The following is a 72,089-nucleotide window of genomic DNA, read 5'->3' as shown; positions in this document are numbered from 1 at the left end:
TCTAAGTATTTAAAAAAAATCATTTTTCTGCAAATAAACAGTTCATCAAATTTGTTGGTGTCTTCAATGTATCTTGAAAGATTAATTCTAAAAATTCAAAGTTATGCTTACTGACTGCACAGACAGGTAACCATCATATGTCAGTACCTGTCTGCTAAATATGGTTTCACAAACAAAGCAATAAAACATTTTACTGGATATCATGCTGGAATACTTTAATGCGATTTTTTTTTTTAAACTACTTTAGGTTTCTATCAGTTTTCCCTTACGATGATCTTTGATGCTAGGATTAATAGCTGTTCCTACCATGCAAATTTTCATGCCTTGGCAACAGTGAAATACTTTTAAATGTTGAGTCTTTTAAACCTGAATTTCCTGGTATTTGATTTCAGGAAGAGTAGAGAAATCTTATGCATTTTTTACCCAGGGTATCAATGTACAATTATCTTCATGTTTGCGTTTTTTTTCTCTGCCAATGTGCAATGGACATCCCCTAAAAATCACACTGAATGCCTTAGGGATCTGTAGTAAAACCTTTAAAGAGTTAATGGCTACAAGATTGGATTTATATACTTTAATGGAGGTTTCATATGTCTGTGAACAAAAACAGTACAGAACGATTCAGATAATACATAAAGACTTTACTCATTGGAGAATAGCTATTTATAATTCTTCCCCTACAAAAGCTGTCCTATAAAATGAATTACTGTTAATTATGGTATCACAAACAAAAGACCCTAATTTTGTGCAGGAGCAGTTCCTTAACAGAAACATATGAAGTGTAATGGGACTCTTCTCTAAGGTTCTGAGCAGCAATCCTGTCACTGAATATTATGGTAGTACAAGGTCTAGAAAATTAATTTGAACTACATAAAAGCATGTATAAAAACCTAGTATTGTCTATTGAAAGGGGAAAGCAGAGACCAAAATCTCTCTCTTTTTACTAGCCAGTTAGGATTCCTAGGAAACACTGTGTTAACTGGAAAAATACTGGAAATTCAAATGACCTTTCCATTAGAGAGAGTTTGGCAGTTATATCCTGGTGATAACTTGCCTTTTTCATACCTTCTTCAGTTTAAAATCCCACAAGTACATCTCAGTCTGAAAAGATTCATAGCATCACTTGAAAAATTTAAAAAAAAAAAAGTATTTCCACTGGTAATTCTTGTTAAGAATTAACATAACTTTTATATTCATCACATAAATGAAGATTTATGGTCTGATTAAAATCAGGCACAGCAATATCCTCCTTTCCTCCTTGCCATTCTTTGTAAAGTGCATAATGGGAATAAATTCTGATTTACAATATTAATTATTCCATGTCATAAAAAACAGGGTCTCTGCCTCACACACTGATATGGACTTTTCAATAAGAAATCTCCTTTTTATTTATCACTTCTCAGCCTACACTGGGGGATTTTAGGCTTTTGCTTTTGTTGCAGAAGCAAAATAGAGCAGTATCATAGACACAAAGATGAAGAATCTGCTCAAATGACAAAAAACATGCAAACCACAATATTTTAAAAGATGCAATCTGCTTTAGAAGGAAATAAAAGCTGTTTTTCCACACCAGTTGGTTGATTAATGATACAACTCAAAAAGATTAAAGACCACAATACTTAAAAAGTAACAAAGAAACCATAAAGTAAGTTGAAGGACAAGCAGATGGTGACTTTTATCACATTGTTTTAAAACTGGGAAACTACACTGTGGATTCTAATGATGCCAAGGCTATGTATAATTACCTTTAATCCAGACAAAGGAGCTCAAAATTTGGGTACAGGTTAATAGGTGGAAATACTAAGTTAAACAATTTGGGATAAATTTTTGTCTCAAAAAATCCAAATTTTGGGATCGGAGATGGCTAGACCTAAGTTAGTCTTTACAGAAGAGGCATCTGAAATAGTTGGCTCCTTAATAAATCCTGCATTGGAGACATCCGTTATACCATCGAGAGCAAGGAAATGGAAAAATATCAGACTAGGGAACATTTAAACCAAACATATACAAGTCGGTGGGAAGTATCCATAGTGGTGATGTCTCTGCAGGTCCATACAACTATCTTTGAAAGCCCAGGATGTTCAGAAGAGTTTCCTGAGGACTAGAAAAAAACCAATGTGCCTCCCATCTTCCAGAAGGGCAAGATGGAGGATCCAAGGATCTACAGGCTAATCAGCCTCATATTTGCCTTCCAGAAGGTGATGAAGCAAATAATCCTGGAAACTGTTCCTATGCATATCAAAAAGAAATTAACTTGGTGTGTTTATCATAGATAATAGAATTATTTTGCCTAACAAACTTGACAGCCTTCAACAAAAACATTATTTGTTTGGTGGGTTAGGGAAGAGAAGTTGATGTTGTACATCTTGATTTTAGCAAGGCTTTCAATGCTTTCACATCTTCATTGAAACACTGATGGATGTGTAGAACAGATGAGTGATTAGTGATGTGGACTTAATACTACCTAAACTTCTAGGTTCAAAGGATTATAGTCAAAGTCATGAAGTCCAGCCGGAGGTCAGACACTGGTTTGGCATCCCAGGAATGAAAAGTTTAACCTTTTTATTTATGACCCGGATGATAGGATAGAGTGCACCCTTACCAAGTTTGAAGATGATACAAAGCTGTGAGGAGTGGTCAGGAGACCAGATGTCCATCCTACCCCCCAGAGGGACCTTAGATGGCTGGAGAAATGAGCCCTATAAAGAAAGAACATTATGAAGTTCAGCAAAGGCAAATATAGAATCCTGCACCTAGGGAGGAATAACCCCACGGACCATTCCAGGCTGGGGGCCAAATGCACGGAAAGCAACTTTATAGAAAGGCTCGGGGGGACTTCATGGATACCACGTTGAACATGAGTAAGCAGTGTGACTGCAAACCAAATAAGAGCAAAAAGATTCTAAGCTGCATTAGGAAGATTGTTGCCAGATAGTCAGAGGAAATAATCCTTTCCCTCTCCTTGGCACTAGCCCACATCTGAAGTAGTCTTTCCAGTTCTGGGTTCCCCACTACAAGTTAGACTTAGTGAATTAAATCCAGCAAATCCAGCAAATGGACACAGGGATGATTAAGGCACGGGAGCACCCATCATGTGAGGAAAGCCTGAGAGAGCTGGGAGAAGAGAAAATTCAGGGAGGTTTACCAATGTGTATAAATACTAATGGGGGATGGAGCAGAAAAGATGGAGCTGTGTCTTTTGTACCCATCCTGGTCCATAGGCTTCTGTGATGGGTTGACCTTGGCTCACAGCCAGGTGACCACCAAACCACTCTACCATTCCCCTTCCCAGCTGGCCACGGAAAGGAAAATAAGAGAGCAAAATAAGGGGGGAGGGGGAAACAACTTGTAGGTTGAAATAGGGTAGTTTACTAATGCAAAAGCAAAATTTGGTGCATTTACAAGCAAAGAGGAAAAAGAAGTCTATTCTCTACTTCCCACCAGCAAGAGATGTTCTGCTACTTCCCAGGAAGCAGTTGCTCTAGAAGGCAAACATTGTAAACAAAAAATACTCCCCATTCTTCCTTCCTCCCTTAACTTTTGTATCTGAACTGACGTCATAAGGTATGGACTATCTTTTTCGGTTAATTTGGGTGAGCTGGCCTAGTTGTGTCCCCTGTCAGGACCTTGCCCACTTCCAGCTCCTTGGTGGGGGGAAATACCAAGGGACAGTGGTGATCCATCTCAACCAGTCCCAGTACAGCTTCCCCTATCTGTCACTGTCAGAGAGGACTCAGGGCTGGACAAACGTTCTGGCTAACTGACCACAGGTAACCCAGTATTCCTAGCCTCTTTCAGTGACATCAAAATTGGACCAGCTTATTTTCCTGTTTTTTCTTAGATGTTTATAATGTTCACTTGATGGTTAAGATGGGGGTGGCTAACTCCATTCTAATGGCAAGAGGATAAATGAGAGCTCCAGCTTCACAATATGTACATGTTGGTCTCGATTCCCAGGTTAGTTGTGTATTCCCCTCCTTCAAAGTGTCAAAGATACTGCACCAGAACGTTGCCCTGCCAGTATCAACTGCAAGGATAAATGGAGAGTATGAGAATTCCTTAACAAAAAAGACAATAACACACAGTTGTCATTGGTTTATACCCGTATGACACCATGCACACACAGCTGTGACTGAAAATCCATACATCAAACATGCAACTGTGACTTGTTTAAGTCATCACCCCATGTACTATTTTATGCTCATTACACTTGGTTTGGGATTACAAACAAGAGGAAGATTTGTTTACTTGTTAAGAACTTTGTTTGTTTAGCTCAGGGCAAAATAGCTTTGTATCTTTGTTGACTAAGTGTGACAGCTACTGAAAAAAAAAGCTTTTAAGCATTCCTACTAAGGAGCATTATCTGGGAGTCTAAATTAAAATTTACTTACAGTAAAATAGGGTTTGAATGGGTTTTTAACAATTCTCTTTGTACTTGCTATGCCACTTTGAAGAAGAGTAATATGGGATATCTAACCATTAGAGAAGAGGTTTTTGTTTGGTTGGTTGGGTTTTTTTCAAAAATTACATCTCTTAGAGTATATGGTCTAACTGTGATACAGCAGTGTAATTAGTCTGAGTAAGCCCCATGGAGGCTGAAAATGCAAGGACGCTTTATTTTTCTTTTTTAGTGGAAATATACTTAGAAAAAAAAAATTCCTAACTATGTTTCAAAAACGGGTTTGTGAAGCAACAACAGTATTTGTGGAACAAGAACACTACTAAAACTTTACATTTGAAAGTATGCTTGAAAAGAATTTAAGTCCAAGAGTAAGTATGACTTATCTTGCATATTTTGTATTACAGACATACCCGTCTTTTGCTTGAATATAAAAGATGAATATTTAATCATAACAAGTAATTTCTATTAGTTAATTTAAACAACTTTGTATATAATATACATCAATAGATATCCATAGATATCCATATATAAATATCCATAATATAGGTTTATATATATATATGTATAAATATACATCCATCTATTTTAAAAGACATTTTTTAAATGGGACATGTCAGCTGATCAAATAGCTTTGTATATTTTGGTTAAATTATTAATAAATATTCTTGAGAAGAATATTGAATGTGAAACCTGAAGGGAGAACATAGTCTCTTTTCAGGGTGAATAGTTTGGATCTTTCCAAAGAGACTGAAAAGTTTATCTTGAGTTTCAAGAACAAGACAGCAGTGGTCTGTATGTCTTCTCTAAACCCTTCCTTTTAGTTCGTGTATTTTGGCCTCTGATGATGGCTGTTCATTCACACATTCTTATGCCCAAGAGCATAACTTTTCTTTATCAGAGCTCTATACTATTTTCATATATTGATGAAAACTAGCTAAAGAAGATTTTAGTGTATCAAAATCAGTGGCCCAGTTAATGTATTAATCCTGATTTAAAGTTTTCCTTGATCTATTAATTGTTCTTCTTTTTAAGATATTTTTATGCCAGATCTAAAAAAAAGCAACAAACAAATGAATTGTTTTCAATAAATTATATATAACTTTTATTCTGTAACTTTAATGCAAACTTTCAAAATTTCCATAATATTGATAAATTCAGTATGAAACAATCTTCATGATTATTTGGTTTAGAGATTGGTTTATTGAGTACAGCTTGGAAATATGGGGTTTTCTTTGGCAAACTTTTTATAACCCTACTTCTTCTTCAGTGCTGTCTGGGAAAAAAAAACCTGTTAAAAATTTCATATGACACCAGGACATTTTCAAAAAGGAACTGCATTCATAAGAACCACTTTCTTCTCCTTTATTTGATCTGTATACAAGTGTATGCATCTTGGTCAAAGAACTTCCTTCTGTTGAGCATGTGAAATAAACAGTATCCTCTGGGGTTACATACAGATCTTGCAGTTCTGAGGTAATAAAATGTTCTCTGGAGAAGGGGGAAAACTAGTAGCTACTAAAGCTTACCTCAGAAAAGGTATGTCAGTGGGGTTTTGTTATTGTGACCCTAAAGCATAACCAAAGAGTAGATTAAGAAAACAATGAGGAGATGAACTCTTAGATCTGATCCTAAAACTGACTCATCATTGTTGTGATTGTTAATTTAATTGTCAATGGACTGTTCTGTATCCCTCTATAACCCTTGAGTTAATAGTTTGCCCTCAAAGTTGCAACTGTCTCCCTGAGTTGTCTGCCTTACCTAACCATGCCCATATTTCCAGAACATTCCCTGCCAATCCTTGTCAATCCCAGCCAATCCCAGCCCCCTGCCTGAAACTCCTTCCTGGAAAGAACCTAAAACTTGAAGCCCTATTAGCCCGTATGACCTATTCTCCTCCCATCCCTTTCCTCATTGGTGGATGTCAGGTAAAGCCCCACCTTATACTCCTCCCCTCCTCTTTCCCTATTGGCTAATAGATTATATCATCCCATAAGACCTGCCCTATTTATAAGTCTTTGTGCATCCATGAGTGCTGTCTTTTTGTCCCTGACCCTCTTGGAGAATAAACCCTTTGGAAATCACACAAAAGACCTCCCTCTCATTCCTTCCCTCCAACATGGACCTTTTTGGATCTTAGTGCCTGTCCTGGTTTAGGGAAAATTTGGGAGGAAACCCCCGAATGGGGTTCGTCTGGAGAGAAAACCCAAATGACCTCTCCCCCTAGCCAATTCAGGAAAAGAACTCCCTCATAGAAAAGTGGAAAAAACTATTTATTTCACAAACAAAATGCCCACAAGCATAAAGAATGAATAATATGAAACAATAAAACCTCTTGCTGCTCCAAAGAGAGATGGCAAAACTGAGGAAGTCCTTGCCGTGGATGTAGCTCAGCTCACTCAGTCTCTCACCAGTCCCAGTCCCTCCGGAGGTCCAGGCCCCGGTGAGCCGGAGGTGCAAGCCCTCAGTGCTCCTTTGGGTTTTCAGTCCAGAGCAGATTTAAACAGTCCCAAGAAAAAGAAAAAAAAAAAAAAAAAAAAAAAAAAAAAAAAAAAAAAAAAACAACAAAAAAAAACAGTCCAGGAAGCTTCTTTGCCTCAGCTAAATAAACTAACTAAAAGCAAAAAAAAAAATCTCTGTCCGGCTGCTGTACGTGCCTTCGACGAACAACACTGTCTCAAGGAAAAAAAATACAGAGGAGTGAACACTGTTTCTTAAAACAATCTGCACACTTCCTCTTTCCCTGCTTCAATCTCAGAATCAGTCTTTAAGGCACAGAACTCAATATTGAGCACACACAGAACAGACAATTGGGATACAAGCATCATAAAGTCACCCTTGGACAGTGCCATAGAGCAAAGGGCTCCAAGATGCATCTCTTGTCAATCACTCAAGAGGCGTGTCCCACTCCTGGCATGTTGCTGGGGTAGTGATGGGTTAGCTGTGGGACTCCATCACATTATGGAGCCAAATTCTAAGAAAGGGGTAATTGGAATTATGTGTCTTTATGTCATTTTAATTGGATTAATAATAAACCTTCAATTAAACTGTCAAGATATTAATTAGGCTAACAAAATATTATTGATTTTGCATATAAGATGTGTTTCGTTTGTCCAGATAAACCATATAGATTGCAGTGTAAAAGGTGTTGAATATGCTCAAAATAACCAGAAACTTGAGTGCATGAAAATGGTAAAAGCATGTTTTTACCTTCAGCTTCTGTGTATTATTGAGTGTTCTAGTCTAAAAGATACATTTCCTATTTTCATGAGTTCCTGCTTACATATTTTATAACAGACACCAGTGCATCAGTGTGCACTGATTGCACACACACTCTGAAGAATAAAGAAAGTTGCTCAAGAACTTGCACTAATGTGAATTCACATTTGCTGTCTGCTACTGATTTCATGTGGTATTTTTTTTTATAGTAAAGTACGTGTGATTTCTATAGCTTTTAAATATAAGATTTTGGATATCAAAATTGGAAAAGAAAATAAGTCAACCTTTTGACACATCTGTGTTCATTTGTTCCTATCACTAAATTTCTTCATGCCAAAGTATGGACTTTTTTCTCCAAAGTAATGTTTCCAACAGTTCCATTTAAAAATATCTTACAGTCTATAATTGGTTTTAGTAACAATGTTGATGGCATTTTGAGCAACACGAAATAAAAATCACATTTCCATAGAAATGGAAATTATTTTGAACCTTACCTTCTAGTATATAATTTTCTTTAACATGATTTTTTGTTAACTTCAGTGATCATCATCCATGTAAGTTTTAGCTACCCTGTAATGTCAATTATGGGTTAGGATTATATCCGAACTTTGACAGGCTGAACAAACCATTAATTAGTTCAAAAGAAATTCTACTATATTCTAGTGATTGTTCATGGACTAGAAAGACAGAAAATTGCTGAGAGCCACAGAGTGATGCTATACTGTATTTTTAATTACTGAATGTCTAGTTCATTTCTGAAAAAGCGGTTTTAAGATGGAAATTGTCATATTAATGCTTTTCTTGGTCTATGACAGTTTAAAATGCCAGAAAAATTGCTGTCCCTTTTTTAGGTCATGTTTCAACTGAAACGAAAGTGGAAATAGAAAGGGTTGCTTGAGGAGGAAGCTTTCAAGAAGAACTTTTAATTAACATTTTTATGTCCTAATAAACTCTCAAAGGAGTAAGTACTTTAAAAATCTGTTGATAAAAATGTAGTCTTGTCACCTTAATCTGTCATAAAAATTCACAAAAAATAGGCTGGCAATAAATTAAATATCTCTACTAATCATCTCTCACCTCAAGATAAATTAACTTGAACGTAATTGAATTTATGATTTAAAGCTTCAAAAACATTCAATTTTTTTCAATTAAAATTTAGAAGGTTTGCATAATTCCAGTATATTTCATAAATTTCAGCATTAATGGATTTTTTTCTTATTTTTTTGCTATGGACAATAAATACTGAGATATGTTAAGCTCTTATTAAAATTGCAAAAATCACAATTTTCAGACAGACTCCCAATACCATAACATCAGCAAATGTTTTCAGTCTCTTAGTTTGGATGGGCCATGCTTAATCTGAATCCAGAAAATCTGAAAAATTTGGAAATTACAGGATAAAATTCTGCTCATTCTGCAGAAGAAAATATCCTTGATGAGTCACCTCAAAGACCAAAGTAGGCTGATCAGATCCTGCCTCAAAGTCATGTCATATGATCATGACAATGATTCATCAGTCATGTGTCATGTCCAAGGCAGCAGCTGGTGCCAGGCCTTGGGAAGGAGAAACTCTGTAATAAGTAGTAGTGAAAAAAATTTATTCAGAAGTGAAACAACTTCCTAATCTCATACAGCTGGTATCTGACATTTTCTGAATATTGACAATTATTTTCCTTCTTTTTCTCTCTACCTCATAAAAATGCAATAAGGCATGCTGTTAACTACAGCTACATATCTTCTGGTTGGCTTAGAGAATGAAAAAAGTGACTATTTTTGGATGAAAAATGCCATGGAAACATACACTGTGTTATACTGATGTTGGATTACAAACATTATGTATTTAGTTTTCATATATTTAAAAGAATATATTCCCTTCACCCACAATAAATCAAATCATTTGCTAATATCTTTGGGTGTTGTCACATTTTTTAATTGGAAATTACTAAACAGGCAAGTGTTTATTTCACGTTCATGTTTTTTGCAGCTCAATTGCTACATAGTTATGCTCTGCATAAATTCTACTTTCCACAAGAATTACTTTTGAGATGCTTCCATAGTGAAGGAGAAACAGAGGGTAGGACAAAATTAAGATACTTAGCAGCTATGGAGCACACAGGCTCCTTCACTGTCAAAGACAGAAGTCACTTCTTAAATACATACATATCAGAGAGAAAATTAAATCATTATTCATGTAACCTAGAATTTTGCCCATACATATCTCTTACTTATTTATGTCTATCCATACATATGTGTACATGAAGTTAAAACACAAAATCATTCATGTTTGAGTCATTGCTTTGATATTTTTTTTGAAAAACATGGTTTAGCATGCATCTTCCCCCAGTTCTGTTATTAGCACAGTTTTTATGGCACAATTTTGACTAAACAGCTCCTGAAAAATTTTAGAAAAAAACCCCAAAGAACAAACAAAAGAAAAGTACTTTCAGAATCATAAACTCCACAATCTGAACAGATCCAAAAGCATTAATGCAGTTATTTCACTCTAAATGCAAGTGGGGGCATAATTGCCTCTGCAGGATCTAGGATTTACTGAATGTGCAATGTTAACGCAAAGACATTAGGATTAATTTCAAGTAACAGAAGCTAGAACATCTCTATATATGCTCCATGTTATAAGTAACTAAAAACCAGTAAAAACTTTGACCCAGCATAAGGAATAAAATTGAACTACTTCAAGATATCCAGTGGAAATTAATAAAATTGAAAGGGCACCCATTGAAAGAGTGATAATCTAAAGAAAATCTCGAAATCCTTCCTCTTTGAGATTGCGAATATCAAATATCTGGTTTTTTGTATGCTTATCTGTAAAGTTTGGGTAATAATATAAGCCAAAATGGGGTTCCAAAACAGTGAAATTATATTCAGAATTCTGATTTTTTTTTTCAGTCAGAAAGTCCAAAGATATGTGCAACGAGCTTACTAGAAGAATTTAACTGTGATGAGTTTCTAATGATGCAGTAGTTCTGCCCTAAAATTTATTTGAGTAACCCCAGTTTGCAGCAGTCCAGGTAAGCCTCTTCCTGATTTTTTTTTTCTTAGGTTGGCAAATCATATTAAGGCATAGTCATAAAACATCTACACACACAAAATAATGAAGTCTGCAATTCATATTAAAAACTGGTGCATTTGATTTAATTATCAGCCACTGTTGAATGCCCTCCAGAACAGCTGATGGATGTACAAATGTGTTTACAGTATGGGCACTCTAATTCTAAGGCATGGCCTATATCACAGATTGAGCTCATAGATAATTCCTTACAAAAGTCTTGTTTGAAATGAGCCCAACATAAAAAAATTATTCTTTTAAAACAACAACTTCAGTGGCAAGCTCCCTGTAGCCTCCATTTGAGCCATGAATGTTAGTCACAGGGTACAAACATTAAATAGAGAAATTCACAGAAACACTGTTGGGATATTAAAGATCTTCTAGTTCCAATGCCCCAGCATGGGTATGGACATCTTCCATTGGTTTCTACATTTGGCCTTGTTGGATCAGGGTACACATGAAAAATCTGTTCTTACTGCTGTTGCTTCCTCAGCGGTCTGTGCAGATAACACAACAAAGGAATAATTTCACTTTGTGCTTTGTGTTTCCTCCAGGTAAGATGAAGAATATTTTATACCAGGCCAATGGAAGAAATTAGCTGAAATAGTAGCTGTAAATGTGCTGCCCATTTAAGCAAGTTCAGTTGAGGTCAACTGTTCTGTACTCTGGAGAGGAAAGAGATGCCAGGAAACCATATTTTCTCTCCACCACTGCAGAGCTGCTAGATACAGCCTCTGTCCTTACAGTTAGGAGGCATGAAGAGTTCTTTACATTGGATGCCTGTGTAACTCATTCTACAAGAACCATTTTTTCTAGGAGACAAATATAGATCCTCTGGCATGACAGGACAATTCCTAATGGATCGTCGAGATTCCAAATTGAAAATATTAAGGAAAGCATCCATTCCCATTGAAGAACTGTATAAATGCTAAATACGCCTAAAGTACAGATGAATGACAGTTCTTGGCAGAGACCACTTCCACTCTACAGAACAGCCTCTTAGGCAGAAGCTTAACCAAACCTATTGCAACTTATTTTCTTGAGAGCTACAATTTAGCTTTAAGAATCCTTTTTTTCATACAACTTTTCCACTCATATGATAGAAATTTTCTTACAAATGTTATTCAAGAAAAAAGTTCAACCTAAAAGTTATGTTTATTTATGTCTTGTTTTATTTCACTGTAATAAGGCTGATCTTGAGATTGAAAACTTCATTCTTCAGGTCTATCAATATCAAAAACCATTTGACTGAACAGACAGGAACTTTACGGGTTTGGGGTTTTTTTGTGATGTTATCAAAGCCCGATACGATGCCTTCTGGAAAGAAATCTGAAAGCATCTGAAAGAAATGTGCCGAGATAATAAGGTCAATCTGATTTCTTGGTTTGGAGTTCCAAGCAGATAATTTTAGAAATTCACAGGTTTTAATACATCTATTCTGAAAATTTGGAAGTGTTACCACCACTCAAGCAGACATAAAACCAAGGCAGAGTGGGTAAAGATACATGAAAACTTCACTTCTGCATCACAAGTTTCCTTGGAACTGTTATACCATGATAACTGCCCATTTGTCTGCTCTCAGATCATGTTGAAGTAGTTTGACATGTAAAAGAAAAGAATTATGGTAAAAGAAAAGGATTATGGTGCACTCTAGAAATTTACATTTTTACACATATGAGCTGATGAATATTATCTTGCTATGATGTTATAGTTTATGATGAAATTCTGATAAATAAATTTTCCATTTGACCCTTGACTTTCCTTGAGTTAAGAAATGATTATGTAGCAAAATAGCAATGTCTTGGCAAACTCCTCAATCCCAACGGCATCTAGTTTATTAAACATTTGTCTTTAAGGAATATTATCATGTATATATAACTTCTATAAATTATTCAGTAAATCTATTCCCACTGGAATATTGGAAGAATAATACTTCCTTCTCATATAGTTTCTCAGTCATATAGACTCAGTTTTGAGTTTTTAACACTAAAGTGAAATAAAGCCATAATATCAGAAATTTAGGGTTGTCATTCTTTGAATAATTTAGGTGTCCACTGGAGTTAAAATGTTTTTTCTAAACCTAATCTCACGAAAATTTCATCATTTCCATTAGTATTAACAGGAATTACACGTACATATTGACAGGAGAGCAGAACCCTATGGAGACATCAGCAATTCCAAGCAGTGTCAGTCTTAATGTCTCTTCTGCCAGGATAGCAGCACTACTCATCCAGCATTCTTTGGTGTACCAAGTGATGCTCTCTTTTCTGCAGTGTTCAACTCTTAATCTAGCACTTTGTAAGGATCTATTAGAGGATGTAGACATTTACTTTAATTGCAGTAAGCTTTAAGAGTTTTAAAATATAATACAACTAAGTTTATAACACAGATATCTTTTCTAATTTTGCTCCCTTACAAATTTCTTAGAAATGTTCAGATTTTTATACATGTGATCAGGTTTCTTTAAGTTTTCCAAAATAGTAACACTTGGATGCTTTATTACTTTGGGACAATCCTTCTTGTTATGAAGATTTCTTGATAATAATGAGCTCAGTCCTAGCTCTGTAGAAGTGAATGCTCAGATCATGGCTAAATTTGGGAACTGCCTGGGCAGGATTTACCACAGGGCTTTAGGAATATTATTTTTGGTAATTATGAAGCCAAAGAAACAACTATGAAAAGTTCTGGCTATGAATTATTTCTAAGTGTGAAGAAAGGAAAAGATACAACCTGAAAATTATTTCTTGATTTTCATAAATAATACACTGTCAATAGAAAAACACTTCCATGAGATAAAGTGTACCTTTTTTCTTCCCCATGAGAAGATATTGACACAGTTAAACAATATCAGAAGTGAAAAAGAAAGATTAAAAAATAACTTTAGACTGTTTAAACACAGAAATTTAAAATAATGCAAAGTGAAACTTGCCATTTAGATTGTATATCTGCAAGAACTAATCCTAGTCTTTGTTGGATTCTGCACCTGGAATGGGGTAATTCCAGGCACAAGTATAAATTGGTAGAGCAGGAGCTGAAAGGCAGCCCTACAGAAAGGGATCTGGGGGTGCTGGTGTGCATCAGGCTCAGTGTGAGTCAGCAGTGTGTGCCCTGACAGCCCAGAGAGCAAACCGCATCCGTTTACAGATGAAAAACATACGTATGAATTCAGGAGGAGTGGTCACAGAATGCATGGCGGCTTGAGAAAGGACAGTCTGAAGGCTCTGACTCCTTAGTCTCATTACTACTGTGACAGCAACTGGTAGACTTACAAAACTGAATGTTTACATCTTTCTTTCACCAAAATATGGTATAATAAGAATACCCCAGACATAAATAATAACCCACAATTCTACCTTGAGATTTTAGGGACCTGAATTTTTTTTTCTTGTTTTACTTTATTACCTTCTTTTAAATCATATATGTATGTAAAATTGTGATATAAAATACTTCAATGTGACAATTCAACATCACTATATCTGTGGCCATAACCCACACATATAACTAAAATATTTACCTTCTAAAATGAATTCTAATATCATTTTTCGATTATTTTTAAAACTTATAACATCTATAGCACTATATTTTCAGAATATCATAAAATAATTCCAGATTATAGACATTTTCTTGATAAGTTTGTAGCAGTTCCAAGTTATCACAAAGCAGATGAACCTCTGAGTGATTTAACTATCAGTGGGCAATATCAAGACAGAATGGTTAGAAAGTAACTCAGTATTTCTTTTTTCCTGTCAATTTTCCATCTGGTACAGAGATTATCAAAATGCATTCAAGGCTCATAAGATATAAACTAAAAAGTAACACAATAGCACCAAACATCACATAATTTCTAAACCTCTAGGCAAGGCATTAGAATATTTTCATTAATGACAAATAGGAATGGGGTCTCTCCCTTGCCTTGTGCCCTCCCATTATCTGTGGGATCAGACTTACCAACATAGGATTTCAACAGTGGCCATGAAGCAGTGGAAACAGCACAAATACTCTCTTCTTTTTTTAACCCCATGCAGATTAATGTGCACTGAACCTGTACACATGACACTTAAGCTCTGCCCCAGATTTTTACCTCAGAGAAGGAACAACACTATGGGGAGAGACAGAAATGGGAAGAATATCATCCATCAATTTCATCCGTCTGCTGGATCCATTCCAGCCCAGTCAGAGCAGATCAAAAATACCTGTCAGTATGCCAAGTATTTTAAAACTGTCCAAGAACATTCTCCTCAAGGGGTCCCAGTGCTTTGACCTGCAAAACACCATCATCATATCCCTAGACAGGTCCCAGCAGCAAGTGCATATGCCTCTTCACAGGAGTAAATATTCTTTTTCAAGCCAAGAAGGCTGAGTACAATGTATGATACTGTACTCCAGTCAGGTCCCTGTAATAAATCTACCTAAACTTACACATAAATAAACCAAGACTCTTAATCTTAGCATTCTTTTGCAACATATCAGGTAGTTGTTCTTATGCATAAAAGTAGTCACCACTGCACTATTGGGTCGTCTTACTGAAGTGATTCAGCAGGTATTGCTACAAATTTTAGGCAGAAAGAATCATGATTCTTCTATACATCAGAAAGAATTATCTTTTTCTTTTGTCAGAAATTTTATTGAACATTTTTGTCTGGCCTACGGATTTACTCTTCTGTAAATGAACACTAACCCTGTGCTACTTTTGGTTTGGCCATGAAACAAATAAAAATTATGTGTGCTTGATCGGGTTTAGGTAGATTTTACTTTTTAATATAATATTTTTCTGGAATTTTGGGATGAAACTAAGTTGTTTGGGGTAGGAGATGAATTCAAATTAGCCTGCAGAGCCTCAGTTTTTAACCAAGAGAATATTCCATTTATAGAAGCTTTTGACTTCTTTTATTTTGACTGGAGCATATTATGAATTCTGTCTGTAACTCCTAACCGTGAAACCTTTGATTGCCACCTAGGGATTTCTACCTCTGAGAGAACTTGAAACAGCTTTGATCACAGCTGTCAGTGCAGTAACATTGTTTTTAGTTTGAGACCATAACTCTAATCTTGTATTATAATTCATTTCTGGGTTTAAACCACACAGTGATTCAATAAAGGCTGTCAGCTGCTAATAGGCTGGTTCACAGGAACTGAGAGAGAGTCAGTGTCTTCTCTCACTCAGCAAGCAACCTTTTGTTTAAAATCTGCAGTGTCCCAAGACCTTGTTTTCAATGTGGGTAGAAAATACTTAGACATAAACACAGGAATAATCAATATTAGAAAAGTGACTTTATATAATTAAGGATAGTAAAGCTTACAGAGATGTCACAATGGTTAGGTGTGTGTGAGACATATTTGCCCTTCCTTCAGAAATCCTAAATTGTACAAAAGCCTTGCCAGATTTTTATAACAATCCAGTGCAATTTTTTCCCCTTCAGAAGAGCACTCACCCACAGCTAATATTATGCATTTTCTTTACTATAACACCAAGTAGAAAAATAAATCAGATCTCAGTGAAAACAAGAGACAGAGACTCTGAAAACCGCATAATAGAAACAGACGAAGCAAGCAATTAAGTGCTAGCTATGGACAACTAATGGAAAAGGTTTGACTTTTTGGTTCTAATTTCTCCTCCAGTTATCTGGGTATATGGTTAAAGTGAAAACAGTCCCTGCAAAGATGGACACAAGGCATCAATCCTGAATAAAGTCATGGTGCATGCTGCATATGCTCAGTGCTGTTGTAGGAGGAACAGAGAAGGATGCTGAGACACAGTGCTGGCAGGTGGCACCTGCTATGCTGTCCTTTGTCACGGAGACAGAAATACAAAATTCATGTGCTGGAGAAGACAGTTGCATCTGATATTAGTTTGCCTTCATTATTCCCTGTCAATAATGAGAAAACTTACATCTCTAAAATAGTATTTCAAAATTAGATACAGCTTGCATATGCCAGATTATGAACCTAGGATGGAATAAAACTGGAGACAAGATTACATTGGGAAAGGAGTGCAGAAAGGGACCTTGGGCTGCTGGTGGTTGTCAGGCTCAGTGAGAGTCATCTGTATGTGCCCTGCTAGCCCAGACGGCAAAACCTATCCCAGGATGTTTCAAGCACAGCATCACCAGCAGGTCAAAAGTGATGGTTATCCTGCTATACTCAGCATTGGTACAGCCTTATCTGGAGCTGACTGCCCAGGTCTTGTGCAGTTCTGGGCCCCACAGCTTAACAAGGATGTGAAGGTACTCAGTTACATCCAGAGAATGGCAACAAAGATGGTGCAAGGGCTGGAAGAAATATCCTGTGAGCAGCAGCTGAAGGCTCTGCGTTTGTCTGTCTTGGAGAAAAGAAGGCTGAGGGAAAGAAGGCCGTGAGACCTCACTGCTCCCCACAGCTTTCCAAGGAGGAGAGGTGAAGAAGGAGTTGCTAATCTCTTCTCCCTTCTATCTGGGGGTAGGACATGTAGGAATGATTCAAAACAGCACCAGGGAAGGTTAAGACTGGACATCAGGAAACATTTCTTTACTGAAAGGTTGTTCAAACACTGGAACAAGCTTCCTAGGGAGGTGGTTGATGTGTCAAGTCTGTCAGTGCTTAAGAGTCATTCAGGCAAGGCCCTTAATAATATGCTTTAACTTTTGGCCAGCCTTGGTCAGGACTAGACTGGTCCAGCTGGGCTGGATGGTCATTATAGTTCCCTTCCAACTGCTATATCTATTCTTTAACTCCAGATTGTGAAGGCCAAAATCTTGAAAGTTAGACTTTGAATAAGAATTTCTTTCAACTCTGTTGAAAACAAAAACACCCAAAATTTTGACAGACTTTAAATTAGTATTTCTCTCATCTCATCTGTTGAAAGTAGGAACAGACAATGTTGTGGGTTGGCTTGCTCAGTACTGCATTATTATTTTGCTCATTTTCTCTGCCTTAAAGCTGAGCACAGCTGGATAAAATTTAGAGGAAACTTCAGATTGTTTTTCATTATGTTGGCTCTAAATTGTTTCTGGTGACTCCGCTTGCTGTCTTAATTTATCTCTGCATAACAAGAAGTAGTTATTTTTGATCAGAGAATAGCTGATAGCTGCTATACTTATTCCCTGTGGATTTCTTTTATGAATACTGCTCCATTCTGTTTGCTGCAGGGGGGAGAAATCATAGTTATTACATGGAACCTACGTAACTCATGTTGAATATCAAAGGACAATAATGAAATCATTATCAATCTCTTGGGTGGTAGGTCATAACCATTTCACAGGTAGAAAACTGAATTTCAGGAATTTGCAGTAGTCTCGTCTTCTGACACTTGTGTGCCCTACATGCATGGATACTATGCTCTAAAATGCATAATATCTATTTTCCAATCTCCAGCTGTGATCCCTGGAAAAGTAGTCATCTTGCTGCCCTTTTTATTTTGCTCATGATCTAGTTATAGGAAAGAAATACTTTTCCCTTAAAATATTGTTGTCAAAATGGAAAAAAAAAATACCCAAACCAACTTTAGAAGAAAATAACTTTTATAATTCTATGTATGTGTGTATTCTTGCAATATATGACTGCACCTGTCTTCACTCTGTCACCTGCCTTTCACTGTCAGCACAGAGCTTCTGATGTTAACATAGCACCTAAAGAGCTGAGCCTGGAATCCACATAAATCCTATGTAGGCTCTTAAAGATTAAAATCACAGTAATCAGAAAATTATGCTTGGAGAAAATGAAGGTTTTATGCAATAGCTATGATAATAATAATGGACATTCTTTGATTTCTAGAATTTAACTTGGCTCTCAGAGGAATTTGGTATCACAGGATGGTTGACACTGAAAGAAACCTCTGGAGGTCGTCTGGATCAATGTCCCTGCTCAAGCAGGACCACCTGGAGCCGACTGCCCAGGTCATGTTCAAATGGATTTTAAATATCTCCAAGTATGGTAAATCCACTAAATATAATATTCCAACTTGTCTTCATCCGTGTTGTGCTCTAGAGCTGTCAACCTTTCTCCTTCCTTTGTAGTGTCATGACCAGCCCCGTCAAGTTGCAAAACATGTGATTTAAAAAGAAAATAAAAAAATTAAGAAGACAGACTTTTGGTTGTTAGTACGTGAAGAATAATCTCTGGATCAAAAATGAATCAGGGTTTCGAGGTTTTTTTTTGGGGGGGGGGGTTTGTTTGTTTGTTTTTGGTTTTTTGTTTGTTTTTTACTTTTACAGTCTGCAGTCATAAAATAGTCCAAGAAAAAGGCTTTTACAGAATACTTTTCTCAATATAAATTATTTTTTTAAAAGAGTAAATTTGAAATGTGAGGAAATCAAAATTGTCCTACAAAGTAAAGAAGAGGGATTATATGTGAAGGCTCTTTTTACTCCAGATACTAAGAAAATAGCATTTACCTTGAAACACTTTTAAGCAATTTTTTGACTCTAAAGCTTTTGCTGCAGCAGGATAGAAATACATTCACAGTCTGTTGTTAATGTTCTGTACTGTTGGAATTTCAAATGAAGACACTTTCTAGCAAAACAGCAACAAAAAATGCTCTTGTCAAAAGCTTTCTGAATTTGTTTGTCCAGAGATTATTATTAACAACAGTGACATTCAGACTGTTGTGAAAAAGCAATCCTGATACAATTTTCCCTCCACCAGCACTTGCAGTACACTTTTACAAGATATTTTTGATCTGTTCATTTATCCAAAAGGATAAACATCATTCAGGGATAGGTATTAAATGAGCTGTGAAAAAAACAAACAAACCTGTTTTCTAAAAACTGTATGGGGAAAGGAAATGGGAACTATTTTCTGTTTTCTTTATAATACTTTAAGAAAAATGTATTGAGCAATCCAAGTGGTTCCAAAACACTTCAGAAATGATAACAGCATATGTGTATACTGTATATGTTTTCTAAAGGACTGTACTAATTTGCCTGAGCACCATACTCTAATAGCTCAGTAAAAATATATGGTGACCTTTTTTTAGTTGCATAAAGCAAGACAATGATACAATATTCATGGAAAAATGCTTGTGTCAATGATGATAGGCAGCTGCAGATGGAATGCATTGGAGGAAAAAACCTGGCACGAGCTTTTCACAAATGCAACTCATTTCCAAACTAAGCAATTGGTGGGAACTTCTGTTTAATGTGCATTACTTTCTAGAATAAAGATGACATTTGCTTTCTAGAGTAATATGACATAAGTTCCTTTAAGTCTATCTCTTGTAAAAAGGAACATTTGCATTACAATCACTTTTCCCTCCAGATGTAATTTGGAGCCTAATTCCCTAATAATTCTTTTAAATATTGGCTTATTTTTCATCCTTTTATTAGAAATAAAGTATTCATGCCCACAGCCTACTACCCATTGCCAGAGATAAAAAGGGGAAAACGACACAGCTTTCCTTGTGACATTAAATCCTTTTAAGTTGTTTTTATTTCCTCTCATTATCTCCCAGCAACTCTGACGTCTAATGTTCAAATTTACTTCCTATCCTTAGTCAGATGCTCCTGTAGATACAGAGCTTTCTTCATTGCTTTGTGACCTGCACTAGCTGAGCAACAGCATATTTGGGATGACATTGGAGCAGCAGCACAAGTGCCCACGTAATTTGCCATTCTTCTTTCATGGAGGCAAAAAAAAAAAAATCATCTCCAATTTTTAGTCTGGTTTTGAATTGTACATTAAATGCATGTTTTGCCTAAAGAAAACTCCTCTGAGTGAAAAGGACAAGAATAAAATAAGTAAAAGGCATGATCCAGCTGAAATCTCCTGTGATACAATCTTGTGGGAGCACAGAAAACATTTTTCAGAAGGTGGTTTCACTGGTTGAAAATTTTAATTTTGAGATTCTGTAGAGAAAAGTCATAATCTTATCAGACTATCTGTTGTATTGGCAGGTTTTAGATAGCTGTGAACAGGTGAAATGCCTTGCATAAGAATGCAAAGCAATTCACAAGTCAGTAAACCATCCTTCCACAACTACTATTGATTACCAACATCAAAGCTTCAAGTGAAATTTATCAATGGTGAGTTGAATTTTTTACGAGTTTGGACACTAGCACAGTTTTTTGACTTTTTAAAAATTATGAATAGTCAATAAGTTTTCTCATAAATAAGTCAATACTGTTACTCTTCTGACTTTGATAGAACATACAAATTGCCTCCTAACTATAAGGGCAGGACAAGAATATTTTTACCTTGGTATCTAAAGACTCCAATCACTACAAATGAGGCTGCTTTGATCTGGAAATTTCGACTACAGATCGAGAAACCAAACTTTAAACATCTAAGCTTGAATATTTTGGCAGAGTTTCAAGACCTGAAGCTGATCCTGCCTCTGAATGTCAGCCGTCATATAAAAAGGTTAATGAGACTCGTTTTAGTGTGGTGCAGTGAAGTAAGATGCTCTTCTGAGGATGGTACATGAAAGGATGAAACAGCATGACCCAAAATTTCAATGAAATCCTGATAAAAAATACAATTAAATGGAAAAGTTTATGGTAGGGAAAAGTGAAGTTTAATTAGTTAGAAACCACGCAAGAGCTTGAAACAAATAAATTAATCATATTTTCCTTCCTGAAACAGGCTCAGTTTTTAAGGTGGCAAAATTCCTTTGAGGAATTTTCCAAAATGCACATGGATATCCTAGCACCTCTATAAAGGGGCTTGGTCACAACTTTATTTTTTTTATTTTATAAAAAATATATATATATAATATGATTTTATTTTATTTTATTGTATTTTATTTATTTTTTGTTTTCTTTTCCAAACAAACCCCCTATACATTTAAATGAACTCTATTCAACTACTTTTCTTTCACTTTTCTTTCAGATTAATTACTGTAGAAACACACCAGGGCCTTATCCAATCCCACTTTTTATCACTCAAACAAAATAATGGTGGAAAAAGACAGTTTTTTGAGAAGCAGCCACTAATTTCGACTTTGCCCTTGATGTATAAGCACACAGGGAAAGACATCCCAAGGATTCAGTCAAGACAAAGATGAGAGAGTATATTGAAACAGTGAAGAAATAATAACCTGAGGATATGAAAACTTACTCTAGATACAATCCCTATGATTCAAAACATATTTGTAATGTTCTTGAGTGTTTTAAAAGTATAGCAGGCAGTAAAACACTCTGTGATGAGTGATATCCAGTCATAATGCTTGCATGGAGTTTACAGGATCATTGAAATCAATCTAGGTCTTCCAGAAGGGCCCTGAAGGATGCATTTCCAAATGCACTCCACACCCCAGGAGGGATGCAAAGCAAATGCAGACTTGCACAGAAAGACTCAGCAGCAGAGGCAGCTGTTTCCGCTGACAGTTGGCAAGGAGTGATATATGAATAACTGTGCTGTGTGCAGAAGGATGAGGCAATGTCATTAGAAGAGGACTGAGTTAACAGGACAGCCTGAAAGCTAAGGATTGCAACTTCCAGAATTAACCAAATGGCATCCCGGGAAGAGGGGTACTGCTTTCATAGCAGTGATTAAGTTCATTGGGCCTGACACTTCTTAGTAGTTTTGCTTCTTCCTCATATGGAAAGAGGTGAAGTGCATGGCAGCCTTGCCCTTTGCCCACACATGCACTGCTGTACCAGGGAAAAGTTTTCTCCTAAGCTCTAGAGTCACTTAGGCTTCTGAGAAATTCACATACCATCAAAAATTTTATTCATCACTTACCGTGTGACTGGAACAAAACGAAAATAAAAACCTCAAGCCAAAAAAACCAAAGACCCACAGTAGAAATTTCAAGATTAAAAATCTGAAAAGAAGCGTTTTCTAGGAAAAATGGTGCATCAGATAAGAGGCAAGAGAAAGCCTAATATCACAATGACTTGAATAAAAGTCAGATTAAAGAAAAAGCTTAAATGCTAGAGTTCCTCTTGGAGAAAGAAAAAAAAAAGCATCAAAGGCATAATCTGTATGGAACTGAGTGTCACATATGAAATAAAAGAATAAGAAAGGTGTATACTCTGATTGTGACTCCAATAGCTTGACAAGGATAACGGGTATTTGCATTTTCTATTTAGTGCCAATGGAACAAAAAATCTGATGAATAACTGATTACAATAACTTCTCTATATTGTCATGGGTTTTGAAAAGAACATGTTATTCTATTCCATCTGGGTGGAGCAGAATTGCTTATCTTTGCCCAAATGGGTCAGTGTCACTTATCAGATGGTAGAGTGCTACTTATCTTTCTTCATTGTTTCACTACTTCCATGGGAATGTCTTCTGCTAATGGACCATTAAGAGCTCATCAATGACATTACACATTACAGTGCACTATTGTGAGCTGATCCACACAGAGAGGAAGAGCCAAACCATCTTTAACTAGATAAAAAGGAGCCACAGTCCCACTAGGTATCCAGTTTTTCCACCGGATCCCTGGAGGAAAACCAAACCCATCTCACCATTACTGGACCCTTTTTCTTCAACGGGACCATCTCTACTCCAACAGAACCACATCTGCCACTCCAGGAGGGCTTACTTTGGACTGCTTCCAACACCCTGACCAACAGCGTGTCAGGTTGTATTTCTGACTCTGTCAGGGTTTTCTAGGATTTCTTGTTTGTTTATTTGTTTGCTTATTTTTCTGTACTACAAGATCTGTATTTTTATATCCCTAGTAAAGAACTGCTATACCTATTCCCAAAATCTTTGCCTGACAGCCTTTTAATTGCAAATTTATAATAATTTGGAAAAGAGGGGGAGGGGCTTACATTTCAAGGGAGACTCCAACCCTCCCTGGCAGATACCTGTCTATCTAAACCAAGACATATATAAAAGAATTTACATTACCTATCTCCACCTTTTAAGTAACACATGAATGCTAATTACAATATTTAATTTTGATCTGGTTTTACAAAAGATGCAAAATATCTTTGCAAAAAATTTAAAGAAGAAGTGAAATTTCATAGTACAGAAACATTCTTTTACAGCTACAATATCTTGTACCCTGGAAATGGCATTTCTCAAGTATTTATGACTATCAGAGATGGTGGTAAAAGAATAAGAAAGAGACATCAAGAAAACCCCAAAAATCTACAAGAGTGAAACAAATCCAAGAAAAATAATTCCTTACCCGGTTAAATACCAAGGACTAAATGACTACTGTATGATAATGGTTTTAGGCCATATTGAAGTCATATTTCCATGTTATATTCTGTTTTAGTACCTCTCAGAGATATTATGACTCAATTCTTTCTTCTTCCATTTCCTCTTTTAATATCTTTTTCTGGTCCAATTTTTCTCTGAGAAATGACCTGCTATGTACTTAATTTAATTTTAAGACACTATTCTCATGTGTACTTAGCTTTGCAAGATGAAAATTCTTTTAAAATTCAAAATAAATGCTTTCGTGCACAAAATTTTGCCTTTCTAACATTACCAGCCATTTAATTAAAAAAGCCTTCTATCTACAAATAAAAACTTAGGTTGTTACATCCAAACCATCAACATTTTTTTTTTTCCCCAAAGCATGAAAATATTTGGCAGGAATTGCCAAACTGAGGAAAGAGTGACCTGATATGAAGCTGAGATCAAGTGCCCATCATTTTCCCTTATTAGAGCTATTAATAAAATTGTAATTGAAGTTTTTTCCAACAGAGAATAAGTGTTTTTTACAGAATCACAGAATAATTGAGGTTGGAAGGGTCCAGCCTTCCTCTGCCCTATCAGGGCTGCTTAAAGTCAGTTTCTCAGGATTATGTCTAGATGGATTTTGAGCATCTCAGAGGATGGAGACTCCACAGACTGTCTTAGCTGCTTGTGTCAGAGCTCAGTGCATTACAAGTGACACAAGAAAGTGAACAACATTAGAATGAGCCTTGAATCAAATTTTTAAGTATTATTTCTATATTTTCACTGTCACCATTTTACATGTCTGCATCTGTATTTCAGATGCATGCTCAGATACACAGAGCTGAGCAAATATTTGTATTGCAACTGCTAGAAGGTAAAGCTGAAAAAAATTCTAAGGATAATGCATCAAAAACATGGTATTGTCTCTATAGCATATCTTGTTATGAGGACTTTATTGGTAGCATTATTAAGTAATGACACAGAAACATTTGAGAAATAATTAACTATTCTTTTGGTAATTATATAACCTTAGAATTTTATTCTCAGCAGTTAACTTTGTCTTGATAACATGAACATTTGTTTGTAATGGGAAGTCATAATTGCTTTTATTGTAGTTTTATAAGAGGAAATGAAAATATTTCTTTGACTGCAACCTCAAAGACATCATTACTTTTCAAAATGCTTCTCAAGGTAAACATTAAATTCTTGCCTGCTACTATTACAGAATAACACCTAAATTCATATTTCAGTGGAATTTGTCCTACTGAATATGAAATTTCTTAATTTCTGTTTCTTTACTTTTTATTATTCAGTTCTGTACCTATTCCCTGGGCTTTTTTAGGAGAGGAAGACACACAGAATAGGATTTGTTAGTTTATTTGGGCACCATGTGCCAAATTACATTGCATTTTTCTGCAGAGGTTGTTGGTGTTTCTACTCTGATAAGGAAGAATGGGCAGGAGACTCCTTCTGTAGGAACCCTAGTTAGACTATTATCATTCTAAAGCAATATAACAGTGGCAATTTTTAATTATGGAAACTACAGCTGTAGTTACAGAATTAATTTATCCAATTCTAAAATACAAATTTCAATGTGTCAGGGCACCAGATAATTAAAAAAAATTAATAATAATAAAGTTTCTCTAAAATTTGTAGAAGAGATTTCAGTAAATGGTTTTGAATCTGCTACAGATATTCTGGAAATGCCTGTTATTCTACTGTGAGAAATTTATTCTTGTACAGATAACTGGAGAGATAAATTGCAACAACAAAAAATAAAAGCCATTATTGTCAGACACAATTATCTTTTATTCAAATGGTTATCTTTCCTGTAATCACATAAATTTGTATTTATGGGAAATTGCATTCTTTCCAGTGATGAAATATATATGGCATAACATTCATAGTTTATTTTATTCACTCAATCATTTGTAAATTTTTTCAAAACAAATTAGTTGTTTAATGTAACTCATTATTCAAAATAGTTTCTGGGGGAAAAAAAAATCCTCATAGTTTTGTTTTTAGTGCCTTCTCCTCTTTCAGTGCTCATTTGTCTGACTGTGTGAGTGTGGCAAGTGCAGCTTGTAGGGAGCTGGGTCCCAGCTCAGGAGGTGCGAGTGTGACTGCCAGAGTGGCTCCTGCATGATGGCACAGGGAAGTTTCCTCAATACCTTCTCTAAACTTGGTTTTCTCCATGCCCTGTGAAGAGTTCTTGGCACTACTAATTCAGATGTTAGTTGTTGCTGTTCAAGGGAAATGAGCACTCAGCATCTGTAGGAGCTGCCTTTCTGTAACTCTTCTATCTTTAATTTGAACAGAGGCATGTTCGTAAACCCCTTGTAGAAAGTCTTCTGCCAGCCAGAATAAAATGCAACAAAATTTGCTAATTAATGTAGCCAGATGTAATCCTGACAATATGCCAGTTCCATCCTGACAGCATCCAGAACTGTGTGTGCTACTTAAAGAAAAAGCTCAATTCACTATCATCTTTGAAAAGCTGACCTACCATTTCTTGGGGCAGTATTTCAGTCAAAAGCATGAAAGAACCTCATCCATTCACTTTATACAAAAATAAAATACTAACACAAAGTAACTCATAAATCCCTACCATAAAATAACATAACATTTTATACTGTGGCCAACCACTGTGACTTCTGAGCATTAATAGCAAACCTTGTCTCACAATTCCTGAAATCTGGCAATATGCTCAAATCTCTCATTTTTGCAGCCCAAAAGCTATTCTCACAGGCTTAGCTTTGTGTCAGATATCCTGAGAGCTGCATCCCTAACCTGCCACTGGGTTCTTCCCTCCCATTTCGTGTATTGGGAAGCAGCAAACCTCAGGAATCCACTTTTTCAGGGGGAGGAAGGGTAAATGAGAGGGAAGTGAGTCTGTATTCTGCTGCTTTCTCTCTTTGTGCTTCAGTGGCTGCATTTTTATCTACATCAAAGGGCTTTGCTCTGCTTTCTCACCTAGGTTCCCTCCTCTTTTGTCCTAAGATGGGAGTAAAGGATTCACTATGCTTAAAAGGGAATTCTAAAAGGAATAACATGTGTTAAGTGTTGGTAAACAGATTCGTATTCCTTTTTTTTTTTTTTTTTTTTTGCTACTTCTTATGTACAAAGAGCAAATATTAACTCATCATTATCAAAAACACAGTAAGAGTCAAGCAAGCAGATAAAAGCATAAAAAAGCCAAGTACAGCTGTCTTTCACAAATATGAAGAATATTTAGGTGATCAGAGTTGGGAATTTCACCTGATTGATGGAAAGACTTTTTCAAATAAAAAGTATCTTTTACAGTGATTGTCTAAAACCGGTCAAGGCCTAGATTTGTCCAAGCATTTCTGTATATAAGCAGTTCTTTATCTGAATTGTCTCAAACAAGTTTTCATATGATTTCTCCTGATTATGAGTAGGAATGAAGTATTATTTTTTTTCCCTAGTTGCTCTATTACACTGCGAAAAAAGATATTTAAAAGGAAATGTAACCCTTTTTCACTGTTTTAGCCAGGCTAAAGACTAATCAGTCCAAGTTCCATCAGAGATTCACTCAGCTATGCACATCAATATGTGATGTCTGACATAAACTTGTCAAGATTAAATACCATCAGGGGTTTCCTGTTCCCAAATTTAGTTTACTCTCCATGATTTCTACTTCCATGAAAGGTCAAAAGCAAGTGATCCTGCCTTGGATTTTCACCACCAAAACCTTTGAGTTATCTTTACAACTTTTGCTTCTCAAGGTGTTAAAACAAGAGTAGCTCTGGGACTTCTAGAGGGTTATATGAAGGCAGAAGAAAGAGATAAAAAGTTGACCTTTTGTACTGTACAGCTCCCTTCATTTATAGGTAATGTCACCAAAGTACTTTGCAAGTATCTGAGAGAAAAATCTGCAGCTTCTGGTTTTCCTTGTAAATAGTGCACACATGAATCCAGTAAGAGGGGCATCAACAGCTCTTCTTTTTCTCTCCCCTGGGGCTGCAGGGACTTAAAAGGGGAGACACTCCTTTGTGCATGTGGGGATGCAAAAGCAGATTGGAGACAAACATGAATCTAGTAATACATGTTTCAGTTTTGTTTGCCACCCACGTGTTCCCTTCCTCCAGGGAGACAGTGAGGGTGACCTGTGCTCTGGAAAAAAATACTGTATGAAAGATGCAATACTGTACTGGCTTGAAATGGTCTGTGGTCATTAACAAGGGGATTCACTGGATTGTTCAGGAATTGTTCCTTGTCCAGCACTGCTGTGAGTATGCTTTTAAATTTAAAAATTGGGAGGGAATGTAAGTCTAAAATTCAAAATGTTTTTGGTATGTTCCAGAAATGTACTGAAATAAAAATGTGCAACTGGATGGGAATAGTGATGTAGCAGTAGGCATAAAGTGTATGCAAAAAATACTGAGAAGAAATATCAGTGGGACTACTCCATACAAGACACAAAGAAATCCTTCCTCATTAGTCAGCATGACTGAAGTCTAATTAGGGTATTACATAAATAAATTTTAAAAAGTCAAGGGAAGAATATCAAAGGAGACACGGCCTAGAAAATGCATTCTTTTAGAAAATATGGGCATTATAACTGAGGAGATAAGGAGAAATAGAAATAAATAAACAAAAAAAAAGATACTTCATTACCCTACAAAATGTAAAATATCACCAAAAGGAAAAAAAAATCCTAATTCATGTGGTTAAAACAGAAAGTAGTCTTAGAAGTACTAGATTAGATAACCTAAAGATAAGGAACCCCCATCCTTAGAAGTTTTTAAATAAAAGACAAAGCAGATTTTAATGAACCATTATTTTGATATGAATGGTTGTTCTCATGCTGACCTGGCTTTATCCATGTTGACTTGGCTGGCCCTTTGGCTTCTGCTCAGAATTTAGTTGTGAAACAGTGAATTAAACTCACACCCAGAAGGCATCTTACATGACTGTTCTCCCTCTGAAGCAGTCCTCTGGTGTTTGAATGATGCCCAGTTCATCACGCACACCATGTGCACCTTATTGTTAAAAATCCCTGGAGGAGGACAGGCTCAGAGTCATCTCTAATCTGTGCATGGGACATCATGTGGGAGGAGTAGATCCAGCAGTTCTCTGTACCATGCTGCCACTGACCAGTGGAGGCATCCTAATCCACCAGCAGCCTTTGTACTCATCAGAGGTAGAGTTTTTAAACTGGTAACTTGCCTTCTAACAAGGCACCATGACCAGACTAACATTCTGGAACCTCTGGCTGATTGTCTACAAAGAGCACTGTATTACAAGACATTCATATTTTAGATATTCTGTATTCATATTTTAGCTATGCAACTGTTCATGGTGTACATGCTCTGGTGTCCACATGTAGAAATGGGTGATTCCACTAAAACAATGACGTATCCTGACCTGGAGAACACATGACTCAAATCCCGTCTTTTAACTGCTGCTGAGCTTCAAAAGTGCAGCAGTGATCAGCTTCAGACACATAATTACAAAGCAACACGCCAGCATTCCCAAGAAAGTACATCCAGTTCTGGAGTACTGCACCTCTTCTGTGAGCCAGTGAGCAGACTTGCCTCAGGAACAGTCCCAGTGGGATGAAAAGCTCCAGGCCACATTCCTACATGCCTTAAGTTACAGTCTTAGGTTCTGTAAGGGAAGAGCAATTTCCAAAGCAGTATGACAGGCAGCCCCATTTTAATGGGGCCTTACTTAACTGTGGCCTGACTTGCCATATACCAGAGCACTCTATACCAGAGAATCTCTGTTGTTCTGGTAAATAAGCCAGTTTTCCCTACATCCATTAATGGTGTCATACCATCATCCAGACTCTATTTATGTGTATGTGGCAAGGTATGCACAAGCATCTGGGGCTTTCTATGTGCTCTGAAACTATAACATATCTTTAATTTTTTTTTTTGTTTTTGTTTTTGTTTTTTTTTTTCATACAACATCAGGAAAAAAAGGAATGATTGTGGCTGGAGCTCCTCATTTCAAAAGAACAAATTAGAGAGGGTGTTTATAATAGGAACTGAGTCCAGCTTTAAGACTGTGAATAACTGAAAAGCACAAATATCTCCCAGCCAGCCCGAAGAATTGAATTAGAACAACATCACAAAGAAGCAATCATGCAACCTAGAATAAAAACAGGGTTTGCGACTCAGTACAATTATTAACTTTAAGGGAAGGAAGGAAGGAAGGAAGGGAGGGAGGAAGGAAGGAAGGAAGGAAGGAAGGAAGGAAGGAAGGAAGGAAGGAAGGAAGGAAGGAAGGAAGGAAGGAAGGAAGGAAGGAAGGAAGGAAGGAAGGAAGGAAGGAAGGAAGGAAGGAAGGAAGGAAGGAAGGAAGGAAGGAAGGAAGGAAGGAAGGAAGGAAGGAAGGAAGGAAGGAAGGAAGGAAGGAAGGGACCAAATTTAAAAAAAAAACAAAACAAAAAAAAAAAAAAACAAACAAAAAAAAAACCAAAAAACAAAAACAAAAAAAAACCAAACAGAAAAATATAAGGGATAACATCTTAGAAAAATGTTTAGGGTCTTCTAACCGAGATGTGCTTGCTCTGTGTTTATAGGTGTTATCAAAATCTATAAAAGTAGCTAGTCAACCCATCTCATTTAAGATTCCTTTAATTATAGTGGGAGTTTGAGCAATGTCTTCATTCTGTAAAACCTATATTTATGAGAACAAGTACAGATTTTATTAAATCAACCATCTGTATGATACATATTGAGTATAAAATAGATGATTACCATATAAATTGGAGTCAAATCTGAATTAAATATCGATCCATCCAAACCCTTAACAGCCAGAAAACAGCCTAATTGTCATAGATCTTGAAAGCTCTAATGGTTTAGATGAATACTTTAATACACACAAAGGCAAATATTAAAGCATTAAAAAAAATAAAACACACACTTTCATATTATTTTTTGGAAGCTGTAAAAAACATAGTGAAAGCTGTCAGAAGTTAAAACCTGATAAAAAATAGCTAAGTAGAAAACTTCAGTGCAGTGATTAGCACTTGAATGAATGAAGTCAATTTCTAACCTTTCTGGTGAAGAAAAAGTAAATCAAGTGAACATTACACAGGGAGAAGGTGACAGCATTAATGTTTTGGGGTTTTTGAATTGATAGCACTGTCTGGTGGTAGGTTGGTGGGCAGGTTTGCTCTATGTTTTCCTCAGAGCCTTGCAAATAAACAAATTAACCATGAGCTTTCTGTCTAGACAATACTATGACGGGAAAATATAAAACAGAAAGCACTTTTCTTTTCTGCCTTCCACGGTGTACTGCAGATACACAGAAATTGAAATAGCTTTTTAACATACAGAAACAACTGTGTGTCTTACTCTTCCTCTACTTGGATTAGTTCTTTTGCCACTTTATAAGAGAAGATTTGGGTGTTCTCTGCTGCACTGAGCCAAAAGGGACAAAATTTGACCTGCATTAAATAGCCAAGTTTTGTATATTATCAGGAGCAAGCAGAACTGTTGTAACTAACAAATTCAAACCGCACTGAAGCTGAGGTAAGATAAAACAGGTCTGCGTTGCTGAGTAGTCTCTGGATATGGTTGGTAAATCTTTTGCTTTCTGTGATGGTAAAGCAGGCAAAGGAGCTAAATTGCATTCACAATCCCTTCTTTCTTTTCTCACAGCACTTACATCTATAAATACCTTGCCTTGGGAACAACTTTTAATGCTGGTTTCTGACCAGTACTTTGGCTTTGACTAAGAGCTGAACTGAGAATAAATTTCACTCATATTATCCTTCCAGCTTAACTGCTGATCACCAGGAGCTACCAACAATAAGTTTTCCAATGTGGTGATTACCCATCAGTCAGTTTCTTCATTTAGATTTTATTTCCATAGGCTGCTTGTAAGAACATCCAATGAAAGTGTGTGAAAGTCTGTGAAGTTAAAGCATCGTCCAATACTCCTGCCTCAGACAAAAGTTACAAGAAAGTTGATAGCTGAATTCTATCAGCTGAAAAATCTATTCTTGTCTCCTAGGTGCTCATAGACCAACAATTAAAACCCTTGCTTGAGGAATTTTGCTTTCTGAAATGTTGAAATTAGTCCTATTAGTATTCAGATCTAAAAGTACCCTTTTTTCTCCCCAAAATAGAATTTTGGACGTGTAAACCTTTATACCTTTCATGGTCTGCACATGTTCTTGGAAATGGTGGTAAGTTATTTCGCATTATATTTTGGCTTAAATTCTTGAAGAACTGTGGTATACATTTTACTCTATCCCTGTTCAAGAGAACACCATCAAAATTTCTGCTAATTATCTTTGATCATTTCAATCCTTTATCTGGTCTATGTGCACATGTTGTTACTATTAAGTGTATTAAGCTTTCTGTCATAAAAAGATTGACTTAATCTCTCTTTTACATGTTCATGATTTTCACATTCAATGAGCCAATTATCTTAATATTAAAGAAGACTTTGGCAGAACCTTAAATACTCAAAGTTTTTATGCATAAATTGATCAGAGTTGATTAATATGTTGGTTTTTTTACACAGAAACTCTTCAACATCAAAGTTGTGTTGAATAATTTTTTGTATTTGTTCATGATAAGAAATGAAATGTCAAAAATTTCCTCAAAATATAAACATGAGCAAGAGTAGTTATGGTTAGTGGTTAAAATCTTAAGGGAAGCCAATGAAAGCATCAGCAGAAAGGATCAGTTTTTGCAGTACTTTTTCAAATTTAGGCCAGTAGACATAAAACACATAGAACAAATTATTTCTCATTGGTTCATTAGACAAATCACCTTTTATTGAACTGCACAATTTTCAGTAAGTATAAATTAAATATGGCAAGCAGTGAATAAACTGTCTTGTACTTAAATAGGATGTTTTAAATTACTTTTAATAATTAAAAATAAAAATCCCAGTTTAGCTATTGAGAGTCATCCAGGAGAAGTTTTTATTTTGAGTCACACAATTTGCAGATTTTAAGCCTTTCAAAGCAATTTTGTGAAATTTTTCAAATTTGGATATTATTAAAAAGCCTGTGAAACAGAAAAATAAATATATTTAATCTGAAATAAAACAAGAAAATTAATAATACAGATGATCTATGAATGCATGGTAGAGCCCTGTGCAAAAATATTTTTATCTATCTTTGCAATTAACAAAATTTATGCTTGTAAAACCACTGGAAGTTTTAGAAACAAGCTTTAATTAAGTGCATTTTTAAAATTTATTTCCTCCTAATGAAACCTATTTCCTAACCATTAGACTCATATAATTACAAAAAGTTTCATGTCAGCTGGCAAAATCGATTCTGGGAGGAATAAGTTGGATTTCAGTGATAAACATTTCACTTTGAAATTATTAATCTGCTACAGAAAATATTGTGTACTTCCTATATGGTAAATGAAAGTGTTGGGGGTTAGGTTTGTTCCTTCTTTCTCTAAAGAATTTTTTCCCCATAAGTTACCAAGGAGACCAAGTGTTGCATACATGAGAGTACTTAGCCGAAACAAAGAGATGGACAAAGGTGGAAGGGGGAGATAACGCAGGTAAAAGACAGAGCTTGAGGCAGCTGCGGGCTCTGGCTCTTTTTTTTTTTCCAGCGTTTGGGGAAAGAGAGAACGGCTGTTGCTGGCTGGAAGAGTTTCACTGTGGCCAAAGGGATCCAGTCCTGGGAAATCTACTATTACCAGTTCGGCCTGAATCCTGAGTTTTCTCTGCCACCCGCGGGAGCTGGGCCGGCCCTGCCTCGCCTTCGGCTTCCTCGGCGCTGCTCCTCTTGCTACAGCGTGACCCTGCACCCCCTGCACTGCCGGGACACCCTGCCCCTGCCTGCCGGGACACCCTGCCATCCCAGCTACCAGCCCGGGACTTTTCCACTGTTTCAGCTTGGTGCTCTGAGGATCCTGCAGGGACACCGAAACCAAACTGCCCTGGGTTTTGTGAAACAAAACCCTCAAGGTTCTTGGTACTGTTTTCGTTTGTTATTAATGCTGTAGTTGTTTGGTGGGTTTTTTTTTTTTTGTGTGTTTGTTTGCTTTGTAATACATACTAGTAAAGAACTGCTATTCCTATTTCCCAAATCTTTGTCTAAGAGCCTCTGATTGTAATTTATAATTGAAAAAGAAAAAAAGGGGGTGGAGGGGGGGTTTACACTCTCCATTCCAAAGGAAACTGCAGTTGTTTTTGGGGTTTTTTTTTATTACCTGGCAGATACCTGTCTTCCCAAACCAAGACAGAAAGTAATGATATTTCTCTAGTAGAGGCATGTATTTTTTTTTTCCTAAAGTTAAAATGCTGTCCAGCACTGATTCCACTGAACCTGTAAGCTGTAGTTACTTGCATCAGATTCTTCATGGCTCCATTCTTGAATTACCTAATAGAAATGTGCACTTTTAATTTATATTCTCTATTTGGTCACAAATCGACAAATTCATGGGACTGTGAAATAGCTAAGGGAAATAATTATCACTTTATTTGGGAAAAGAAAAAACTGAGTAGACTTGTTTCCTGCAAAATCAGATATAGAGCTGGTGTACCTACCTACCAACTGGTTTTGACATGTTCTCACATCTACCTTTTTGGTTACAGAAAGCTGAACTAAATGGGTTTTAGTATTTGATCATTTCTGGAGCATGTTAGAGTCAAAACACATCTCTTACTGCAACTGTAGTGCTGTAGCTGCACAAAAAATCCCCAGATAGGGGTCTCATTTTTTAAAAAAACACTGTCCTTTTCAAGACACTGCTGTATCCATTAACCTCTTGTGCTCACCATCAGGTTATGTCACCACAACCCTAAATTTACACACTGCAAATGCAGTTGAGGTGCCCCTGCACAGCCTTCCTGATGCTGAACCCATATGAAGGCTTCCCAGTACAGACATGGCCTCAGCTCTGGGTCTGACAACATTGATTTGGCTGCATGACCCCTGTGCTGCCTGGTAGACCCAGGATAGGTGTTAAATTCTCTGCATCTTTCCCGCTGTTGATACCAAACTGTGTAAAAGTCAGCAAACACCTAGCAAGGCACTGAGACAAATCAAAGGGGATTGGGGGCATCCCACTTTACATGCTGGGAAGATGGTAAGGGTAGGATGAAGCTTGCCTAGATTTTTATGTTTGTAATACTGATCTTTGCTATCAGAAACAGGGAAAGGGCTTCAGATCTTTACCCCTGTGATTCTACAACAGCAGGCTATAATCAAGAGACTGAGATGGGCATGTCTTAAAAAGAGTCTAGATTGTTTGCACTATTGATGTTGGCAAGAAGCGTCCAAACCCACATGTTTCTGCATGGTGCTTTCATAGAGTCTCTAATGTAAACTCAGAGCTCTTCCTTTGTACCCATTTCACCTCTACAGGTTCTTAAATGATAGGAACAATCACCAAATTATTGGTTAATATTAATTTCCAGGAGAGAAGCCCCGTAAACTTTGGATGTTCTGTTAAAAATAAAAATTTTAAAAAAATAAAAATAAAAATAATAAAAAAAATAACCCACCCCAGCTTGATTTCTCATTCAGTGTTTAAAATGTGGCCTGGGATTAAGGCACTCTCAATACCTGATGGCGTCAACTCCTTTCAGAACCTCTGGGTACTGATACTGACAGCCATTAACACCTGTCTACTGGCAACTGGTCCATGCCTGTGACTCCGTCTTAGGCAGCAGGTATTTTTTGACTCATGTAGTCCTGGATCTGTTTAGATTGGATGTTTTAGTTCATATCTCAAACACTAATAGCATTCATCTCTTAGTAATTTTAATGATTCAGCTTTTATTGCGGAGTGCAGCTGGTTAATCTAATGAAGAAACTTGATTAAAAATAAAAATATAAAAGCAATGGTACATATAGTAAGAATGACAATTTGTGTTAAACAAGGATCTTGGTTACTTTCATGGATATTTGAAGGCATCATGAGACATGTAAAGGGCATTGCTGTTTACCATGGCTCAACCACCTTTGCAGAGTGGGTAATCAAAGAGAGGAATGAAAGAAATGATCTATTGTACATGACCTGTTCATGTGGAGTGTATCCTTCAAGGACCAAATAGGTGGTACTCACATACTACAAAACTGTAAATGAAAATACAAAAGAAATGTATTCAAGAATTAACTCTGACAACTTTATTGTTGTTTAGTCACTCTACAAAATGAGTTTAGGAAAAAAAATAGTCCTGGATAATTCCTTTTTCACAGTTGTTTGATGGTATCTCCCACATCATTATTTTTTTTTTTTTTTTAAGAAGCAGTGCCTTGTGGTATTTGTATAGAAAAATAGTTTTCCCAGGCAATCCACTTTCCTGCAGCAGTGCTTTGTGCACTGATTATTTCAGAGCATTCACATCCTCTTTTCATTTCAGACTGAAGGAAGTAATTTATTCCATTGTACATGGCTCTATCCCATCCTCCTCACTTCCTCTTTTGCCCTCAATTTCACTGTGCTGTGCTCTGTGTATTTCTATCTAACAGCCATCACAAACCCCCAGTTGTCACCTTTGATGTGTTTACCTGTTGTGAGAGCTGGACAGTGCAAACCAGCTCCCTGCCAGCTCTCTGCCCCACAAGAAATCAAGCAGGAGGAGGTCAGCCTTTAAACCACAGAATGTCTCTGAGTGAAACCACTGCTCACAGCTTTACAGCTTTTCAGGGCTGGGGAAGTACAGTGGCCGATTCCAAATTTGGCAGCCACGTCTACTAGAAGGTCAGTACACTCCTGCTAATGCATTCACTCACTGTGTTTTCCTTCTGAAGGAATCACTGGGGTTATTCCTCAGAATAACTGGTTCCGCTGTGCTCCAGCTGATGGGCAGCAGGCAAGACACCATTTCAGCACCTAAGAGGCCTCTTACACCCATTAAACATCTATGCATATGTGGGTAAATAAAAGCATATATATACATATATATAATGGATGTACAAAGAATAACAGCCAACTCCATCATGCTCTTGAATCTGGTGAGCTAATTTGCCTTAGTTTCAAAATGACTGCCCACCAAATTAAAGCTCTGTTGCAGTAGAACAGCAGCTGCGCATTCTGTACCTGAATATCCTTGAGTGAGAACAGAGCAATGTGAATTCGGCTGTTTAACAGAAGCTGGATGAAAGAAGTCTATTTCCAACTGTACCCGCTGACAGTGGTGTTCAGAAAAATCAACAATTAGAAGGATTAGGAAATCTGTGAAAAAGACAATAATACAATTTTTGGATCATAGCTTTGTGATTATAATTCACAAGAATATCTAAGCTGGTTTCTCATTCAGAACACTTAAAATAGAACCTTAAATTATGTTAGAATATTCAGCTCCAACTGATTATTTTTTGTTTATCTGGGCTATGCTTCAACAAGCATTGCAAATAGAAAATTACAGGAAACATCCTTATCAATAGTAGCAGAAGTCTTAGTGGGGAAAACAGAAGATGTAAAATATTAAAATTAAATTCCACCATCAAGGCAAATCAGGGATATATTGAAAAAAAATCACAGCAATGTTTTCCTTTTGATTACAATTTTTTACTGATTCAAGCAGAATGGAAGGAAATAAAGTTATTTTGCAAATTCCCTTACCAATAATTCCTCATTCTCTTCCATAATTGTGTTTATTCTAACTCTTCAAATTTTAGCAAAGTAATTGTAAGTATATGAGTCTTCAGACATGTAAAAATGTAAAATATTAATAGTGAACAACTGGAAAAATTACAACTTATCAGATACTAATGAAGTCCAACAACAAACCCCTAAAAATCCTCTGGTGGCACTGTGAAAACCCCAAGACTTTTTATGCATTAATCCACCAGCATCAAAGTATTAGAAATACTTGAGACAAAACAGGTTGCTGCATTTTGCCTCCAGCTCATTAATTCTATAATAATTTTTTAAGCTTCTTTTTTCTTAAACTAAATGAGCAGAACAAATATTTCTTTTATATGTCATATGTATTCAAATACCCATATCTCGTAATTTTCATTTCTGCCTGTGTTTGTCATAGCATGAAAAACACAAGCACAGGCATGAAATATTTACCTGTGATATCAGGAACCAAAAAAAGTAGATTTCCCAAATAAAACCATAAGGGCCAATATTGTTTTAAACGAGTATGTGTAAACAAACTATGCAACATATTAGTGTTTACCCAGAGCCTACATGCAGTTCTTACATTTTACATGTGTTTGGGTTGATGGCTGTTTAAACAGAAAATTTCAGCTTTATACCTAAATTTACTGGCTACTGAAACTCAGCACATATGTCCACCTTCAACCTTTATCCTGTTCCACTCTGGAGATCATAACTTCTTTTCATTATGAAAACATAAGTTACAGCAAGGTAGAAAAAGGGAACCTGCAGGAAGGTAGGAGAGACAAAAAGAGCAGCTCAATACTTAAAAGTTTAGGAACTTTGATATGACACTCTGTAAGATGGTACCCATGTTTATCTTGTATTTATCATCATACATGCTGATGTTTAGAGATATCCACCTCAGTTTGGTATTTTGAGATTACCTAACAGAAAAACTAATATCAGAATTAAGAACAAACACACACTCTCTGCTTATACAAAAATATTTTCAAAATAAAACAGTTTAATAACAGTTTTATTTATTCTCAGTTCAGGGATTTGGTTTTTTGGAAAGGTGAAGTCGTTTATTTGTTTCTTTCTAGAAATCTGATGACACTGCTCCTAAAAATTATCAGGGGGTCTATTAATTTTATAATCTTTCAGAAAATATCCAAGTACACCATGCGAATTTAAATACCACATGGCACTAGTTTTAAACCCAAATGATGTTTTCTGGAGTTGACGAAGAACTGTAAAACTGCAGTGTATTTCATTCTTAGGATCAGTGAACAGGCTAACAAAAAAACCAGGCACACCTGAAATTGCACTGGTCTCTGTGAATTAGAGAAGCTGAGAATTGCCACTGTTAATTACAGTTTAAAGAGCTTGGATTTAATCCAGGTGATTAAACACATGCTTAGACTGCCCTGGGCCTGAGCACTACTGTGGAGAAATGCCCTGCTTTTCACACCCGATGGGAGTTTGTATTCACCCTCAGGCACCCACAAGTGCAAAGCGCTTCTGGGGAGCTGTTGAACCCTCTTCCCTTGCCAAACAGACTGTTGGAAGAGAATTTGCGACTAATTTCGCTGTTCCCACCACAACACAGGTATGTACCAGACAAAATTAAGGCATAACCTGTTCTGTAGCCTGTGTGTCCACCCACCTTTAGCCCATGATGGCTAAATGCCTCCCAAAGTCCATCAGCAGGTGGCAAAGACGGGCTAACATTCAGAGAAATCTGGGTTGCTTTTCTAGTAAAAACTTTTCGTGCCTATTCACTTCTCACTCTACGCTGCCCCTGGCTAAGACAGGATGTGTTCTGTGTTTTGTTCTGGTTTTTAAAGACTCAGAAAATAGATGTATCTTTTGCCTCCAGTTGTGTTCCTCAATCTAATATGCTATTAAGGAGAGAAGCTTCAATTTTCTTTTCACTGCTAATGAAAAAAGTGAGTATTTGGCTTGCTTCTTCAATCAGATCTCTAGTAATTGAAAGAAAAAGGATTAAAAAGTACAAAAGAGTGCTCTTAGAAAAAGATGAATGTCCTGACATGTTCCCAGCCTCATTGTTTTGTAAACAAGACAGTCTGATTTCAGTCCTATAGGCAGAATTCATAATAAAACTGAGATGGTTTTGCTCAGTATCAATATAATCACTTCAAGACTCGTCATCAAATGGGGGAATAACTTCATGAAGGAGCTGTGCTTTGCACATTTTGTGCTAATATTTGATCCCTGAAAACCTGAAAACTGCCTGTAATGAGAACTGCTTTGATATATGCAATCATCAGGCTGTAAAAAGAAGGCCAAACAATGGACAGAGAACAATTAACTTCGATGACTATAGTCCAAACAAGGGTTGAATAAAATCTGATACAAACAAGACTTTCCTCAGCTGCAGGTAGAGAGATGTAAAAAGAAGTTCTTCCAAATCAAAGCAAAAATTCAAAGGAGATTCAGTAGAGGAAAAATGGTTTAGGCTCAAAGAATTACACAAGAACTTCTGCAAAGTAGAAAATATTAAAGATGTGCTTGTTCTGCCCACTGAACCATCAGCTCTACTTAGAAAAGGAAATCTGAAACAAAGAGACCTCTTTGTTTATTAAATTCTCTCAATAATTGTATATAAGTGATAACAATAACAAATTCACTGACAATACAAGAAAGATTTTTTTACTTCTCATATTTTTAATCTCTTGACAAGAAAAAAATCACTAAAGAAAAGTGATACATGTTATTGCAGCTTTAATGTAGAAGATATTCTATGCTCAATGTTGATTTTAATGACACACCTTCTTGTGCTGTTTTAAAATATAAAGTAAATTTTCCACTATAACACCAGGCTTAGATTCAGTCTGTAATTGAATCTAGAAACTACAGCTACTGCAGATGGTCTGTTATCTCAACTTCCTTAAAGTGAGATTACAGGCACTGTAACCATGTAGGTAAACATAGGGTTTTATGCAGTGGAAAAGAAAGGAAGAAATGGTAGATTATTTAAATTGTGTTTTTAAAAGGGTGGTTCTTCTCTCATACCATTTATGGGTCTTGTTAACAGCTGAAGTGTGCCAAATTAAGAATGTAGACCACCAAGTGAAACACTTTGGTTAAAAGGATTTATATGAAATGATAATGTTTTCAAAATCCAAGGAGAAAAAAGGGACATAATACCTCAATAAGAGATTTCGATTCTGAAAAGTACCCAAACTCTTTCATCATGTGCAAAAATGGAACTCACATTCCTCTAAAATGTCTGCTACTGTTTGGGTAAAATTTAAAATAACTGATATACAATGAGTGATCTCAGCTGGCTCCCACCAGTGCCACTCAGAGCACAAGGTGCCCTTTTACTACTTCATAGTCTTCCTCTCCTTTAGAGAAAAATTATTGCTTACAAAACTAATACTGCTTTGTAGTAGGACAGCAAGAATGTGTAAAATAAAGCAAGCAATAATTTGTACATTTTTCATGGACTTGCTGAACATATGGTAATGGGGAAATTATTTTGTTGATTTCTACATTCATAAAATCTTTTTTAAATTGGCAGAAAGGAAATTTTCTATTCTTCCAGAGCCAGACATGATCTGTTTTCTATTGCTGCTTTGAAAAATAATTGCATATGGTAAATTCCTATGTTTGCAGATCCTTATTTTGGCATTTATTCAGACACACGAAAAAATTTACAGTTCAAAATCAAGCTATCTTATATAGTGCCAGTAGCAACATGTTAAGAAAACAACTGCAATCACATGAGATTCATGAGATTACAGAGTGATACACTAATTTTCTGGAGTAAAATAGAAAAGAAATAAAAAAGGCAAAGTGACAAAATCACCATCAACTAAAAGGTCATTCCAGTTTTTCTTCACTCCCTTCTCCTCAGGCAACAAAATTCAATTATAGTAATGTACTTCATTTGTGTATTTTATCATTTCTGCTAATGTATTTGGCCGTTCATTTAGAAATTCATTTGGATCAACTTTCAGCTTTTCATAAAAGTATTGAGGAAACAGGGTGTTGGACAAGATCCAAGCAAAGTCCAGACAGAATCATATTATCATTAAGCTTGGATAAGACATCTGAGATCACCAAGTCCAACCATCAACCCAGCACTGACATGTTCATCACTGAACTGCCCAAGAACCACATCTACAGGTTTTCTGAGCACTTCCAGGGATGGTGATTTTCCACTTCCCTGGGCACCTTGTTTCAATGCTGTCCACCCTTGCCATGAAGAAACTTTTCCTAATATCCAGCCTAAACCTTCCCTGGTAAAATTTAAAGTAATAGCCTGAGATTAGCTCATTTGGTTAGATCATGGTGCTAATAATGCCAAGGTCGTGAGTTTAATCCCTGTATGGGCCTTTCAGTTAAGAGTTGGACTCCATAACCCTCGTGGGTCCCATCCAACACAGAATGTTCTGTAATTCTGTGATTTCCTTTGTGCCTATCAATTTTTACGTAGGAGAAGAGACCAAGCCCCATTTTGCTACAACCTCCTTTCAGGTAGTTCTAGAGAACAAGAAAGTCTCTCCTGAGCTTCCTTTTCTGCAAGCTAAAACCTTTCAGCTCCCTCAGCTGCTCCTCATCAGATTTGTGGTACAGAAAATTCCCCAGTTCCATTGCCTTTCTCAGGGCATGCTCCAGCACCTCAATATCTTTTTCGGAGTGAGAGGCCTAAAGCTGAACACAAGATTCAAGGTGTGGTCTCTCAAGTGCAGAGTACATTTTGTGTTCTTAAACCAGCTCTTTAATTCTGGTGTCAACCAAATTGCTGGCAGGAATGCTTAGACCCTTATCATATCAAGAGATCAAAAGATCCTTACCTATAAATCTTCTCCTATTGAAAGAAATACTTGGAAGAAATGAAAGCTGGACTAAAAATACTGTCTGACAATAAGAATTTTTGATTTTAGAAATCATGCAAATCACTTACATAATACTTGACATTATGAACAAAGGAGATCTCTGCTCCAGAGCGCTGAAAGTTTAAAGCTCATTTGAAATAGTGAAAAAAATTGTCACTTTATTGGTAGACAATGGAACACGATCCTATCATCAAAGCTAGATTCTAGAACATAAAAATTTCTGTGATACACTGAAAACAGTAATTTTTACAAAATAGCCTTCATTTTACTAGTTACAATTATTGTCCTCTCACATGTTATTCCTTACAATGAAAATAAAATTATATGAACTACAGAGCAACACACTACAGGAGACAAGCAGATTCAATTAAAATGATACAGCACTTGACAGTAGGTACAAAAAAACTCTAAAAACTGCAAAATATATAATCTCTTTATAAACTTCAAAAAAAAAAAAAAAAAAGAAGAGAATGAACTTCTGACAGGAAGAAATATAGAGACCTGAAATGAACTCGTAATAAAAAGTTCTGAGCAAAAAGCGAATGCAGAGGTGTGTGAATGTTAAGATGTCAAAAGGCATGCAATGCTCCAGAGGATGACAGCAGAACTATCAACGACATAATAGGAAATCTTATGCCAAAAAGCATAAAAATTACATTAAATATTGTTACAAAAGTTGCAGATGGCGTGATTCAAAGCAGTGAAGGGGCACATCACAGGCAGGAGGGCTTGGTCTTTCTGTTAATCTGACTCACATCTTCTTCTATGTGAGAGCCTTGCAGTGCAGAGAAGAAATGCTGTGTTCTCGAAATCATTTGCTCTTTAGGACCATAAGAACCTTCCTTTCCATCAGCATTTATGAAGGCACACATAGCAGAGGTGAAAGACTGAAGATCATGGGACCCAGTCAGACTGTGTCATTTTGTATTTCTTACACCTGCTTTTCTATTACCATGTCCAATTATTATCAGAGATGCTTGCAGAAGGTAACACAGGTGTTTATAGATGCTTACACAGGCAGTATAGTTTCTGAGTGTGTTAAATTCACAGAAGAATTCATTGCATCTAAAACTCATTATAATTACTTGTATCATTATTATTACTTGTAACTCTTCAGCATTTGTTCTTATAGAATTCTTGTTACATGTCCTTACATATGCTGTAAGATTTATACAGGCAAGCAGTATCTTCAAAAAGTCCTATGAAATGGAAAAAAGCCCCTTAACTTTTATGTCTCTTTTTCCGAGATTTGTTTAATGTTATTTTTTAATTCATAGGCTGGTTTTTCATGCAGGAAGAAAATCCCTGATAACAACCAAAATTAAAGCTGAACCCCGAAATGCACCAGTTCTCTAAAGAGATGAAATTGCTGACAAAGGGAGAACTAAGCCAAATTGAGGTAGGTTATTATGCAGTACTTTGGGAAGATTTAGCAGAAACACTGTAAAGCAAAGATTAAACAATTTACTCTCTTAGCATGTATGACATTCTGCTAGCCATCACCAGTTTCAATACCTCAAATCTGTAAAACAGACATGAGGTATATCAACATGTTACTTTTCAATCTACCTCTTGTTTCTGGATGTCTTAATTGCACCTGATCTGGCAGGTGGCCAGTTTTTTGCATAGACTGGGATGAAAAGCTTTTTTTTTTTACACCTCTTTTAAAATCTTTCTGAATCCTTTAAAAAAAAACCAAACAAGCCACAACCCACCAAAAAAAAAAAAAAAAAAAAAAAGAAAGAAAGAGAGAAACCCAACATATAAACAAAGTAAAACAAAATTCAAGCACTTCTATACTTCTATCATTAGTATTTTCTTTCCTGTTTAGCTCATAATGAGTGAGGAATAGGGATAGCTGAAGATTCACTTCTCTGTTTTGGAATTAGCCCAGACCATCTGGCACCACCCCAAGACTCTTTGTCCTCAGAGCACTTAAACTGCAGCAACCGAGCAGAGAAGAGTGGAAAAAAAAGTACAGAAGATTTATGAAAGCAGTAAATGCAATGAGACTTAGAACAGAGTGAATTATTAGTTGCAAATTAATCTTATCTGAAGGTCAGACCAATTCAACTGTTTGTAGATCACGTGAAAATTGATTCTAGTTACTGGCAATTTGTTATTCTAAATTTTAATTGAATGAGACAAATCATCTATATTCTCCTAATACAATTTTGCCTTTTTCACTTTTCATTTCATGTGAGGTCTGCCCTGGACAGAGCATGACTTCTGACTTAAAGGAAGATTGATTTTGGTACAAGCAGTCTCTTTTTTTCAATAGGTAGCTACTTCTGCTATCATAAGGAACTGTGTGAAGTGGTTGAATCAAAACGTTATCAGATATTAAAAGGAATATTTGCAATAGTATCTTTTCAATGCAGTAATAACCAGTTTTACTAATGGAAAAAGTTGAAAATATGAGGACTGAAGTATTAGAAAGCATTATTACATGTATATATGTGCATATTTATATTTCTGTATTTCTATATATTTATTTTTCACAAATATGTTCTCTCAGGCTGATTTAAAAAGTAAAAAAAAAAAAAAGAGTGAGACACCTGTATATTCCTGAATTCTCTTCTTCCTCCTGACAAAAAGGAGGTAGAAGAGTTAAAATTTTGATTATTTTCCCCTTAATTGCTTGGTAGTGAAAAACAGACAGAAAAAAAATCTTATGTTTTGATTGAGGGTAGAGGGAGGGTATCACTCTAATTTTTTGTAAAGTCTAAATTTGAATTTGTCTGCTGCAGAGAGCTTACCCTCATTTGATGCAGAAGTCAGAGATGTGGTGGATAATGGTGGAGAAGTATGTCTAATTATGAAAGGAGACAGTATGGGAGCTAAAGGAATTTTTCTTGTCACATTTATAGGCCTTTTTTCTTTTTCTTTTCTTTGTTTTAATGTGTGATTGAGATCAAGAAAAGCATTACTTGATGGACTCTACTAAATCTGCATGGGTGGACATGACTCCATTTCATGTTCTTTTCTGGGCAGCAACTGATTAGATTAGAGCCTTTACCAAATATGAGGACTACACAGATTTGCATGTATCGCATTGACAGTGAAAAACCAGCACTATTCTGGGGTTAAAAATACATATAATTGTCTCACATAAGCATAAGCATAGGAGAAAATTTCCACATGCTTCCCCACAAAAGTGCAAGAACAATAAATCAAATTACTTAGCAGACACCACCTGAAGTGTGACCTTGTATTTGCAGGGACTGCTTCAGGATATGAAGCTGATTTCATTTGATAACCAGTCTTTGCAGCATAGAAGTGGAAAAACAAGGCTTACTGGCAATAAGATCAGAAGAGTAGACAGAAAATAGATCCTGAACTCCCTACTGTGAACACTTTTAATTTGCTAGTTTAAGAGATGAGATCTTCCTGACAAGACAGTGTACTTTTACACGTGTGCAGGAGCCTGGGAGTAGAAATCCTCCTGCAGCAAATAGATAGCAGTTATTTTCCTTTGATAGAATTTTTTATCTTTTTAATACACTGAGAAAGTAACCCCCACAGTCAAATAAACAAAAAGCCATTTACCATTTAGACTTATCAGTGTCTACCTGTAGCATCGTGTGCTCTGGTTTATTTCCTATCCCACAGAGTACTACTGCCTGCCAGCACAGATTTTCTGCCTTCAGACTTTGGAAACACCACATCTGACTCCTTATACAAGGATTTTCATCTTTTTGGACACTGCCAACTAGAAGAAGGAACGGGTTCCTATACTGGATCAAATTTTTAATCAAAGGAAGAAAATTGGTTTATTTTCTTGAAATCATCTGTCTAACTTGAAAGTAATGTTAGATGCAGCTTTATGTGGGGTACTCTTTTCCTAAAATCACACCCTAAAGGTGTGAAACAGAGGAAGTTTAATAGTCATATTTTTCGAGGTTTAGTTAAATACAATTTTCTGAGAAGTGAACTTAAGTATAGATTTTTTAATTCAGTGAATCAAATACATCTCTCAAAAATCTAAAAATATTTTCAACTTATATTTTCTGTAAATAAGTCTGACTATTCTTCCAAGCTTATATGAAAAATATTTGCAATCAGAATAACTGAATAACTTCTTTGAAATGCTTAAACATTAAAATTTTATGCCTTTATGCACATGAACTCTGTAGGCATTTTATGAGCAAAATGCATTAAATGTTCACTCACATGACTAAAGAGCTTCTTCCTTGAGCCACTACAATATATATCTCATTATTTTATAATTTCTTTACGGAGTAGTATAGATTTAAATATGAAATTTACCAGTCTGCTGCTCTTTATATTCTACTTCCATCTCAAGAATTTAAATTCGTTGCATGTAACTTCCTCCCTCTTATTTGTGACCTCATAAAGGCATCACATAAATGAAAGCTAATATTTTTTTCCAGTTGCATCACTAGGTAAAATAAATTACCCACCTGAGTAAGTTCTGTTATATTCTTATACTAACATGACCACAACATCCTACTTTATTTTATCAAGTACAGCCAACTTGTAAAAAGAAATGTTGTTTATTTCTATTATATAATAACACCTTGAGGTGTAGAGCCAGTTGTGATGAAGGAAGCAGAGAGACTCTTATATTTGTGGCTCTAAAAGTGCCCAAATATTGACCTTCATTGAAATGCATTCCGTTCTAACAGAATTAATATTGCTCAAAGCTAAGATAATCTGTCCTTCCCTGATATTTTGACAATAATATTTCTTTTTTTTTTTAATTTATATTTCTTAATGAAAACTAATTCCATCCAAAGCAGCAGGCTTATGCAGAGTTGCCCTATGCTGGTTGAAATTTAAAAAACAAAAAACCCCAAACCTTTTGGCAATCAGTGATAATGGGGTTTAGAGGACACTTAAAGCTTCTCAGTGGTAAGCACCACCACATCATTTGTCCACAATACCCAGAGTGTTAGTAGGAGTTTGATGTTACCTCTGTGGGTTCTGCCTGCCCTGTTCCCTCCAGTGTTATGAAGAATCACATCTGTGACAAGAATTTTTCACTGAGGTTCTTACAAAGTAAAAGTAAATGAGTTACTATAGAAAACAGACTCTACAAGCACCCTTCAGTGATGTGTGTATATTATATATATATATATATATATATATATATATATATATATATATATATATATATATATATATATGTATGTATGTATACATGTATACTATACTTTTTGTCCAGCACAAGACCAAGTCTCCATAGAACAGTAAAAGATTTCTGCAGGGTTAAACCAAGAACTTCATGGAGGAGAGGGAGTCAGTGGCAGGAAAATGAGTGCCAATCTTAACCAAAAATAAAGAATGGGAAAGTCCAGGCAAGGACAAGAGGAATGGTCAAAAGGACCACGCTTCTGAGTGGCAGCAAACTGTTTACATCAGCTTAGCTCTACAGGGTAAAAAGCATTCCTGTCAAACAATAGATGGATAGTGATTGATGCTTGTTGAAGTACAATAGTTATGGTCAATGCTGGCCAGAAAAAGGTATATTTTGAGTCATGGATGAGGTTCAATTTTCTTTCATTCCAGTATAAACATGCAAGTTCATGGATGACAAAGAAAAGTTAACATATAGAAGAAATTTGGGATAAATGCTTAGGGTAAAAATGTAATTCAGACATCCAACTGATATTTTGAAGTTCTAGGTTTGAGCAGCACTTGCGTCAATTTTCAGATCCCCATTTTTAAAACTAAGTCACTACTTTATACTTAATTATTTTTTTAGGAATATAAAAACCCCTGTATTTTCCTCCTGAAAGGAAAAAAAAAAAAAAAAAAAAAAAAAAAAAAAAAAAAAAAAAAAAGAGATATACCACCCCCGCCATGTTTTCCTTCTTAAAAACAAAACAAAAAAAGAAATTAAAGAAAAAAAAAGAAGTAAAATAAATTGACTAATATTTTAATGTCTTAAGTTAAAGCCTGAAGGAATAACCATGGGACTGACATATTCAAACTGAGAACAAAGGGTAAACATTGTTCAGGTATTAATCAAAAAGTGCTAGAAATAGTCTAGATGACAAAGTAAATACCCACTGGCAAACATGATTTGAAAAGCCTTCACTTTGCATTTCAAGTTTCCATGCAAGCTTAACTGAAGTAAAAAATGTACTGATTCTACTTAAGCAGTAGAATGTAGAACCAAGACTCTGACAGTTCAGATAACTTTAGGATGGGGTCCTGGAGTTGACAACAGCAACACAATAGCATAACAAAAATGCATAAAGTGCTTTGAGCTTTCCTATTTTTATTATCTCTTGGTCAATAAGAGTTCTCAATCACAGAAAGAGGTTTGGTGATCTTGCACACAGAACCACAAGAAAAAAGGGAAATAAGGACTGTTTCACCAAAAATTCTTCCACAAGATGATAGCTTAAGTTCTTCTCCTAAAAAACAAAATATATCCTGAGGATTTCTGCCACACCTGAGCCAGGGGGGTTTGAGGGTCACCTTCTTATTTGCTCCCCTTAGCACCAGTGGGAAAGCTTTTCAGCTGGTGGCTGTTTTGGCAGAGTAATGGAAAACATGCAGAGGCATTTGTACCTGCTGGGTCTTGGGTTAGCTGGAAAACCCAGACAGTCTAAAAAGTAAAAAAAAAAAACGTGCAGTAAGATGTTTCCAAGATGAGCACCGATGACCTCCCCTTTCAGGCATATTTGGGGCTTTTAGTTTTTGGTGCCAAGGTCTTAAGCTCCTTTTGCCAAATCCTTTGAGGGGAACGGCTTTTCTGCCTTGTGGATCTGAGTGAAACAAAACAATCTGTTTTTCTTCACTGAGCCTACCTAATAAGGAAACCTGGCAGCAAGCTGAAAGTAGATAATTTGAAAAATGTAATATCTAAGGGCTTTTCTTTATGAGCTTTTAAAAAAATTCCATGTCATTGAAGCCTTGCAAAAACTGTAATTTGTATGCAGTAGGATGTTAATGGAAAATTTCTACCAAGTAGTTGATTTACAGAGTGTCAAGCACCAAAAGCTTTATCTGAAATCAATAAAGACTTCTGGTACATCACATTTCAGGTAATTAAACCTTGCATGACTTCTTTGAGAATATTATGTGGTTATATTCAGTTTTGTAGTTGTTTTCAGACTATTCCAACATCCACAGAATCTGTTTTTGTGGTATTTGTTTCTTTCCACCAGCCACTCTGAGAAATTAGTTTTCAGCCTACAGTTCCTTAATAAACAATTAATATTTCCATGCCATTTAGTGTGGAGGAATTTACAAAGTAAGAGCCTACTTTTGCTGTTACTCGGTTTAATGAAGGTCTTTTGTCCTGAAGAACAATTGTTGTCAAAAATCTAATGAAAAGAGTTTAAAAGGACAGCTGTGCTTTCTATGGGGCAAAAACAATCTTTGAACTTACATTTGAAATTCTTTCCAAAACAGGGACTTTTTACAAATAACTGGTAGGGGAACAGTAGGCTGATTTCAGTTTTGTTTACACATATATTTTAATGTCTGTTTCACTGAATGACTGTTAAAATGAAAGTTCTTTCAACTTTGCAAGTTAAAAAGAGCAGAATAAACTATTACTATGTTACAGGTGATCCAGTGCCCTGCAGGTTGCTGGTCCACATATATCATTCATTGCATTCCCTTTTTTGAGCTCAGCCATAGCTTCACAGCATGTTGGGTGCTTATAAGCTGCAACAGTTGTGCCTATACAGTACATCACTTTGTATATCACTACATGTGATAGAAAATATCAGACCCTCATTTCTGTTTCTTCTGAAGTGGAGACAACTGAGACAGAGTACCTTTGAATATGACAGTGAAACGCTTGCATTTTTTCTTAGCTTACATCTGCCATGTTTTCTCTAGTCTTTGACCAGACAGCTTAAACATGGCTTTTCACAGACCGCATTCACTCAGAGACAAATGAGGCACAACCAGTTTTTGTCCCTAAAGTGTCCAGGATGGCAGTGACAGAAAGGCATAAGGATCTGTTGCAGACAAGCAGCTACTGAACCTTCCAGCTACTGCCAGTTGCATGAGTGCCTCAAGAGAAGGCATTTTTTTTTCTCTAAAGAAACAGGGTAGATATTCAGTGCTAAAAGAAATTACAGACTTGGCAACTCAGAGGTTGTAAGACAGGACCTTGTATCTTCCTGCTGTTTTATCATTTGTAGTCTTCTTGAGTTTGGCTTTATCACTTAGCCCTCTTTGAATTTCAGTATCCAATACCGTGATAAAGAGTATGTCATGCTGAATGTCTAAAATGTGTCTTTGTGAAATATGTAGGAAGGAACTATCCTATGCATAAAATCAATTTATAACACATTAGCACCTGGACAGATTTCTACAAAAGTAACTTGAACACAATGCTTTTAACTATTTACTCATCGTATATTTACTCATATTTGTCTCTCTCATATCAATGTGCATTATTAGCTACCATAATTTTTCATATAAGAAAGACAGAGGCTGTGGTACATAAGGATGATAGACTATATGAACTACAAAAGGTCAAGTCTAAAGTGTTACTTGATATTATCTAGAATTCATTGTTATTTTCTTGAAGGAAAAGAAACCAAAACAAATCACTTTTACCCAGTCTGCTGATTTTATTTTCTACCACTTTCTTATTCTCCGCCTTCAGAAATAATAAACTGGTTGTATCTGCTGACATTTTTCTGGAAGATTGATCTTCTCAGTCACACAGATTTTGCAAACGTAATACTAGCTTGCATTTATATAGCTCATTTCATCTCAAAGAATCCCAAAACCTTTTACAAATTTAATGCAGTGGAGGATATACTCACCCCACATTGAAAACAGGCATCTCCAGGACAAAGTATACTATGTGACTAGCTAACAGTAGTTTGAGAAAAGTAAGAGAGAGTTATTGTATCACCTTAAAAACTCAAGACAAAATTTAATGTGCCTGGATGGTATCAGTAAAACTATGCATTGATCTCTGTTTTCTAATTAATGAAAGCAGAGGATGCACCATAACCTTGAAAAAACTCTACCAGACCTTGGCATTAAGCCTGTAAGAATAACCTTACTGGGCAGGCCAGGAGTTCTTGCAATGCTCCATTTTGTTTCTGAGACCAATAAGTGTCTAGAAAACAGTTTAAGAACAAAGAATCACATAATATTGATTTTTCCCAGGTCTTGCCCAGCCTCAAGGAAGATCAGAGATTTCCCAAGATAAAAGGATGTTTTATTTAAAAACCCTCCAGAGAGTTTTCCTTCATAGGCTTGCCTAGTTCTGCTTCATATGTAATAATAATAATAATAATAATAATAATAATTATTATTATTATTATTATTATTATTATTATTATCATTATCATTATTATCATTATTGTTATTATTATCATCATCATCATCTCTGACTCACTGAAGAAAGATATTCCAAGTTTAATTTCCATGCAGTGAAAAGTCTCAAAGTCCACTTAGAATGAACCCCAAACCAAGTGATAGGTATTACCTCTTTTATGTCCCTTCACTCTTTTATGAAAAGAAAGTAAACTCATTACTCAATGACTTTCTCCACAGTACTTTTGGAGGTCTCTGTGCTATGGCAAAGATTTGGTGCTCAGTTTGCCAACTGCAGGTTGGGATGCAGATTGAGCTAAGAGTGGGGCCAAGAACTGCCAACCCTTTGATTAACAAAGGACACAAAGACAGGTGGTGACAGACAGGTGGATGGACACTGAGACACAACGGGAGTGGAGGACTCAGGAGGAAGAGCAAAACTTGTGAAACTTGCTCACTCTTGGACTGTAAGGGGATAAAAGCCATGGGGTCTTCCTCAAAGACATCAGCTCGAATTTTGTGTTACTGCACCAAGAATAAATGTCTTTATGGAATAAGGCATTAGTAATTTTGACATAGGACACCCAAGTGCGGTGGTCCGGTGTGTCTCTCAGGACCCGTGTCCCACGTCCTGGCACCAGCCACAGGATAGGTACGGTTCGGTATCCTGAGATACTTCCCTGATCCTGTGGGTTTTTGCCCTGCAGAAGGGTGAGCAGTGATGAGGAAGAAGAGGAAGGACTCTGATGCGGAACAGCAGCTGGGGTTTATTGATGCCTACAAGGGACCTCTTCACCACCAGAGAGTCTGCCTACCAGAGCGGGGATCCTCTCTGTACAGCACCTTATAAACAGGGGGGGAGCAGGGGGTAGGGCACAGCTTGGGACCAATCCATGGGGTGAAGGGAGTGACCCAGTACATAAGTGACAAATATTATAACAAATCAATAAAGCAAGGGAGGGAAAAACTGGGACCCTGCCCAATCACTGGATACCCTCACCGGAACTTTCTAGACCCAAGGGGAGGCTTCGAGGTGATGGACTGGACCCAGGTATCACATAAATGATGATTGATTAATAACAATAACCAGGGTAAACCATAAAGGGTTAAACATGGGTGGTGCAGGGTACAAACCATTATAACTTATATAAAACAGCATAAAACAAGGAACAAATACGTACATAAAACTGATAAAACCAAAAACACACCACTACACCCAAGGTCAAAACTGTTAAGAAACCTGGTCTGGGTGCATGTGAGTGGAGTGTGTGCAAAGGCAAGCCAGGCACCTGTTGGCTTACTGGAGCTGCTGTGAAGGAGGTCCCAGCAGTGGAAGCCTCTTGCATTGGGAGTGTGACTGCCAGAGACTCCTGAATGGTCAGACTGGGAAGTTTCCTTAACATCTATTATAATTCTCCTCATCTGTCTCTTTTCTACAAGAGAAAACCTCATATTCTCTTTATTCATTTCTATGCTATCACTCCATACTCTTAGCTATGGCTGCTGCTGCATGTTCTTGTCATCTTCTCCAGTTTTACCACATCTTTTAAGATGGAAGGAAACTGGATTGCAGTCACTAGTCAGCTTAGAAGGACACCAGGGCTTTACTCCAGTGACATACTAGTATTTCCCATTTTTTATCTCTATTTCTTATTTAGTATGTTTTGAATAAACTTGAGCTGTGAGAAACCTCCCAGTTATGGGACAACAATGTTTGGAAGAGCAGGAGTCATCCAACACAGCACTGCAAAACTGTCTCAGAACAGGCATCTCAAGACCTGCAGATCCTGGCTCACCCCACACAGGACACAGCACAGCTGCAGAGACTGCAAGGCATGGCACTGCTGGGTGGAAAACAGGGAAGAGGAGGTCTGTACCAAGGAAGATTGCTGGACAGCATGGTTGGGCAATCTCTGAAACTGTTGCAGCCTGTTTATGGATCAAGTCCAGAAAATCAAGAATAAGAATTGACTCTGAGTTATCAGCCATGCAGCTGAGATTTCCCCCTCTATATATGTGTAAGGTCTTTAATATTTTTTTCCAATGAACATACTTCTCACAGAGGCTTAGTAATTTTTAGTAACAACATTTATCATTTGTCATTTTTCAGGATGAAGAGATCACAGAATACCTCAGGCATGTTTTCACCAAAGCAGTGCAAACAGACATTCATCTGGTGATGTGTTATTTCTCTGTGTATTTAAAATCAGTCACTCTATTTCCTACCTACCTACCTACCCTACCTATTTCCTTCCTACCCTGAAACCCATGCTTTCAGTTTTCCTCTGCCTTATTTAATTTTATACTTACAACCATATTTGACCCACTTCTAAACCCCCAGATATTTGCATTTCTAATTTTCATGTAATTCCATCTTACCAAAACCCTATCATTCAGATGTCATTTTCCAATGATGTTGTCCTGCTCTTTTTTGTCTCCAAACTGCATTATTTTTCCACTTTTCAGTTAGACTTATGCAAAACTCCAGTTGTAATGTTCCTGCCTCTACTATAAAAATTTTTGGGCTTCCTCCTGTATCCTGGGCAAATGGAAAAAACATGGACTTAACACCAGCTCCAGATTACTTTCCACTCTCACCTCCACCACTGCATGCTACTACACAGTTTCATTACGTCTGTTTTATGCTTCTCTATCAATATCCATTCCATGTTAAAGTAACATCTATTTTGGAATTTTTTTTAATAGGATTCATGTGTACTTTGGATACAAGAAGTGATGTTTTCTCGACTGACATCTCTTCTCATTCTTCAGAAAAAAAATCATGTGTAAACTCAAGTAACTCTTCCGTGGTCAAATAACGTCACACTCATGATACAGTATTCAGAGGGACAGTTATCTTGTTGTAAGGATAGAAGCAGTCCTGCCAGAAGCAAATGCTTGGAGTGGAGCACTTGCTCCAAATGCCAAGTATTTTCAAAGATGTACAAGTTACAAGATATAGAAGAGGCTGTTTATTTAAATGTTCACTTGAAAATGTTTACTAGAAATCTTTGTATACAATTCCTTGCACAGTGTCATAGAAAGTCTTTTACCTACAGGATTATTCCAAACCTTAACACAACCTTGCTCATCCCCTCACATTGGAAACAAACCTGAAGAACTGTGAGAAACCCATGTATTACTGAGTGTTTTTCTATTCAGAGCTCATTCAGGCGGCCAAGGGATCAGCAATATTCATCTAGGGTTTCTGTGATTAACCTGTGCAGGGTCAGGAGCTGGGCTTCCATGATCCCTGTGGGTGTCTTTCAGCTTAGGATATTCTATGATTCTGTGATTCTATCACCCAAGACAGGTCTCCCAGTCCTGCTTTTTGCTGGCCTCAAGCTCATTCACCTCCAGCTGACCTTGCATATAGACCACTGTCATAAGGGGCACGTGCTGAGAATGCTAAGGGAATGAGGATGCAAAGGGAATGAGGACGTTAAGGGACATATTATCACAGCTAACACACCCTGAGGACATGCACTGTGGTGCAATCCCTCACTGACCATTAAATGAGGCTGTTTCATTCTTAGTCATCATTTATTCAGGACAGTACCAGGACAGAAACAGTAATTTATTCAGCTTTTTTAGGACAAAATAATCAACCCAAGAAAAATGTGACTACACTAAGAGCTAAAGGAGATCTTAGAAAAGAAAAAGTTCTTTCCTAAAAACTTAAAAACCTACAAATTTATAAATAAGAATTTAGACTTGTTTTTATTTCTATTTATATGTACATATTGGAAATGAGGAAAACAAGATTAAAGTGTTTTAAATAAATATTATTTATATGCTTAAAGAGGGCAGAGAGAATAATTAGGGCTTTTTTAAATGTATCCCTTGTGAATTAAAATGCTGATTGCAGAACAATCCTTAGATACTAATGGTGAATTAAAGGCTTAGGGTACTCAAATCCTCTTGTTTCTTTAGGGCAGCTGATGGGATTTCTCATATCCTGTTAAACTTCAGATTTGTTGACAAGAGTGAGAAATTGTTGTTTTCATCTTCTTATCATAAATAAATGCTGGGAAAAGGGAAAAGCGATTGTGAGCTTTCTTCGTATGTAATGTTCTTGTATTTATTTTGTCTTAAAAAGGAGAACAATGGGCTGATGGAAAGAACAGGAAAAAAAAGAAACAGCTGTACCTGACAGAAATTCTACATTCTGGTAGTGAAATCATGTTGTCTGCCAGAAATTTCGCTTCTTCATTTCATAAAATCTCTGCCTTTCACAGGTGCTTAAATGCAGCTGTACATATGGTACTGTGGCACCATCTGTACAAGTAAGTGACTTTGAAATGTTATTTTTCAGAAACATCACATATAAAACAGGTCCATTCTAATCAGGAAAATATTAAGAACATGATATAGAGTCTCATCATGCATCTTTCAAGTAGGGACACCCACACAAAGCACCTGCTGCTCATCACAACAAATTAATTCATCCTCACCTCTGAACTTATCTGCATACAAAATAGAGCAGGAAACTGAGACTCTGGAATTCTTTTTAGTCTGCCTGTAATAGCAGTTGGGAATAAAACTAATGACAACAATGAAATAAAGAGATAGATATGTAAAAACTGTAAGGCTTATGGGTTGTTCATATGCCCAAAATGCATTTGAAGAGCTCCAATCATTACTTTATCCCCTAAATACTATTTAGAAAAAGAGGTTGTCAGTTTTATGTCAACCATTTTAGGTTAAACCAGTAACTATTAAACTTGCTTATCTGACAGTTCATGGCCACAGTTTGAATAAAGGTCTCCTTTCCAGCATTTCAGCTAATCTTTGGTTTCAAGGAGAATATTTAGTACTAAGTCAAATAAAATTAGAAATTTATGATTTCTTTTTTTCTAAATCCTAAAAAAGAGTAAAAGATGTAACAGGATCATGCAGTGATTTTTAAATGTCCTTCACTTTGTTCCTGTAAAGTTGGAGTTAATCAAAAGGAATGGAATTCAAATTCATCCTCAGTTCCTGAACATCAATATGGTGAATAAGTTTTTAGATATTAGCAGGCTGCAGAACTAGGGAAAGAGTTCAGATGAATCATTAATGAAGAAATAGCCCATCTTGTTAATGGGATATATCTTTCCCTTCTTCATTGGCTTTCTGCATTTTTCACAAGGTTGGTGTTTTCTTTTCTTACGTGGTTGCTACTGGAAGCACAAATCTCAAGAGATGCTTCTCAAACACAGGCAGAGTGAACTCTGATAAGCCATAAACACAGCACAGTTCTCAATCACTAGTGCAGCATGGAAATTCAATTTTTAGGGAAAAAGATAAAATAGAAAACAAACTTTGAGGTTGCTCCAATCCTCCATGAAACTAGTAATCCTGGTTATTTCAGGAATTTGTTCAAATTTAAGAGAGTTCAAATACAATGTTGTTTCTATATAATTTCTCCAAACACTCTTTACCAGTCATAAAAACATTGTTATGGTTACTGCTTTTCTTCTAGTTATTTTGAGATTAAAATAATAATAATAAAAAAAGAACAAACATATTGCCCTTGTTAAATTATTCAAATATATGCTATAAAACAAGATCACCATTTTTAATGTCTTGAGCAGGCACTCACTTTTGACACAAAAATGATTAAGCAAAGTCATATTTTTAATGCATGACCTAAAAGTTCAACACCTGAATTTTTAGTCAACTTGCGCAAAAACTATCTGCTTTTGAAGTCTCTCTCTGATTATCCTAGAAGGTTATGCATCCCAAAACATATATCTTTAGATTGTCTACATTTATTTTTACTATGGTCTCTGTCAGAAAATACTGGCCTTGAATTTATATTATTCACTTATTCCAAGTGAGCATTTGATATTTTATTTGCAACCATATGCGTCTTTGACCTATTTCAATGGCATGTTGAAACAAGATTTGAGATTTTTAATCACAGCTTTAAGAAGTGAAGACTAAGGGATTTTTTTGCATTTGTTTCTTGTCAAGTCATTGTGTGTTTACATACAATACTAAGGGCTCTTAGTTCAAAGAATTAACATCACTTTAAATTGTAGAATCATAGAACGGTTTGAGTTGGTAGGGGTGTTAAAGATCATTTACTTCCAACCCCTTTGCCATGGACAGGCACATTTTCCATTAGACCAGGTTGCTCAGAGAATACCCATCCAACCCAGCCTTGAACACCTCCAGGGAAGAGACATGTTGAACTTTCCTGTTCAACATGTCCAGTGCCTCACCACCCTCACACTGAAGAATTTCTTCCTAATATTTAATGTAATCCTACCCTCTTTCAGTTTAGACATTCCCTCTTGTTCTATCGCTACCATGTGCAAATCAGAAGCCCTCTCCAGCCCTTTCGTAGACCCTTCAGGTACTGGAAGGTTCTGGAAGGCCTCCCCAGCTCTCTCAGCCTTTTCTCATAGGTGAAGTTCCCCGTATCTCTGATCATGTTTGTGGCCCTCCTGTGGCCTTGCCCCAAGTCTAGGTCCTTCTTGTGTCAGGGTTCCCAGACCTGAATGCATATCTCCAGGTGCAGTGTCGTGAGACAGTAGTAGAGAAGGAGAATCTGTATCAAACAGCTTTTTCAGGAACTGGGGACCAGCAGCAGCTCAGCTATAAGAATTCATGGATTCTATAGAAAGATTCCTGATGCATAAATTTCCTACAAATTCCCATGTCTGTAATTACTTGTTTGCTAGAAAGTTTCTACAATATACATGTGTAGCTGAAAACCTTTATTGCCACATTAAACCATTTTTCATTAAAAGCATACTTCTAGTGAAGAAAAAGAAAATTTTATGTACAAGATGGTGCTGCCCCCAAAGTATTTAAGTACCGATTACTCCCTTTTGGCTAAAACAGGTGGTTATTCCCAACAGATGGCACTGGAGAACATACGAAATTTGAAAGCCATAATGTGTGTTGCTTCTTAGAAAGTGAAAGAGAAGTTGCCTATCCTGTTTATGCCATCCTTACTATGATGTGACACCAGATTCAGCCTTCCACCTCCATCCCTTTGTCTTCTGTCATCTTTGTTAGCTGAATTCCAATGGAGCTTTTTTATTATTTTGACTGCTAAGTTAGCATACAAAACACTCCCCTTACAAGCCAGGACATCAGATACAATGAAATAAAGATTTTCCATATTAACTTCAAATTAAGTCATTCCATTTTCAGAAGTGAGTTTGCAATTTAAGGAAACAGTCATTTAGATAAATGAAGAGCCTACTCTGAATCCCATAAAATAAAGCTTCCTATTTAACATTTTGATCACCTAATGCCAAAAAAAAAAAAAATTAAAAAATAAATAATGTGATAAGATATTTAAGATATAAGGCAGGGTCAGATTTTTTTTTTTGAGGGGATGAAATCGAAATATAATTTTTTTTTTAAATTATAGGTTATTTTCATTGACTAGCTATCAGTTTCCATCAGTATGTCAGCTGTTGTAACGCCTGTTATTGTTTGCAGGACAAACGGGTCTTTATTAAACCAACTCAAGAAATCTGAAGTTGTCTCCATCCATGAGATACCATTCTTTCACTTTCATTGCCATTTAAACAGCAAGAGTTGAGAGCAGTCTCACTGGAATATTCTTGAACTAGGAGGCCAACTGACTCTTACTTTCAAGAGAATTTTTTTTTTAACTTAAAAGCATGAGATAGTATAGTTTCACAGCACATAAGAGTCTAAAAAGAAGAGTCTAACATACAAGATAAAAGTATGAAAAACAAAACTCCTTCACAACAATCAGAAATCCAGATGGGCTTGATGGTAAATAGGTTGCCATATGGGTCAGAAGAAGGTCATTGTTCAGTTGAAATTTTTGTAAGTAGGCATAAGACAATGTTGTATTGAAATTTTAAGACATGAATCCTGAGTCTAAGAATAAAAAGTCCATGATGACCCCAAAGCTTAAAACACCCCATAAAAACCTCCAAACAAATTAAATTAAACCCCCAACCAATAAAACCCAAAATCCAAAGAAGCAAACCTAGACTAAAAAAAATATAAAAAGAGGCCTTCCCAGCTTACTTAAAAGTAATTAGTGAATATTTGCTAACAATAAACAAATAGTGTTGGCAGAACAAAAGGTTTTAAATTATGTTTCTTTAGGATTTTTAATCCTAAGGAATTTACCAGACATATAACCCAAGCTGTACTCTATATCTTTCCTGACATTTCCTGTGCATAGCTCCCCTGATAAATTTTGTCTCCAAAAAGAAACTTGGTATTTTCCAAATTAAAGTTGTGTCCTTTTCAGTACTTACTAAAGTGACTATTAATGAAAGATTAGAAACAATCCAAAAGAGCTGTCAGGCTGAAGAGTGTTAACCCTGCTTTGTATCATCTCTAACCAGATTTACAAAGCAAAACTGAGACCCCTGAAACATAAAGTGTGGTTCTACTGAAGGGATAATGTCAAGAGAAAAACAAAGCTTCACAAAGACTTTTGTCACATTTATATTTCATAAGTCAGACAGTCAGTACTACATTAATTTTTAAGTAGTCAGTGCTTGCCCTTCCACAGCATTTCAAGTAATGAATGCAAGGAATAAATAGAGAGGTAACTCATAAGTGCTTTTGACAACTCTAATTTTCAAACACCTTATCCAGTCATAAATGATAAATACTGTGAACAGAGCTGCAAGGTCAGGGTGGGCAGGTGCTACCAGCTTAACTGACAGCTTCATTGTCCTTCCTCATGTGTTGGTGGGTTTGGTTTGTTTGTTTTGGTTTATGTGGGGTTTTTTTAAATTAACAATTGAAATAAAGAAAAAAAAAGTTAATATCAGAATTAGATAGGCACTTCTTTTATGCAAAAAAAAATTACTTATATTTTAAAAATAGAAAATGTGTATCATACATATAAGAACTTAGATAAAAATACCTAACTCTTTTATAGTTTTAAAAAATGTAACAGCTTCTTTAGGCGGTCTTCTAAATTCAGGCCCATCTCTAAAAAAAAGAAAATTAACCAGTGTCTACTGTGCATTTCTGAGTAAGTAATGTATTTGTTTTTGGGCTTCTGTGTACTTGCAAACCATATATAAGTACCACACAATAATTTCCCTGATGCTTTAAAAGAGCCTTTGCCTAGAGAACTTGTTAAACTGCTTGCGTTTTTAATTATCCAACCATTATGGAATAGGCTTGGATTATCTGCTTTGGAATATAGAGGTAATTTCTGCTTTGCTCAAGCTTTTGACGCCTAAACCTGTACATATCATTTATTCTCTCCGTATCTTATACCTGTATGACGATTGAGTTGCAGTGAAAAAGGCATTCAAATTTCAAGGTTATAACTATGGTGTGGTTATAGTCTTCACAGGAATCTTCACACCAGAACACCTGTGATGTGCATTTATAACCAATATTGAACAATCTGTACATATTTTCCCCACTAGCAAATCGAACTAACTCATCTAACTCTGAAATTTACTTAGTGACTGGAATTAGAAATACTGACGCCACATCACCAAGCTGTCTGCTGAAGAGCTCGGCAGTAGCATACAAAAGAAAGAGTTCTTTTTATTTCAAACCTCTGGCATATTTGAGACTTGACAGAAATAGGAATGGATAGAAAGGCTTTTCCTGACAGCATTTTTTTTTTAATTTGATTAGGACATATTCAGAAGCCAAAGGCACCAGTAGTTCCTCTTTAAACAATCCAAAAGTCTCCACATTGATAAAGCAACAGGATCACAGGCACTGAGAATGATCACCAAATGCTTGGCTCAGCATGTGAGGGATTCTTTGTGTGAGCACCACCCAAAAGTCTGCCTATTTTCTGACCTAGACTGAGACAACTCACTTGCAAGACTGGTAATGGCTGAGAGAGGTGCATTATGGAGAATTTTAGATAATAATCAGATTGGCAACAGAGATCAAATAAGAGTTATATTTTACTCTCATGTATAAGAACTGCCTGGTGGAGAAATTGTGCTGGCTTTTAGTCTGGTGAGTAAAGAAAGAAGTCATACGATAAAATTGGCAGTATACTGGATGAATATCCTTCTGGTCAGAAATACTTATAGCACACACTTTTGCTTCCCATTTCAAAATTAAATAAATATATGGAAAAGCTCAAGGTGTGTGCGTCCTCTGATAACATTGACTTGACTGCCGGATTTTATGCAAGAATTATACAGGATCACTTGGCAGCATATGTGATTGTGATGTGTCAAAGAAGTTGCAATCTTACAGCACTTATCACTTTTAAAAGCCCTTGTACAGGTGAGATTCTGTAAGATAAGCAAGGCACCACTACCAGACATTTGTGGGTCACTGCTAACAGCAGCCCTGTCAATGTTTGATGTTTGCCATTGGTGAGATGCCAGACAGACCACAGGGGTCACAGGATTATTCCTGTGTGTGAAAACTGGCAGACATGAGAACTGTCCAATGTGAAGGGGAACAACTACTCATATCTGACCTGGACTGCATGAAAAAGAGAAAAATGCATTATCACTTCTACCTGTATTACTGGATCATAAATAGTCTAAGATTAACCCATGAACTGATGTGACCATCTAAGGTAAGTTACACAGGTATGTTTTGAATCACTTAGAATCATAAAATGCCTTGGGTTGGAAGGGTCCTTAAAAGTCATCTAGCCTACACCCCCAGGGACATCTTCATCGAGATCAGGTGGCTAAAAACCATCCAATCTGACCTTGAAGGTTTCCAGGAATAGGGGATCCACACTCTGGGCATCCCCACAGTAAAAAAAAAAAAAAAAAAAAAAAAAAAAAAAAAAAACAAAAAAAAAAAAAAAAAAACACCTCTTCCTGCTGCTAAGTCTGAATCTACACTCCTTTAGTTTAAAATTTCCACTTTTCCTCTTGTTGTAGATCCCACTATATTGTTTTCATCCTTCTTTAAAGCCCCATTTAAGTATTGAGAGGCTACAATTAGGTTTCCCCAAAGTCTTCTGCAACTCAAGCATCTAACAGAACTATATCCTCATCAGATACTTCATATTTGCTCTGCATATGAACAAATAGAGGTTTGAAATACACAGAACTCATTTCCTTAGGTACTTCACATCCAAAGCCAGCACTCACCCTGATAAAAGCAAGTGGGAAGAACTACGAATCCTGTCAAATACCGCTGCACTAAAATGTATTATTTCAACACAAGCAATTAGGCAGGTTAACAAAACAACCCTGCTCCAGCAGAGCAGATGTATGGCCTGTGTCCGAGCAAGTGTTTAGTACAGCCACGATGATCTTCAAATTTATTCCTGGTTTGGCATTTTCAAACCAGAAAAAACTAGCCAAGTTTCCTGGTATAGTATTTAAAGTTTGAAATGAAAATTTTACACTTTGCATGAGTCTTAGAAAAAACTAACTTAAAGGGGGAAAAAAAAGGAAAAAAATACAACCAAAGATGACTTAGGTTTTTTTCTGATGGGAAAACTCTTTGGGATATATTATTCCTTTACTATTCCTTACCTCCTTTTTTCCTTTCTATATTTTGGTGCAGAAAAATCAAGGAAAGGATGAAGGGCCTGAGAAATTAATAAAAAAAATAAGAGGATGTGTTTCAAATTTCTTTTATTTAAAAAATGAAAATTTATTTTAGAGAAAACATAAATGAAATTTGAATTTTAACTGTTCTACAAATAATTTATCTGACATAATAAAACTGACCTGGCATGGCTTAATGACATATTCAACACAGACACATATTCATCCACGTGTCTGTACATATGCTTATCCTTACAAACACCCAGACAATATATAGCTCATTGAATGGATTATATCATTCATTCAGGTGTAATTTTGTGGGTTTTTTTCCTGGCAATGGCAATACATCTGGATCTGTACTGAAGTTTTTGATTAAAGTGGTGTAAAATCAAGTCACAGGACAACACCATTAATCTGAATGGAAATTTTTGAAACGTGCAGAATGCAATGTGGAAAGCAACAATTCCTTAGCTCTAGCCCTACTGTTACTGGATGAAATTATGGTCTGTAAATCACAGGGGCATACTCATATTTTACAGCAAGAAGTTACCAGATCTTTACAAAAATATAAACATTTTTTCATGGTTACTCTAACTTGTCTCATGAAGAATGCAAATTCAGGTGGCAGATTGAATCTTTTTCCTGTGGAAAAAGTAATTGTTGACAAAAAGCTAGCAGTATGTTTGGAGGGGGCTTTTTGACTCTCATAGTCAGTCAAAAAACAGAACTGTTGCATCCCTGGGGTGATTTTCTTCCCATTAAGTTTCCTATAGATGGGAAAAATGCAAAAAGCTTCAAAAAACTGAGTTGAATCATTCTCCAGACAACTCCGTAAAAGGTTTTTATCTCTTTTCATTCCGCGTTCTTTATTCTGGATTTACTTGTATACATAAGACCCAAAAAGCATCTCCTAGCATCAGGTAGCCTAATGTAAACTGCTTCAACAAATATTTTGTTTTCCTTTTAGTTTCCACCGTGAGAAAAATGCCATCTTCTTTGATTAAAAAAAAAAAAAAAAAAAAAAAAAAAAAAGAAAAAAAAAAAGTAACAGGACACTTGACCTTTATACTTACACATAAAAGGGAAGTTTGATACATGTACTGTGATTACGCTACCACGAATTCAGGAAGGGACCCATATCAGTTCCATTTTGGGTAACAGCATCTGCTTTTGTCCAGCAATATGAGAAACTCAAACTGCCCTTTCTATGGTAGGGAAAGAACTCATAAGTAAATCACCACCTTCTGTTAATATAGAAGACCTAGAAGCCTCACAGACAGTGGAAAGCACATTTAAAAAATAATGGATAGAATCTCAAGGGAGTGATCTTAGTCATTTACATGCTTTATATTTTGAATATGTTTAGAAGAAAAAAAAAAAAATTAAGACGCCAAAACCCATTATCTGGAATCCACAACTTGTTGACATAACTACTCACAAAGATGCAGAGCTGCATGAATAAAAATGAGAAAGAAAAGTGTGCATGCAGGGTAAGAAAACAGCTGAAAAAATAGCACAAGGCAACAATGTAGCTAAAGTATTGATTGTCAGCATGAAAGAAAAGTGACCCCCTTTTGAAGTTATTGAGGCCACTTCAGCTTTACCCAATTACCCATATACTCTGTTTGTGGCAGATGAGAAAGAAGGTTCATTACTCAACAAAGATTATGAATAAGCAGGATCAAGTAAAACACTATGGAATTTGAAATATCTTGAGCTTGAATAAAAATTTGCCATTAAAGAGTACACTTTGAATAAATTTTAAAGCAGGGATAGAGGCGCCATCTTGCTAAAATTCCAATGCATTTTCTCCCAGCATTCAGCGTTTAAAAAAAACACTTCACACTTCTATAATTTTCCAAGACATCAGAATGTTCTGAGACATCTCTGTCTAAGAGTGCCTGACCCCTCTGTTATTACCACCCTATCCAAATGTTTGTTTGGTGTTTTTTTGAAACGTGTTTGCATACTTTGATGTTTTAGGAGTCTGCTGACTACAGGATTATTAAAATGCTTTGAATCTGAAAGAATGCAAAGGCAACAGCAAGCATTGCTGTCCCATCCTGGGAAGGTCAGCCATGATAAATGGGCACTAAATTCCTACAGAAACAATTTTCAGTTCTGCTGTATCAGCTCCTTAAACTATTTACAGCAGAGATGCTTCAGATGAGAGAGGGCTGTAGAAAAAGTACAACCAGGTAGTACAAAAATGCCTTTACCATGCAACGGTGGCTAATTCACACACAGTCAGAGGGATGTCCTCAAAATGGGAGAAGTAAATCTGAGCAAGTTTTATTTTTCAGGAACTTGGAGCAATTGCTCTTGTTATGGCAGACCTCACTTGGGAAAAGCAATGAATACACAGGGAATATACCCCCAGGAAGAGATAAAGAAGGAGGTGGCTGGCAACGATTATATACCCAGAAAATATGAGCATTATGAGAAGGAAAAACATTGTGGCTATCCAGGAGAGACTTTTGACACTTGCTGTGCTATGAAGAATGTTGTTTCTTTACATTTTTACCAAATGGTTTTTGTCTTACTTTCAGTCCTATATTTAATAACGTGGGAGATTGTCTTCTTTTCTCTTGGAAAAGCAGACTAAGGGGAAGGTGAGATTTTAATGGGAACAAGAGCATGGCAGGGTGAATTCTCTATAAAGAATTATAAAGAATTATAGTGTGTACTATATGGCTTGTGAACCATGTCTTTATCCCCAGAGTTTTCTTCAGTTTTAGGAGTGGGAGAGGGGGTATAAGGCAGAGTGCCTGGGCAGGGGGGCTGTGAACACAGGGGTGCTGCTCGGGAGCAGGTATTGCAGGTCTCAGTGCTGTGCCAAAGATCTGGATGGAACAGTTAAAGACAAACACTGATCTTTGACTCAAAATTTAATCTTGACCTGAATATTTGTTTCAAATTTTAACACAGAGATGCATATGTATGATCACAGTGAGTTTACCCAGCCTTCTTTGAGATCATGAACTTAAAGCTTCAAATGCATTTCTCTCTCTCCACGTAAAATATCTGGAAATGAGAATATGGCAAAATGAATTGTCTTTGTTTCTCCCACACACACAGAGGAATGACAATCAGACATCACAGAAATCATAGAACTTCATGTTTATAATATATTCTTTTCCATGAATGTTGATAATTTGCAATTATTTCACAAACCATTCAAAGAAGTCAAATATATTCAAAAGAACTTAACGGTTGGCAAGTGGATTTGGGTAAAAAAAATATATTTTCTTCAGAAAACACATAGAAGTATCAACTCAACTTGTGCAAGCAGACGTTTGCACCAGTCCATTCTACCAAAAGTCCTATTGTCCATAACTCACTCAAAGTTCTCTACTCTTCTTATACAGGCATTTCAGCCAAGGCATTACCTTAACATTAAAGGGTATCAGATAGCATCACAGAGGGCTTTCTTAGAGGTGAAGGGACGAAGAGACAAGAGATTCCATCTTACATTAAATAAAATTTTCTAAATTTGTAGACATTACCAGGTTTGAAAGTCAGAAGTCTAAAACTGATTTCTGCTAAGTGGACATTAATTTGAGGATGAAGCTAGTCACAGAAGCTCTATTTTCCTAATTGCACAATTGATGGTCTGCAAATGGCTGCATATTTTCTCTAACTTCTCTTTCTTTTTAATAAAAAGCCAAGAAAGCTGAGAAAAAGTAATTCTTCAGTAGAATTGCATCTTTCAGACTGACTCAGACAGGGAAATTCAGGCATAATAAATTAGAAAGAGTCCTGTTGAGAGTAGCTATCGTGTCCAGATCACCCCAGGTCCTGAGCTCTGCCAATGTACAAAACAAGTAGCATACACAACAGACCGAAGAAATGTTCTCATTAGCAAATCAATACAGCAAATGCATGAAGTTTTCTGACTTTAATGATAAAAAGCCACACTATTAACTTTGAATGGGATTTTCTATGGTCTGTAGTTTCAAGCTAGTCTTCAAATAGACATCATCAATATTTCTGAAGAAAAGTTGATGACCAATATATAAATTTTAACTCATAATAAATAGATCCACAAATGAAAAAGAGTACCCATTTTTGACTTTTCCAACTTGGGAAAGTACATATGAGCCACTTCTATATCAGGTAGGATGAATACTCCAGCAAGACTTTGACTCATAAATTGTTATTTCCTTTCATTATGGCATGGAGATTTTAACACTATTTTGTTGTAAATTAATGCCACTAGATCTTTATCTGATAAAGAAATTAGGCTCATCCTTTAGCTTGTATGTTGCTCTGAGAAACAGAAATATTTTTAAGCAAATATGACGTGCTAACAAAGAATTTATTTTTATGGTACCACCCACAAAATCAGTTCATTCAATCAGTTCAACCATGAGGCTTAAAAAAAAATGGAGACATATGCATAGAGAACTGTCCTTACATACGTAAGGACTTGCAAAATCAGAAGCAATTTTTAATGCTGAAGTCACACTTAAGCTCCATTCTTCAATTCTGAAGAAACTACTCTGAAATTAAGATGTATGAGACCATGAGGACCCAAAGCAGGCAATGGGAAATGAAATTGCTGTTACTGAGTTATTAATATGTCACTTTTCTTTAATGCAATTCATTTAATGCTTTTTTATATATACAAAATTTGAAATAATCCCATCATTCAGTTAAAAGAATAAAAGTACAGCAGTTCCCAGCTGTAAAGTAAAGGACTTTAAAAAATATCAGGAATTTAAAAGTTCACCAGCTTAATTGCATTTCTGAACCTGGCACAAAATATGCTTTTATCCAAGTGTATCACTGTAGTAGTCATTTCAGGTTCTTGCACAGTTTCACTACAGCACCACCCTTCCACAAAAATTTTGTGCGATTACGTAATTAGAACCCAAAGGCATGGCCTCTTAATTTTCAGTGCCAAATACAGGAAAGAAGTCCAATTACATCATATAGTTTTATACCTATTAAAGACCAGGTTAGGGTTTGAATATGCTTTTCACTTCATAGCCATTAGAAAGATTTCATATAGTATATAAGAAACTGTAAAGAAGCAGCACTGTAATTTGTCAATGGTCTATTGAGCTCTGCATGAGATCTTCACGTTTCTAGAGATAAATGTGAAGATCTACAGCAGTGGGAGTTGCACTCCCTCTTCAGTGCCTGATGGAAACAAGTGGGGGAAAGTAATAAATGCAGTGCCAAAAACAAGAAAGAAGGAATGGAGCTGAAGTGCCGTATTCTTGTCAGATTTTGATACTATAAATTTCAAGAAAAAGCACCTTCATCTAAGCCAGCTATCAGTAAACTATCAGGGGGAAAATACTATAAAGATCCATTGCGGTAGATAGCTTCCTTTCTCCCCTCTTCGGGAGACATTAGTGCAAACCCCAGTGCCTGATCCTAAAAGTATTGGGGAAAAAGAGTCCTGTCAGTAACTAGAGTTTCTCATGAGCCTAATAGGAAACTGATTGAGACCAAGGATACCTTTCCCACCTCCAACCACCATCTTCCCCTTCCGGTGGGCAGAGGCTAAAGCAACAACTCTGACACAGCTTCCCAGGGACTGAGCAGTGAAGCCATGTTTAAATTCCAGAAAGACAAGCAGCATCTCAATCTTCAGGTCATGTCCCAAGACACCCAGGAAAGCTCCCAGTGCAGAACCCATCTGTGAATAACTCTGCAGTAATAACATTTGAGTTATAGAGGTGGAAATTCTTCTTATAAACTGTATGACTTTCACTGTTCCTCTTCCACACAGCCACTTTACTTCATAAGGAAATTATGTATTAGCATTTTAATAAAAATAATAGTAATAGTAATAATAATAATAATAACTATAATAGCCAAGTAAGACAGTGAATTAAGGCTCTCATTAGCAGTACAATTATGTAGGAACAGTTTAAAATAAATTACACTTATTCAGCTCAGCAAAATCAGAGGTTAAATCCAGCTCTTCACTCAGTCCACTCTGGATCCTCTACAGGTTCAACATTTCCACTAAACAAATTCACCCTTCTGATGAGCAGCAGCAAAATTCTGGTGCCTGGAAGGAATAATTTCTGTGATGGCTGCTTCATGCAGGGAATGTAGCCTCAGGATTTGTAAACTAAAAACTCCTGCACTTACCTGGTCCAGGTTTAGTTTACAGAAGAAAGACCTTCTGCAGGTTAATCTACAGTAAAAATTGGGCTGTTTATGGATGGTTATCTCTCATTGTCAAATAAGTGTTTTACACCACAAATAAGGAGAAGAGACAGACGTTTACCTCACAGAGCTGGCAAGCCATGATTTACTGCTTGCTCTGTCTTGCTTGTTTTCATAAAATGCTGCAACATTTAATGTAGACTGACTTTTCTGCAATGTTGTCAGCAATTAGCAAGATGACAGTCAAGCCCAGAAGTTACATCAAATTACTTCCAAGAATAGATAAAGAGGCAAGGAGTGAAGTCTTATTTGTGGAAACTTCTTGTTAATCAGGACAAACTCAACACATTCTCAAAAATAGCAACTTACTAGTTATTAAATAGAGCTTGAACTTGGTCAAAAATTACAGACAACCTGTTCATAAGTAGTAAAATATGAAGTGAAAGTACTTGATGTGCAACGAATAACAATCTGCTCTGGTTCCTTGTCCTGTGAGCTCAAGTACAACTTTTTGTGTATATAGCCAGAAGCAAACATATATTCAGGAAGGACTGAGAATGAAGGACATGAGACTTTCCCCTTTCCTCTGTGTATCGGTATATCTGATTTTCTGTACATCTGGGGTAGAGCATCTATTTAAAGGCCATGAGGCCAGGGATTGCATCTGCTCAGATAAATCTTTCTCCAAGGAGCAACAGTGAAGCAGCACTGTATTTAAACAGTGTCAGTAGCTAAGTAGTTCAGAGGAAGAAAATACTTTTGTGGTGTCTGTTAATGACAGAGATGGGGAAATGCTGCCATCTTTACAGCCTCTGTTATTCTGACAACTGTGATCAGAAGCAAGAACAGCAGCTCAAAGCCAAGAGAAATTAATGGCCAAAAATAAAGGCAGACAGGCACATTTTGTACATGTTTTCCTTGAACAGAGTTCATATTTCAGAATAGCATACTTTAGTAAAGCATATTTTGGTAGAGCATATGAATACCTCATTTTTTTGGCTTTGTTGTTGGGTTTTTTTTTTTGTTTGTCCTTTTTTTTTTCACATACACACACACAAAGTATTTCATACTTTGCATACTTTGCATAATGATAAATACTTAGAAGCAGAAGGAGAGTTATGGAACAGAACAGTCACTTGTTCTCCCTGGGACACCTGGGAGTACCAACAATATTTACCTTATCTCTGGTTATTTGTACAAAAGAGTCCGTGATAAGTACAGTGACTGAGGGATTCCCACTTTAGATTTGCAACGAGGCTGGGTTTTGAGCACTTACAGAAGAGAAGATGTAACAAAGAACCCTGAGAAACCTCTGCAGATATTAAGTTCAAGAGAAAAAAGCAGCTCTCATACCTGTAGTACCGTCCAGGACTGAGGAGTACTAACTTGTCAGACACTAAACCATGGTAACCTGTCCACTCCCCAGTCCCTGGATTAGATAATTCAGAGCAAGTCTATCAAGTCTGTAGAATTTCATGCTCTATGAAAAGGGAGACTCTGCCTTTCAAATGTTTTGGTTTCTGATAATTTAAAGCCGTGAAAATTAATTACAGGACAGTAAATCTATGTCTACATCTGATTAGAGCAATGTAAAGATTCATGGATGCCAGAAAATCTCACAATCATGCCCTGCTGTACAGTTTACATCATTTCTCATTTGCTTTCACACATACTCTAATAAGATCATTTCTGCTTCAGTTTCCTGAGTGGGAGTTCCCTGAGGACTGGATTTCATTATCAATTTTGATGGCTCAATGCTTTCAACCTTCAGCTTACATCCGGACAAATACAGTGAAGAAGAATAATAATACAATAAATGTCCTGTCATAGCTTACTGACAAAGTACAATGATCTAGTCTTTGTATGCTTTTCAATTTTACAGAACAGTTTTTGTTATGTTACTTGTACTTATGTTATGCATCTCAGTCATTCAAGAACCATTAGGCAAATCCCCATACTGTTAAAGCCACTTTAAAAACAATTATTTTGAAAATAAATTAATTCTAAATTCCTTCTATGTGCTTATGATCTGTCACGCCATTAAAGTTCAAAGGCCTTATGTTCAATGTACAGACACAAGGGTTTTGTTTTAAAAATTCAGAAAGAAGAATCTGGGGACTGGGAATTCTATAAAGTCCATAATTGTCCTTTTTAAATAACAAGGCATGGTAGCAAAGCTTCCTGTCTCTTTCCTCACCCAAATGATTCATGTGTAGGTTTCACCCAACCTCAATTAACAAAGAAATTTCAGAATCAGAGTCCAACCAAGTGGTAGAGTGGAAATGCACATCAGTAACTCAGGAGACTCAACCCATTGTAAAAAACAATGTCCAGAATAAAACTGAGCTACTCAGAGTTGAGGCTGTAATTATTAATCTGTGGAACAAATGACTCTAATTATGTGAGTGTAAACCATTTAGCCTTTTCCTCTCTTCAGTAACAAGCACTCAAATATGAAGATATTCAGGTCTCCAAATTTATGTATATTTTCTTCTGAATTTCTGCATGTTTTTCAAAATGAGGATATTCACATATCTTCTTTGTAAGAGTTTTTGAAGGCTATTTAAAATAAACTAACTTAAATTTTGTTGACCATTAAGTTTTAAGAGGTAGATATTGCTCAGATACCCCTCAGCATGTTAGTTTGTACACTGATCTCAGAAATAGAGGTCTGTGCTCCAAATCCTCCCGAATTTTGTCCATTCTATCACCTGATATGTTCCCCCCTTTCTCTACATCACCTCTTATAAAGAGGCCATGCCAGGGAAATCATTTTTCTAACCACAGGATTAAAAGAAACAAAGGCAAAATTATGCCTCCCCACGAAGTTGTATAGAATGGAATACTCATCCTGGAGATACCAGTAACTTTAATAAAGAGTAAAAATACACTTTTTTTTTTTTTTCCAGGAGGTCATCTGACAAACTATTTTACCATGTGTCCTGTGCTGTAGTACAGGATGTGCACAAAGTATTCTATCACCATCTTCATGAACTGTTGAATCCAGGTGGGGCTGTGTTTTCCCAGATCCCCTCCCTCTGGGCCATTATCTTCTGTTAATGGCCCATCAAATGCCTTGCCCGTGACTCACAGGTAAGTCCCTCCAGGAGCTGTCTCTGT

General features: G+C 36.3%; 1 long non-coding RNA gene across 1 annotated transcript; it reads left to right on the top strand.

Annotated features, from left to right (window-relative positions):
* The first annotated feature begins 38,659 nt into the window (after positions 1 to 38,659).
* Positions 38,660 to 46,686, top strand: LOC136302003 (uncharacterized). The gene is made up of 3 exons (XR_010723984.1): positions 38,660 to 38,870; positions 43,407 to 43,528; positions 45,742 to 46,686. It is a non-coding gene; the product is annotated as an uncharacterized lncRNA (long non-coding RNA).
* Positions 46,687 to 72,089: the final 25,403 nt, after the last annotated feature.

This window comes from Chamaea fasciata, unplaced genomic scaffold, assembly GCF_029207755.1.
Source record: "Chamaea fasciata isolate MVZ Bird 193981 ecotype frontalis unplaced genomic scaffold, bChaFas1.0.hap1 SCAF_1, whole genome shotgun sequence".
Lineage (NCBI taxonomy): Eukaryota > Metazoa > Chordata > Aves > Passeriformes > Sylviidae > Chamaea > Chamaea fasciata.
This window is presented reverse-complemented; position numbering and strand designations above follow the sequence as displayed.